The sequence below is a fragment of the Zalophus californianus genome, chromosome 3 (genome assembly GCF_009762305.2).
Source record: "Zalophus californianus isolate mZalCal1 chromosome 3, mZalCal1.pri.v2, whole genome shotgun sequence".
Taxonomy (NCBI): domain Eukaryota; kingdom Metazoa; phylum Chordata; class Mammalia; order Carnivora; family Otariidae; genus Zalophus; species Zalophus californianus.
In genome coordinates, this window is record NC_045597.1 from 63,542,217 (window position 1) to 63,614,305 (window position 72,089).

The following is a 72,089-nucleotide window of genomic DNA, read 5'->3' on the forward strand; positions in this document are numbered from 1 at the left end:
CTAGTATTTATTGGACTGTCTTTATGTGCCACACACTGTTCCAAGTTCTTCATGTGCAGTATTTCAATGAATCCTCATGACAATCTTATGAAGCAGGCACCGTTGTCATGATCCCATTTTAGAGGAGGAGATGGGTCCGGAGAGCTTGAGTGACTTGCCTGAGATCACACTGCAACTAGAGGCTTTTCCAAATTCTTTCCTTTGAAGGTGAAGGACTCTCTGAGACCATGTTGCTGATTCCTACCCAGAGGTAATTTGACTATTCTGTGGATGTGCATTGTTAAAATGAAAATGTTTACTTCAGTATAATCCCCAAATACGGAGGTATCCATTTCCAAAGGATTCTTCTCATTTAGGAGAAGTGCCTTTGGGGCATTTCCTTTTCTTTATTTGTTTTTTTTTTTAAGATTTATTTATTTATTTAAGAGATTGAGAGAGAGAGAGAGAGTAAGAGAGAGCATGCCCGTGTGCGTGAGCAGGGGGAGGGGCAGAGGGAGAAGTGGGAGAGAATCTCCCACAGACTCCCTGCTGAGTGTAGAGCCTGTTGCAGAGCTCAATCCCACGACCCTGAGACCATGATCTGAGCTGAAACCAAGAGTCAGACACTTAACCAACTGAACCACCCAGGCGCCCCCCCTTTGGGGCGTTTCTTGCTCTATATGTGTGTAGACTAGAAGTTTATTCAACATGCATTGACATTATGAGATCCAAAGGTACAGAGGAACAACTTGGAGGGAGGCAGATGACACACCCAGTAGGACACTACGTCTAGGAAGAATTTCCAGTTCCTCACTTCACCACTGTACCCCATGAGTCACTGTATTAGATGGTGGCATTCCAGGTTCTGGAGGTCCACTGATGCAGGAGAGGAGAATACAGGAGAACAGCTCATGCTATTGTCAATTTTCAATTTTCTCATAATGAGAAAGGTTAAGGGTTTTTTTACCCTTGTATATTCACATAGGAGAAAAAATGTTAATCTGTTTAATGCTTTGTTTCTGACTTGGCAACAGAGGGCTCCTTTGGGCCTAACAAGTGGCTCCTTAGGTTTTGGAGGAAGAGCCCTTCCTCCTTCCTGTGTTTGTGCCAACCACTGTGAGAGACTCTCCTTTGATATGCCATTGCTGTTCTTGACTCAACTCTGATACTCGAAATCCTGCCCTACAGCTCTCCTGTTCTCCACCACTGAGGGATCTTAGAATCCAGGTGCGATTGTATTAATTGAGCATTTATTATGTGCATAGCACTGGGCTAATATCAAAAATTTCAAAATTTCAAAAGCTATTAAAAATTATAGTCATGATCTTGATAGCTGATGTCATGTCAAATGTCCCTTTTGACAACTCATTTGTTTCAAACTTGCCTTTCCTATGTTCCTAGCCAGGAAAAGTAGTGGTTTTTATTATTATTATTAATTATTATTATTATTATTAACTATAAGCTGTTGTTTCTACATAGATACTTACAGGTCTGACATATCCAATTGGTTCAGGTAATAATCTTTGTGTGAATTTTTCAAATTAATTTAAGATTGACTTTAATCTCCAGCCATTTCTTGAGGAGTCAGATGCTTTATTGATGAGCTGAAATCTCTTTGTCCTATTTTCTTTGGTAGAAATCATCCATCATCAGCCCTATTAAGGCCCTGGGAGGCTAAAGACATTTTAGTCCATTCACTGTCTATAGTGAACTTGTCTTCTGCCTTTGGGAGTTATAACTTAGAGCATGCCCTGCAATAAGACTGTAAGGCCCACAACACATTGAGAGACTGGGCATAGAGTAACTCTTGAAAAAATATGTCATTGAGAGCCATACATTAATTAAGGAGAATGTGAAGTACTTTACTGTCAAAGCTACAAGTTGATAAGCTTGATATCCACTGAAATTATTCCCTACAGAAAGGGGAGGGACTTTTTCTAAGTCTGCCTGATAGAAGTGTTTTATATTTTCAAAAGCCTTAGCTGCCTGCCATTATACTACTTTGGAAAGCTCATGGTTGCATTATGTATCAACTAATCATAGAAAGTAATTTTTCTTAGTCCAAATCATTCTTACCTTTCACCTTTCCTATCTTTCATACATGCTCAACCTCTTCTTCACTAACCAAGGTTTACCACTCCTACCCCTTAAACTATGTAGCCCTATTTACATTGCTTTTCTTAACACTGTGCACTTACTAGCCAAATGTGCTCTACAATCCCTAATCCTTAATAATGCCTACTCGCTTTCTCTAGGCTGCAAATCATGCCTAAAGAAACTAAAGGAAATGAGAACACCTGACATTCAATATTCTTGCTCTCTGGTTTTAGTTGGCAGTGAATTCGCTCATTTTGTGTTTCCTGGCATCTGCTATTCAACAGCTGTTCACATTCTTTTTAACTTCCTCTTACACCTAATCACTTTCTCTCACTCTACAAATGCACTGGTGGGTCAAGGTTATCAAACAGGTATTCTCTCATGTACCATTCCTCCACCTGAAAGTCTCTTTTTTGTTGTTTTCATTCTCCATTTTCCCATCTTATTTTCGTTCTGTTTGCATTCTCTAATCTTCTGTTTTGTTTTTTAAATCAAATCTATCAAGGTTTAATTTACATTCAATACAACACATCCATTCTAAGTGTACAGTTTGCGGAATTTTGACAGATATACAATACCCATGAAACTATCACCAAAATGCAGATATAGAGTTTTTACATTATTTGAAAAAAGTTGCCTCATACCACTCATAGTTAATCACCAACACCCGTCGTGGCTTCAGACAAACACTGATCTGTTTTCTGTCACTATAGATTACTTTTGCCTTTTCTAGCATTTCAGATTAATGAAATCATACAGGGTGTATTTTTATTTCTTCCTTTTTGTGCTCAGCATGATCTTTTTCAGATTCATCCACATCCATGATTGTATTATTTTTATAAAGTTTTGTTTAAACACATCAACACCCATTCATTTACACATTGGCCATGTCTGTTTTCATGCTACAGTGTTACAGTTGAGTATTTGAAAAGACCACATGGCCCATAAAGCCTAAAATATTTATTGTCTGGCCCTTCACAGGAAAAGTTTGCCAACTCTTGATCTAAGTGGTCAAATGTTATGTTATGAAGTTTTTTGTATTTCTTTATTATTCTTTTAATGTCTATAGGATCTGTAGTAATAAAACTATTTTCAGTCCTAATATTGGTAATTTGGGTTTTTTTCTTGATCAGTATAGCTAGAGGTTTATAAATTTCATTGATCATTTCTAAAGTCTAGCTTTTTATTTCAGTAATGTCTGTTTTCTGCTTGATTGATTTCCATTTATTTATTTTCTTCACTAATCTTTGGTTTAATTTGCTTTTCTATTTCTTTCTAAGGTGGAATCACAGACCATTAATTTTAGATTTTCTTCTTTCCTCCTATTTAAAATTATAAGTATATTTCTAAGCACTGCTTTAAATACATTTCATATATTTTGACCTGTATTTTTACTTAGTATTTTCTTATTCCTTCTGTGATTTTTTTTCTGTGACATAAGTTATTTATAAATGTAATATTTAATTTTCAAATATTTGATGATTTTTCAGGTATATTATTTTTTATTTCTAATTTAATTCTAAAAGGAGAAAATATGTTATGATTCCAAAATGATTAAATTTATTAAGACTTGGTTTATGGCCTAGCATGTGGTCTTTCTTAGTTTCTGTTTCTTGTGCACTTAAAAGGAATGTGTATCCTGCAGTTGTTGTACATAGTGTTCTATAAATATCCATTTGGTAAACTTGATAGTGTTATTCAGATATCTAGATATTTTTTTGTGTGTCTAGTTGTTCTATCAGTTGCTGAGAGATGGGTTTTAAAATTTTCAACTTTGATGGTGGATTTGTCTATTTCTGTTTTATTGTCAATCTATTTCCAAAATATTGCTATTAATCATATATACATTTTGACTTTTAGCTCATCCTGACAAAAACAGATCCTGTTATCATTATAAGCTTTCTTTATCTCCGGTAATATATCTTATTCTGAAGGCTACTTTGAGAGTAATAGAGCTACTTCAGCTTTATTATAATTACTGTTTATAATGGAATATCTTTTTTCATCCTTTCACTTTTAATTATCTTGTCTTTATATATAAAGTTTATCTCTTGTATATTTTTTATTCAGTCTATCACTGAATATTAACTGGAGTATTTAAGCCATTTACATTTAATGTAGTATTTAATTATGACAGGGCTTAAATCTGCAATTATGCTGCTATTTGTCCCATTTGTTTTGTTCCATTTCCCTATTCTTCAGGCTTCTTTTAGAATTGACTATTTGTATAGCATTTTACTTTTTTTTATTGGCTATTACACATATGTTTGTTTCACTTTTGGTTACACTAGAAGTTACAATACTGCTCTTTACATTGTCAGAATCTACTTTCAAATGATATTGTATCATTTCTCGTATTCTTAGGATAGTATGTTTTCTTTTCCTCATCTCATCCTTTATATTTTTATCATCTTTTTACTTCTACATGTTATATAAATTCATCAATGCATGTTATTAGTTTTGCTTTAAAGAGTTTTCTTTAAAAGAAATTTTTCTAAAAGAAAAAAAATGTCCTTTATATTTAGCCACAAATTTTCCAATTCAGGCCCTTTTTATTCCTTTGTGTAGATCCAAGTTTTCAAATGGTATCATTTTCTTTCAGACTAACAATCTTCATTTAATATTTCTTACAGTATAGATTTGATGGCAAAGAATATTCCAGCTTTTGTTTGCTTGAAATATCTTTACTTTTCTTCAGTTTTCAAAGAAACATTTGTTGGACATAGAATTCTAGATTGACCTTATTATTTTTCAGCAATGTAAAGATATTCCATTGTTTTATGATTTGTAGCCATTCTTATGCTTGTTCCCAGTATATAATAAATAACCCCTCTCCTCCAGTTTCTAAAAACATGTTCCTCATTTCCTTCTGAGCCTTTACGAGCGACACCTTTAAAATTCAAATTTTTACTAGCAATCTGTTTTCTGTATGTTTCCTGTGGTGGCTGTAACAAATTATCACCAACTTAGTGGCTCTAAACAACAGAAATTCACATTCTTTCATAATACTGAAGGCCAAAATCAGTAACACTAGGCCAAAATCAAGATCCAAGCAGGGCCATGTCCCCACTGGAAGTGCTAGAAAGGAATCCACTCCTTGCCTCTTCCAGCTTCTGGTGGCTGTTGGCATTCCGTGGCTTGTGGCAGCATCACTCCAAGCTCTGCCTTCATGGTCACACTGTCTTCCCTTCTGTAAGTCAAATCTCCCTCTGCCTCCCTCTTACAAGGAAACATATGAGTATATTAGGGCCTACCCAGATAATCTAGGATAACCATATCTCAAAATCCTAAATGTAGTCACATCTGCAATGTCTTTGTTTTTTGTATATAAGGTAACATTCACAAGTTCTAGAGATCAGGACCTGGATATGTTGGGGATGGTGAGGGGCGGGTGGCATGATTCAAACCACCTATTTTTTCACATGAAGTATCATCCCAGCTTCACTGAACGTCAGTTGGACATACAAAATTCAGCAGTTGTGAGAAAATAACTTTCAAAAGTGAATTTATGGGGAGAAACAATAGGAGAGCAGGTTGGAGATACCTGTGTAAAATGTAATATAGAATACAGAATATTTTTGAAGTTTCTTTGAAAATTCAAACAGTGTTAAAATACAGTATTTCAATACCTAGTAAAAGACAAAAGATTCTTGTGTATAATTGGATGGGGAAGAAGTGGGAGAAGGTGTAAAAGTCATATCTCTGCAGAGAAGAATAAGCAATAAAAATGGCAATGCTTAAAGTCACCATATGAGTCAGGATATTCCAATGAGGCCCTGAATTCTGAAAAAGGAAATAAACCCAGAATTGGGGGATAAGGGGGAGATGGTGAAACAGAGACAAATGAATAAAGCCAAGCAAAAAGGAAATATGAGAGGAAATAGGTCTCAAGAAAATAGATGAGGGCAAGTGCAGGCTGCTGGAAGAATCCTACACTTGCCTGAAATGAAATCCAAGTAGATAAACTAAAAGATCATTTCACTTGAGAAGCTTAAGTTAGTTAATGATATACTAAACTATTAATACAAGGTAATGAGAGCCATTCATTCTGTCAATACTTGACAAGTATTTGACCACCTACTGTGTGCCAGGCACTTTGGTAATGAAAAAGCAAAGTCATCCCAGCCTTGTATTAAAGCTTATATTCCAGTGAGGGAAACAGGTTGATACATAAGTGAAAAATTAAATGAGCAGTATCAGAGAATTACAAAAGCTATAAAGAAAATAAATAGTGTAAGAGAATAGAGAATGATAGTGGATGCTTATTTAGAACAAACATTCAGAATGCACCTCTTTAAAGAGGCTGTATTTGAGCAGAATCTGAAAGAATATACAGATTAAGCCAAATAAAGATCTGGAGTAAGTGTATTCCAGGTTGATGGGAGTAGCTCAATAAATAAATAGTGGTATCTCATTTGAGAGTGGGAGAAAGGAAGCAAGTATCTATTTTGGATCTATTAAGTCTGAAATAACTGTTACATGTCCAAGTGGAAATGTCAAGGAAGCAATTGGCTATGCAAGTCCCTAGCACAGAACAGTAGTTTGAATCAGAGGTGTTAATTTGGGCATGACAAAGGTACATACCACCACCTACGGAAGTCTTGCCAGCAAAATAACCAAATTCTAATCTGACAAAGCCTCTAGAACTAACTACCGATTTACAGGAACTACAGAAGACAGAGTAACATGTTAAACGAATCCACAAGGATGTAAATCAACAAAATCCAGACTCTGGGAAATTGGAACTGATAACTGCTTTTTTCAACAAATACATTATAAAGGAAGAGAAAGTGAGACCCAGAGCTGGAGCCACAGAAAGCAAGAAAAAGAAGAGGAAGAGGAAGAAACTACAGATTAAATTTAAGGAACAAGTAAAAAAAAAAATGGAATTTATTTCAACCCCGGAAATTTTAAAAATACATGAGATATTGAGGTAAAATCAGAACAAGGACAATATTTAATGGTACCAAGGAACTACTAATGTTAAAGGTGGTAACATTATGTTCAAAAAAATTATCATTACAGAAAACATGCTTAGTCAAAGAAATAATATGATGTTGGAGACAATATAAAATAATCAAAGGGCAGAGGGTAAGTATACAGGGATATCAATAAGATGACATTGTCTACAAGTTGATAATTGTTGAAATATTTCATTATATAAAGTTCAAAAAAATGGAGATAGAATTATTTGAATTTTATTATCTAAGATTTAAAATACAAATAAAGATGGAAACTAATGCAGTCATTAGTAAAGATGTAATAATTCAACATTACCAGTAATGAAGCTGTGATTGCATTTTATTGCCTTCCAACCTGATTTTTAGGATGTCTGAAACAATTACTGTGAATACCTCTGTGGGACGCATAAAAAATCTACGAGACAAGTTTGCATTGAAACATGAGCTGCTGCATGTGAAAATGGTTTCTCTTAAGGAAAAAAAAATGACAGAAAAGCAGATATGTTCCCAGAGATGAACTGATAAAATAAATAAGTACATACATACATAAATACTTAAAGCTCTGTAAGAATCATTTTCCTTCGTTCTTCACAGACTAACTTCACTTTCATTTGGAAAATATTTAACAAAAGATTCAACAATTTAATATTTCGATGTGCATGATAATTTTTAATCTCCAAGTTAGGTGGAATTATTAGAAACACTGCCAAAAGGTCACACCACAAAGAAAGCAAATTATACAAATGAACAAAGAAATGGAGTAAAAACAAATTGTTGGTCATTATTATGAAAACCTAGTCACCTGCTGTGTTGTCTAATACAGTAGCCAATAGCCACATGTAACAATTTAAATTTAATTAATTAAAAATGAAGCTGAAAATTCAGTTCCTTAGACACACAACCTACATTTCAAGTGCTCAATGGCCCATGCTGGACAGCAGAAATTCAGAACATTACCACCATCATTTCTATCAAACCCTGACAAAGACTGTGCATCCAATCAGTGGTATATACACCAAATAAGAATACTTAGTATTTATTGAGCTACTGGCTTAAAAACCCTATCCCTTTCTCACACCTTCCTTGATTACATTTTAAAAAGTTTTTTGTTTTTTTTGTTGTTGTTGTTGAAGGTATATTGTTTCATTTCACCTATAAAGATCCATGCATCTATTTCATTTTATCAGATGAAAATTAAATATGCACATTTCCTTCTTTGCTATGGCTACAAGAAATCTCAGAAGTCAGTTAATGCTTAATTGCCATAACTATTAATCCAGGTTTTGAATAAATGTATTTTCACACTGCTCTATGCAATTTTTGACATTACTCTATTTTAATGTATTTTAGAAATTTTATTGTAAAGAGGCTCAAATTCCTTTTGGAGATGGGTGGAACATAATTAATTGATAAATTCTACATAATGACACTCTACTGCCCTCTTTCTTTTAAGAATAAAAGTTCCAAGCAAGAAATTATTACCAAGTTTTCCAACAATAACCATAAGAAAAAAAACCTGTAATTAATCAACATATTGTACACATCAATGCTAAAAGCCATCATAAAATTAAGTAGTGATTCTTAATAAAATCCTGAGATTAAAGAAACTACTTAAAGGGCGCCTTGGTGGCTCAGTTGGTTAAGCGACTGCCTTCAGCTCAGGTCATGATCCTGGAGTCCCGGGATCGAGTCCGGCATTGGGCTCCCTACTCGGCAGGGAGTCTGCTTCTCCCTCTGACCCTCCCCCCTCTCATGTTCTCTCTCTCTATCTCATTCTCTCTCTCAAATAAATAAATCTTAAAAAAACTACTTAAATATGAAAATTATCAAAACTCAATAGCAAATATCGTATTAATTGGCAAAGTACCAATTATTTCCATTAAAATCAGAAATAAGATAAAGATACTTGATATCACTACTATCATTTAACATTGTTTTGAACAAGGTAGCTAATGCATTAAAATTTTAAAAATCAAACGAGCAATAGATAATTGGAAGATGTATAGTTACCTTTATTTTCAGAGTGGTATACCTAGAAAATCTGAGTATCTATAATAGATAATCAAAATTAGTAAGAGTTTATTAAGGTGAATAGAAATCACATACATAAAAAGAACTGATACCTTTTCTCTATGCCACCAAAAAGTAATTTGAAATGGGGAAAAAGGGGCACCTGGGTGGCTCAGTCAGTTAAGCATCCGACTCTTGATTTTGGCTCAGACCATGATTCCAGGGTCATGAGGTTGAGCCCCAAGTTAGGCTCTGCAGAGCATCTCTCCCTCTTCCTACCCACCCCCTACTCCATTCCGTGCTCTCTCTCTCTCTCTCAAAAAGGGGGGCAGGGGAATCCTACCCTAATAGCTACAATTAATAAATGCAAAGGATAAATCTGACACAGGAACCTAAATGTGTCTCAAAAGAAATGCACAGAATCTAAATTGAAAAAAAAAAATAAAATCTTATCAAAGGACATAAAATAAGACATAAAAGCAGAGTAACTTATTTTCCTGGATATAGACTCTTAAAACTATAAAAAATATGCATCCCAAACTAATGCAGATGAATTTAATATTGAATTTCTTAGGAATGTTTTTTATCTGTAAGAAGACACCCAACAAAAACAGTGGCTTAAATAACTAAAACATTCAACTATCTTGCATAAAATATCTGGAGAAAGGGATTACCAGGTCAGTACAGTGGTTCCCCAATCATAAAAACCCAGCCTCCTTCTATCTTTCTGCCTTCTTTAAGAATGTTGGGTTTGTTGCTTTATAGTACCATGATGACTGCTGCAACTCCAGGCATCACACTCAAGTTCAAGTCAGGCAAGAAGGGAGAAGGCAGTGGTGCTAAGTATACCTACTTTTTTTTTTTTTAATTAAAAAAGCAAATGATTCTCCAGAAATCTCCCAGTAGACTTCCATTTACATTGCATTGGCCAGAATCATATCATGTGACTACCCCTAGATGCCAGTTAAGCTGAGAAAGCAAGCACCTCACTCTTCCAGTCTTCAAGGTGGTATACAAGATAAGAAAGTTGAATGCGTGTTTATTTAGCCAACCAAGTGTTAATATTTACCACAAATTCTAGTCAGAATCTCACTTTTTTCATTCAAACTGTTGTTTTCCGAAGTAGAATGTATATTCCAGAAAAGGAGTCTTCACCTTGCTCACCACCATATTCCTGGTATCTAACATGTAGTCATCTGTTGGATGACTAAAAATAGCTTTAGTGAGAACTGAAAATATCTCTGCTTTTTAAAAGTGGCCATTTCTAGATGATAGATGACTTAATGTATCACAACTATATCTTTAGTTCTCAATAGTGGGACTAAACAGAATCATACAACAGGGAAGGTCATCTGGTCTCACCATCTTCCCAGAGTAAGAATTTCAGCCCAAAGGTGGCACGGCTGCCCATATCTGGCTTACATAGCACAAAAAAGGTGTGGTGAGTGCTTACTGTGTGTCAGGGCCTAGGTGTAATGTTTTACATGCATGATTTCATTTCTATTCACAATGATCCCATGAGGAAAATACTATCATTTCCGTTTCACAAAAGAGAAAAATGAGGCAGTCTCAAAACAACACAGCAAGTAAGTGGCAGGGCCTGGATCGGAACCCCAGTCAACCTAACTCTAGATTTCAAGTTCTGACTCACTGAACTTTACCACTTTGAATATGAACACAGTCTGTTCCACTGCTACACAGCTCTTTGCTAGAATGTTCTTTCCATAAGCTGGACAAACTGGCCACACTGTTATTTCTACTCGTTATCTTCATTCTGGAGGAAAGCTCAATAAGTCTGTTCATGCTACTATATGATCACCCTTTGAAGGTCTCAGAATTATTTCCAAACACCATGTTATTTTGGTCAACTGTTTTTGGATTAGAGTCTATTTGTAGGATTCTCTCTTAAAGGTAGCATCCAAAAAGAAACTACACCACAAATCTGTTTACCAGGGTCATAAGACTATTGTAGGGGTTAAAAACAGGCTGCCCCAAGATAGGCCACTTTGGCATAAATTACATACAAGCAGAATTAAATCGTAACAATATCCTTTCATTGTTTACAATGGAAGAAATGAAAGTTTCAAAAAGTGCTATTTTTCATTGCTTAAATTCCACTCAGTTCTTACATACAAAGGTACTATCTACATGTCATTAAATGTCTAAAGGATTAACTTACCCTATAAACTCATGGATTCTATGGCTAAGTGTCTGATGGAAAAATTACTTGGCCTCTCCATAAATAATCAAGTTTTATTTATAAGATGGTCAGCAACCACAAGGCAAAATTGTTTAAAACAAACAAACAAAAATCTAGTAAGGAAAAAGGGAATAATTCTCTGTTAATACGGATGCATTTTCTATTGTACTAAACTCATATTCAAGTTATAGTTTAAAATGAATTATTCACTTCTGGCTGTTGGTTTGGCTTTTATTGAAAAGTTGTTTTTCTTAAACATGGAAATGTCCAATTAAACAATAAAAATTTCCAATAACCCTTGGAAAATATGTCACCTATAAGCTAATTTCCTCAAGATATATAAGCTATAGAAAAAGAAGAAAAATTAAAAGTATGGTTAACTTCAATTTTTTAAAAAAATAGAAGTATAAGGAAGGCCCACAGCTGGGTTCAAGAAATGCTCATAAGCAAGACTCTACTGCCCTCTTTTGTATCAAGAATATAATGCAACCTAAGTGCCAAATAAGGCAACCCCCCAGGATGAAGTGAAAGGAAATGGTTTTCTGGGCCTCTTTGTCCAGATGGATGGTCAGCTACCAAGGCAGAGAACACTTGTCTAAGTGCCTTCACACATTTGTTGTTTCATGTTTTTGTTGAATAAATGAATCTTACTCTGACTTTTCTAAAAAGTTTTTTTATTTGATTATTGCTGAAATTTTAGAGTCAAGAGTAAAATAAAGTCATACATTCAAGTTTTTTGTTTTTTTGTTTTTAATGATTCTAACGGATTTGGTGAGTGAGTCAAAGGAGCAAAAATCTGACAGTTTCCAGTTGTCCTGTGGGCTCTCCAATCTATCCTGCTTTCAAATCCAGTGTTTAAAACCAACAAAGGTGAACAAAAGTTGGGACTTGAGTGCCTTTATTTAGCCTGACAGCCACAATGCTTGAAGCAATCTTTTAATCTGTTAAGTGATCTAAGCACAAATTATATGGGTCTTCTTAGTTTACCATCAGATTGAGCACAGGTTTTCTCTGAGGACACAAACATTCCATTGCAGAGACCCGATGTCGCGGTGGAGGTTAGGGAAGATAGCTCCAGCGTTCCTTTGGTTTTCCAATTTAGAAGCCACCCCACCCCCACCCCACCACACACACCCCCTAATAGACCTAGAAAGTAGGGGCATAAAGAGGTTCCATTTCCAATGCACAAATATATGGAGTTAGCTAGTATCACTATTATTTGTACCCACACCCCATCTCAGCCAGCCTGTTTTCTTTTGGACTTCTGAGCGATCTCTAACAAAATGTGCTTCAGCTTACACTTCACATGCGAATGAAGGAGGATATTCTCACAGCGCCAACCTGTGATTTCAGGATTGCTGAAATTCTTCAGTGGAGTAAGAAGTTATAAACTGTTTTTATAACAATAAAATCAAACATTAAATAGAGAGCCAGATAATATTGTCTTTTCTTTCCAAAAATTTAATTTGTATCTTTTAAATGACAATAAGACATTTTCTCAAATCATTTAATCAATTAATCCAAAGGAAAAAAGTGAAATACTATGATTACAGGGATGCTAATAGACACTTCTAGCAAGACATATGGCAACAAAATTTTCAGCAAGTTTTATAAGAATCTGGTATAAAGTAAAGTTGAATATAACATTTTTAAAAGGACAAGATCAGTTTACCTAACCTGCATTCCTAAGAGACATTTGCACTTCTTGTCCTGGCTTAAAAACAAAACAAAACCCTCAAATCACTTTCTTTTTATACAAATAAATTCACTGTATTGGCTAAGCTGCATAAAGTTCATGAGGATAAGTTCTGAAAAAAAGCAATAAATGCACAATTAAAGCAAACTTGATGGTTGATAGCAGGTAAATAGCACATTTAGAAGGATTTTTGTTAAGAATTTCTGCCTTTAAAGTACTCCAAACCATTTATTTCAGAAGGTACATTTGTATCTGTCATACACCTGATCCTAACAGCATTCCTGGAGAAGGAATTTTTACTAAAGAGAAAAAACTAAGAAAAACTCATTTAAGATCATACAGCTTGATGAGTGGCACAAACACACTTATCGAAGGCCTTGGAACACGAAGTTTCCTGTTGGTTGATTTACCTTCCTAACTGCATCAAGACATGATTCAAGCATTAAAATAGTTTGAATTCCCTGAGGTCTGCAAAACAGACTGCAGTCATAATGGGTGATGAGAAAAGTCAGCTCAGGATTTCTCACATGCTACATGATTTGCAGGGCAAGACTAGAATAAAGGAGGAGATGGATACAAGAAAAGGGGAGGAATGATCTGAAAGATCATCATATGGCCAGGTTCAACCAAAACCCAGAATAAACTAGAACAAACTGAAAAGAAGGAGAAGCAAATATTAAAACCAAAGGGGTAGAGAGGCCTAGAAAGGTAAGAAATTATTCACCTTAATAGTGCAAAGTATTCAGTACACATCCCCATATAAATAATTCTAAAACTTCTTTGAGGTAGACAGATGTTAGGAATGAACAGAGTACATATTTAACAAAAAGAAAAAAGAAAGGAAAGAGGCCCTGAAGAGAGGCCCCAATTTTTAATGTTACCTTTAATAAAAAAAAAAAAACATTGTAGTTAGTACTTGTAAAGATCCCTTTCAGTAAAGTGCTTAAATGCCTGTTGTTTTATTCCTACACTGAGAGGTTGAGATTAAGTATTTTACAGCTAAAGGACCCAAGCCAAGATGGGCTTTTAAAAGAAAGCCTACCAAAGCTCCCAGCAAGTTTGTAACTTTTTACCACTTGTCCACTTGGACCACCTTGTTTTCTTTCCCCTTTCAGTTTCTCAAGTTGGAGCTCAAATTGACTTCCCTGGCAAAATCTCCCGGATTCCCTCAGTCAGAAGTAATGTTCCAACTTCCAAAAGTCCTGCTACACTTAAGCCTTGCTGTCACCGTGTTGTATCAGTTTGCACACTTGTCTCCCCAGTGGACTACAAGCTCCTGAAAAGGCACACAAAGATAAACCTGCTTCTTCATCTCTGATTCTTTAGGAGCTAGCATCCTATGGGTACTCATTAATCAAGAGCCCATCTGACTTGATCTCGCAGAATGTACATTTTATATAAGGTGAACAAATTGGAGGTTTGCAGTTCTCATAAAATTCAAGATATCCCGCAAAACTCATTTTTATTCCTTTCCCTCTTCCTCCCAGGGAAAATTGGTCTACCAGAGCAAATACCCAGGTTACAACCTCAGTCCCTCTTTCCAACTCCATTTTTTTAAATATTACATTTCCTTCATTAAAATATTCTAATGCACTTACAAGTAAAACTAAGTCACAAGAAGAGCAACAAAACATATGGTTCTTCAGGATATAAAAACAATTTTTTCTCATCACCAGGTCACGGAAAAATAAAGAAACACTTTTTTATGCTTGAACATTATTTGTAAGGGCTTAACAATGAATTTGAGAATCTGAACTTCCGCTTGAAAGATCTCCACGAAAGGAAACATTACGAACCGAATGAGGGAAAATGGCTATTCATAGGGACATATTTTTGTACTTGCTTTGCTCCAATTTCTGCTACATAGATTGCTCCAGTCTTCCCACTGACATCCAAGAGATGAGGTAAAACTTGATCTGCTAGTTGGATCGAGCCGATTACAGAACAGTTACTGATGCTTCCCACTGGGGGCGCTGCCACCAGTAAGAGCCTGCTAAGTTTCAGCTGGGCTACCACCACGTACTTCCCGTCCGGAGTAAATCTAAGGAGAAAGACATTTTATAGAATGTATGCAAAATTAATATAAATGTTGACTTTCTCAACGTTTTTATCTCCTGTGACGCTAAACAACAACAGACATCTCCACTTGCTGAAGGATGCCAAGGAGAATTTAAAATTTGTCTAAGTCTGTTGATGAGGGAATAGATTTGTGATGGTAGACATAGCCAAAGATGAGTTTCAACAAACAAAAATAATATGCGAGTACCACACAAAATGAAACTAATGGAAAGTCGGTACTAGGCTGACACCATAGACTCAAGATTTCTATTTTCATTCTGTGTTTAGAAATTCATCACATGTATCCCGAGGGTGAAGGCTGTAGGAGGTCCAGCATATGTTATCTCTGAGACCTGGATCCCACAGTGCACGGGGAGTTTAACTGCTTTCGCTCTGCTTGGGATTTAAAATACCATTACGTGTTCTAGGCATACTTGGTTCTGTCCCCTTTTCACCTGCTGAAAATTAATAATATTTTAAACTTTCAGCTAGCTCTTCAGAGAAACGAACATAAACCAAATAAAACAAGCATTTTTTTTTTCTTTCAAGATTTTATTTAAATTGTAGTTAGTTAACACATAGTGTAGTATTAGTTTCTGGGGGAGAATTTAGTGATCCATCACTCGCACATAACACCCAATGCTCATCACAGCAAGTGCCCTCCTTAATGCCCATCCCCCACGCACCTAATAAAACGTGCATTTTAAAAGAAAAAAATCACCTGATTGAAGAAGGTCCCTCTTCCGTGAAACAATTATTCCATGCTCCTAACCACTCCCCGGTGTCTTTATCAAATACTTGAATTCTTTTATTTCCTCGGTCAGCAACCCACACCTGAGAAACCAAAAAAGTGTTTCTAGGAAAAGATCCACATCATAACGAGAAAGAAAACAGAAGGGGAGAGGGGAGGTGTAAATGTTTTATTTCCATTAGTTTCACATACATCACCCTCATTTAGTACTTAGAGGACCCCAAAGAAGAAGTTATTAAAAGCCCTATCTTCAGACACAAAATTAAAGTTCGAAGTGAGCTTACAGTGGGAGAGCCACTTATGGCCACATGTCTTAACCCAAAGCCCATACATAATGATCTGTTCTACTAAACATTTGAGTAACTAAAAAAACTGGTCTTCTGTTGTGATGCAGAGGATTAGCACAGTACTGAGAAGCAAGAGAATTCATTCATTCCTCCAAAAGGCATTCTCTGTCCCGCTGAGTTCTGCCAAACTGTCAGTCCCTGGGTTAGGTTAGAAGACAAAGACAAAGAAATGCAGCCTAGTTCCTCAGGAGCTCAGGCTAGGGGGGAGCCACGTATTCATTCCTATTGCAGTATCACTAAACATCTACCTGCTAGTTACCAAAGAATGTCCAAAGTGCCAAACCACCGAAAGAGGATGCTTAGAAGACTTTAGTAGCATCTCAAGAATGACAGTAAGCTAACAACAGGTTTAATTTAATTTTGCTATAGGCTGGAATGAGTTATTAAGGAAACTATTGTTATAAAACAGGAAAACAGATTCACTCTAAATGACATTTCATGTACTGTATTTTTAATGTATGCAACCTATGGCATACATACAGTGAAATGATTTTATGATATGAGGCTAGGATTGTAGAGGGGTATGTAAGAATGGACTGGAAGTGTGGGCCAGCCCTGCTGACTTCTACCTCCTCCTTTCAGGATCACTGGATTTCTTGGGTTTGTGGATTCCAGCACTATTTCCTCAGGGTAACCCTGACAATGTTATCTGTCAATGCCTGTGAGTTTTAGTAGCCACTAAATTCATCTATAATAAGAAACAAATACAGACTCATTGTATCATTTTAGAAAGGTTGTTGATCCCTAAGTAAGATAATTTCTCAAGCTCCTTTCCTGATCATGATTCTTTAGTAAGGATGAAGATTTTGGGATTACTGCCTTAGAGGAGTGACTAAGGAAGAAATATAGTTTAGACCCTAGGATTGAATATTTTAGATTGTTAGCATTATCTTTCCTACTGAACAAATCTTGATTATGAGAAATCTTGTTTAAGAAGCAATAGCAGGGGTGCCTGGGTGGCCCGTTTGGTTAAGCCCCCGACTTGAGATTTCAGTTCAGGTCATGATCCACAGGGTTGTTTTTTTTTTTGATCCACAGGGTTGTGAGACTGAACCCCGGATCAGGCTCTGCGTTCAGCAGGGAGTCTGCTTGAGATTCTCTCTCTCCCTCTCCCTCTCTCCCTACCCCAACCTGCATATGTGCACGTGCATGCACTTTCTCTCTCAGTCTCTCTCTCTCTCAAATAAATAAATCTTAAAAACAAAAAAACAAAAAACCAGCAGCAAGTTCAGCTCTGGAGCTAATTAACTATTCCTATAGGGTTGAGGTGATGGCTAAATGAGTTAATCATGTAAAATGCTCTGGATGGCATTGACTGTTGTTAAAACACAAGTGTGCGGAAATGAACACCCTCAGTTTTCATCATTCTGTAATGCCAGAGTATCCCCATCAAATGTTCTCCAAGCTTTCTCAAAAGGGCACTTATCACTATGGAGAATTCACCTGGGTCTAGGTCTTGCCTGCTCAGAAACTTGATCTTATTCTTATTCAATGAAGGAAGTAGTTAACCGGGCTCAGGAGGGTAATGTGTTTAAAGCCAGAATTCCAACTTTCTAGCTTCCCATTTACAAACAAAACTCACAGGTTCAGTTATCTTCCTATCTACAATGGAAAATACTTGAAGATTTTATGATCAAAACATTCTCACTTTGTCTACATAGGAAGCCAAATCACAATCCAAAGGTCGTTTACTGAACACAGAATCAGAAGTAGAAATGGATTAAATTTCTAACAGTATGAAGCCAAGATAGTTTGATGCATCCATCCTGCAAGACATTTAGTCACTTAACAGTTACTCATAAGATGACTACTGTGTGTCAGGCACTGAGATATAATAAAGCAAAAGAGATTCAGTATATGCTCTCATACAGCCTATATTCTGTTAAGGGAGACGACTGATCATATTATAGAGTGATAATTACTATAACGGCAAAGTACAGGCTACTACAGGAAAACAGAAGGAGAAACTAATATAAAACATTTTCGGTGGGGGTTTGGTCATAGGAAAGTAACCCCAAGGAAGTGATATATATGCTTAAAGGTGGATAAAAGCAGAAGAAGTAGCAGTGGATAGGGTAGGGAAAAAGAAATGGGTTGAAAAGCATCAGTTAAGGGTGCCTGGGTAGCCCGGTTGGTTGGGCAACTGCCTTCGGCTCAGGCCGTGATCCTGGAGTCCGGGGATTGAACCCCGCATCAGGCTCCTGGCTCAGCAGGGAGCCTGCTTCTCCCTCTGAGCCTCTCCCCTCTTATGCTCTCTCTCTCTCTCTCAAATAAATAAATAAAATCTTAAAAAAAAAAAAGAAAAAGAAAGAAATGCTTCAGTTAAAGTTTTCCATTCCCCAGAGTGGAGCTAGTGAGAACAAAGTTGCCTGAGTGGCTCTTATTTTCAAGCATCCAAGATTAATCTCTCCCATCTCCCTTTTGATCAACATATTCTAGAATTAATTTAATTCTAAAATTAAAAATATATTCAAACACTCCTAGTAGTTTTCTTAGTAGGAGGGCAACTCTTTCCTTTTTCAGGTAACTTAAGTTCTATTCCATTATTTGTTCCTTCCACCTTTAAGTGACACAGGTAATCTATCTTATTCATTTCTAAATATTTGGGGAACTCTCTTCATTATAGAACATGAACATTTATAAGAATATGTGGGTATATCTAGCCCCAGAGGAATTGCCCAGACACACCCAGATACACATAACCACGAACATTCATACATATTCAGATATCCAGACACACATGTGCACCAAGATCCATATAGAGGTCCATACGCCTACACACACACACACACACACACACACACACACACACACACACACACACACACACACACACACACACACACACACACACTCAGACACACAGTTCCATACACAATGACAGTGTATTTTTACCCGACCAGATGAATCAACGGTAACACTGTGAGGTATGTTGAACTTAGCAGGCCCCGTTCCACGTTCTCCATGCAGCCAAAGCATCATGAAATCTGACAATGGCAAACATCGTTGGTCAGAGCAACATATAAACTACCTTATATATCTGCGTGCTATATCTTATGGCTTAAGTTGCCTTAAGTTGCCTTAAATAAACTATTCAATTATACCCCCAATTGATCAGGATTTCTTGGCTTTCTGTGTATATACCAGTTTGCCTAATTGTTATGCTTTACCCCCCCGAAATTCCTTTTGTTTCAAGCAATTAATCAACTTCTTTACTATCTCCACTTGAGTTTTTCATCGCTCAAAACCACTGTGTGATTCATGTCAGTGTCTCCCTTCCCAACTATTCTGTTATTTGGTATTACAATTCCTGTGAGCTTAAAAATTCACATTATGTTTTTATAGTCTGTCTCCCTTATTACCCCTGTTCTAGGCTGAATTTTACCTCTACCCCAAAAGATATAACCAAGTCACAGGTACTTCTCTACTTGTGAATGTGACTTTATTGGTCATAGACTTTTGCAGATGTATGAAGTTAGGGATCTTGTGATGAGATAGATCCTAAATTTAGGTGGACCCTAAATCCAATGACTAGTGTTCTTGTAAGAGAAGGGAGAGGGAGATTTGAGACACAGAGACACACAGAAGGCAGCCATCTGAAGACAGTGGCAGAGACTGGAGATATGCTGCCACAAGCCAAGAATGTCTAGAACCATGGGAAGCTGGAAGAGGCAAAGAGGGATTCTCCCCTAGTGCCATTAGAGGGAGCAGGGCTGGCCTTATAGATTTCAGACTTCTGGATTCCAAAACCATGAGAGAATAAATTTCTGTTTAAGCTATTCAGTCTGTGGCAATTTTTTATAGCGGCCACAAGAAACCAAGATACCTGTATCAATCTGTCTCCTGAGTTTGGTTGTTTCTTTCGCAGCATTTTTTTGATTCTTACTTTATCTGCACCACCTCCCTTTAACTATCACCACCAAACTTAGTTACTGGGTAATAACTTAACCGTATAACCTTCATGTAGGAGTTTATGCTCTGTCCAAATGACAGAGCTTACTGCAAATACATCCTGATACAGTATTGTGTCTTATAAAAACTCTGCTTCTATAACATCACTTTCCTACTAAAAAAACCTCAGACATTTTAAAAGCAAAATTATGGCTTCAAAATTCTTAGATAAGCCTTCAAGAACATCTCAAATCTTTTTTTCTAACTCTTCCAAAATTACATCCTAAGCTCCCTTCCTAGAAGACTTGCTAATTACCTGTAGACCTTGTGTGATAGAGCCTTGTGAATGTTCCCCCCATCCATCTTCTCCTCCCACCAAAACCAGTTTAGTTCAAGAACCACTTGCTTTATGAATGCTTGCCCTCCTTATCCAGTCAACAGTAATTTCTCCTTCTCCAAATCTTATTTTACTTTAACAATCAATACCACAGAGTAGCATTTAGCAGTTTCATCTGAAATAGACCTGCACCTAGAATACTACTGAGGACATACAGCAATCAATACAATGAAACTTTAGCTGATCAATCAAACTGAAGGGTCTCTCAGCTCTGGGATGCCAGGTTCCTAACCTTCTCTTTCTTAATTGGATAGGACAAACACTTATTTCTTCAGCCCGCTATAAATTCCCAAACTGCCTCCAATTCAATTCAAAGGAATAAGCAAGCATATTATCAGAATCATTTATTATTGGCCATCCCACACATCCCACTCGAGCCCCTTACACACAGCTTCATATATAATACAATATACAATAGTTGTAGGGGTGCCTGGGTGGCTCAGTCAAGTGAGTTAAGTCCAACTACATTTCAGCTCAGGTCATGATCTCAAGGGTCGTGAGATGGAGCCCTATGTCAGGCTTCTCGCTGGGTGTGGAGTCTGCTGAAGATTGTCTCTCTCCCTCTCCCCCTGGCCCCCACCCTCAGATCGTATTCTCTCTCTCTTAAAAAAAAATACACACACACACACACACACACACACACACACACACACACGCACACAGACTAGTTATAATATTAAACCAAGTATTGAAAAATTAAATACAACCAACTTATTAAAAAGGATTCTTATGATACCATGCAAGCCATGTACCTTGGGACAATTTGATCAATCTGTTATTCAATCCTCCATCTCCATCCACAATGTAAATATCTCCTGTGTCATCTACAAATAATTCTGCGGGATTATCAAATTGCAGGGGATTCAAACCAGTGCCTTTTTTGCCTGGGGTACCCAAGACTTGAACAAGATCACCAAAGGAATTGTATTTTTTAATAGTATGACCATAGGATCCTATAAAGAAAAACATGCACACGTTACAAATATAACCACTGTCCAAACATTCATGTTTTTCAAGTAAGCAGAGAGCAAGAATTTAATAGAATTTGACAGTAATAAAAAGTTAATAGGCTCAGATAATTAAATGCTATAGTTCACAAGCAACAGAGCTTCTTCATTAGTTACAACCAAATCTGTCATGAATTAAAGTTCAGGTACTCCAAAATAAGTAGATTTTAAATTCAAATAAATAAGACCAACAAAACTGGCTCCTTATGCAGAAGGCTCATGATGTTAAATTATAGGCACATCATTTTCTTTTGTAATCATAAGTATGACAGTACAACTTTGAATAAACATTCCTTGCAAAAAGAAATCAAGAAGGAATTGGAAAGGAACTTATGTTTGAAAATCATTATTTCAGTCATGTGCAAATCTCAAATTTTAGTAGGTCAACAAAAAAGTTCACTATAATACATATTTTTTTAAAACTACACTTTCTCATAGTAGAAACAAGTGCAAACTCAACCCATTAACTTTTTTCCTAAGAGAATAAATCTTTCTAAATCACTAGTACCTTATTTTCTCACTTATATCAAGACTTCTTTGAATTAAAGTTATCTTACAAGCGAAAACATAAAGTACAGTATTAATAATTAGGAAAAAAACATAATGTGGTTAACAGAAATCAACTTGAAGGCATACCAAGACCAAACTAACTGGTAGGCATGCAAAAGATGAATTGGATACACTGAACTCACTGGCAAGAAAGTGAATCAATTTGCATTACAATTCTATCTTAAAAAACGTTTTTATTGTTATACCTGATTTGAATGCTTGAGGTAATTTGTAGCAACAAGAGAACAAAATATTATTAAAGAAAGCAACCTTCAAAGTTTCTAAAGAACTGGCAAAAGACATAGAACACCAGTATATAACATCGTTTTGTTTTGTTTTTTAAGGCTCATTTACAGCCACATTTTTATTAAAGGGAATGTATTTCTTCAAAAAATGGGAAGGAATATAAAGAGTGTCTTCAGATCCGTGCATGAAAAAAAAAAACCTTTAATGGAAAAAAGAGGTCATCTGTGTTTTTTTTTATTTCTGGGAATCAATGAAGTATTTTATAAAAACGATCACATGAATGGAATAAATTAAAGAGTAAAGGCCTTTAACAGGGAGTTCTGGGGGGAAAAAAAGAAGTCAAAATAGTCATATTTCATTATAGCATTACAAGGTACTCAGAAGTAGTCTCGATTTTTTTGTTTAACCAAAATTTATCATCCAAAATACATTTTGAAAGCAATGAAATTAGCTGAGGCTCAGAAATCTTTTGGGTTCTGAGAACAAACGGTAATGGCACTTCTAACAAAAACTGAGAGTTCATTAATTCCAAAATGGTATCTGAATTTGCCAGAAATGAAGAAACAGGATGTCCTTCAAGTCAAGACTGTAACTGGGCCAAAGACTGTCTTTATGATCACATTCATTCCTGAGATCCTGTGATAATAATGCCAGGTTATCTCTGGTACTGTCTTAAGCGACAAGAACATGCAAACAGCTATCTCTGAAAACATCCAGAGCTATAAATCCAACTGTCCCTACTTTGATTTGCAACACATTCTACTAAAAGTATTTGGTGGAAAGAAGATTTCAGACATGCCGCAGTAGGTAGGATTTCAGAAACATTTAACACCAGCTGTCTCTGCAAATCTTGCATTTTGGGCAACAAAGCAGTTCTGGTTTCTTAGCACAATTTCTTTTGAAAGTGAACTGGTAAAGGAAAATAAGACAAGGACTCCCTTCATTAACTTACGGAGATTGCTATTTTTTGGGCTTCATAGAAGAGGTTTAAAATTGCTGTGAAGAGCAACTGATGCGTTAACAAATCATAGAAATGATCCCTGAAAGTATGGTCTCACAACTGATGCTTTAAAGAGGAAAAGTCCCTTGACAAGTTAAAGGAAAAACCATAATAATTATAGCCTCCTTGTTAAATATCTTGACTCTACAGAAGCACAATATAGAGGTTTTTAGAAACAAGTGATTTCAAAAATAATTAAAGAAATTACGATTTAGCAACTCTTGATTTTAAAGCATACAAGCAAGAACATGGGCAAAAATATGATTTCTAGCAAGAAAATTTAATAGATATTACTACACATACCACTTCCTACATCCGTGATCCAGACAGACTGCTCATGTAGTGTACTGGCTGCAAATATACCATGAGGTGTGTCAACTGTATAATTCCAGGATCGTAGGAAATATCCATCCTCTGTGAACACTAATACCTTTGGGATGTTATCCCCTCTCTGAAGGTATATAAAAATAACTGCTTAGATAGGATCAGTTTTTAGAAAGTAATCTTTATTTTGGTAGAGAGAAACAAAAATTAAAGGTTAATCGAGAAATTTAATGTTTAAAAAACGAGATTCAAAACCTAACAATATCAGTATCTACTACGTTCAAAACGAAAGTATTTACTTAAAACCAACTCAAAAAAACTTCACAAACAGCATAATATAAACATATATGGTTACTTAGTACAGCAAAACAAGAAGAAATTGTTTCTTTCGTGTTCATAATTTTTTTTTTAATCCCAATTTTACTAACCTGGGCTATGTAAACCAATCCACTGAGGGAGTCAATTGCAACACAAAATGTTGCTCCAGTAAAGTATTCTGAGTGCTTAGGCCAACCCACATCCAGCCGGTAAGGAATTTCCTTGGTTCTCCAGGAAATTTGAAAAGCAAATTTCCTTAAAACCTTTAAAAAAATAATCAGAAGATTAAGATTCCGTTTACCCTCTACGTTAAGAAAACAAAGGAAAAAAAAGGGCTTATTTTTCAAGCATGCCCTGACAGCTGACACAGAGGTGTTGAGACTGCTGGACAGAAATGATTCGGAAGAAATGGGTTTATAAGTCTAAAGACCAAAGTGATCACAATACAAATCTGCAAATTATTTGAAGATGTAGTGGGATCTGGAGAAAGAAAGAAAACAGGAAAATGGCGATGTATCATATACAAACTTTTTAACACCAAGAGACAAAACAGGACGTCGGCAGTTCCGCTCCCCGGGCAGCTTTTGCAAAGACAAGCTAGTGCGGGCGCCAGGGCCCGCCACCTCCATCCCAAGACAGCCGGTCGCCTCTCAACAGTGCTATCCACACACCCAACAGACATTTCTCCCCTGCTCAACTCACCGGGGAGGCACAAAAACGCGAATGCAAAACCAGTAATGCAAGAAGGAAGCCAGCGCCGGCCAGGCAGACCCAGAATCTTCCCATGACGAAACGGCAGGGTCCGCAGGCGGCTGGGGGCCACCAGACAGCCTCAGCTCCACGCGGTTCGTCGCTGTACACGGCGTCGGCCCCAACTGGAGTTCCTATCTCCAGTTCAGTCTTCCTGGACGTGCAGGGTTTGAGAACCGGACTCGGGTGAAAAAAAAATCAGAACTCGGGTAGCGGTTTCCCGGAACATTCCCGGGTCCACGCCCCCAGGTCACGTGGCTCGGGCTGACCCACTGACCGCCCCTTTTCGCCCCTTGGGGCGGTCCAGGCGGCTGACTTCTCCCGTCCGCCAAAACTAAGGGCATCCATAGATATGCCTTAACCACTCGACGTTCACTTTTTTAAAAATTCGGATTGAAAAATCAGAGTCAAGCACACTGAAACCCAAAACATAGAGATGTGATCCTTAAAAGATGACTTTCAGGCTCTGAGAAAGATTTAAGCTGCATCCGATTCCGAGGCATCCAGGCATTCGCTATGAACACCTACGTTCCCACACCAGGACCCCCCCCCCCCCCCCGCCCTTGGCTTTCGGGAAAGAGAGGCCTAAGCTGTCGGCGCAGAGTTGAGTTTACTGGGGCGCGACGTGGTTCGTTAAAGGCCCCCGGGAGCCGGGGGGAGCTGTAGGGGTAACCAGGAAGGGCTCTAGACGCTGTGGGCTCCGCGGTGTTCGGGAGTCCCCCTACCGGGGAGCGTGCCCCCCTTCGCCGGGCTCCTGGTGCTCTCCAGCCGCCGGCCCACTCCCGGAAGCCGTGGCGGCTGATAACAAAGAGTCTGCCAGGCCGCCGCAGCCCGGGCTGTGGAACCCAGGAGCCGTCGCAACTGTTGGGTTGAGCGCAAGTCGGGCCATGAGTCCAGGTTCGCGGCGGTGAGGGGTGACGGCCGGCGGCTGAGGCGCTGGTGCGGGCCGAGAGGCCGGCGCCTCCTTCCTCGCCGCCCGCGGGAGCCAGGGTGCAGGTGCCTCTCATCTCCCACACGGGAGAGCGGCTTCACGACCTTTCGCCGGCGGCGCCTGGCCTTCAGCTGCAGGAGATCGAAGCTCAGCCCCGGCTACCAAACTCTGGATTTCTCTGCAGGACTCAGAGCACCGGGCTCTTCCCCTAGGTGTCCTGAAGCTTTGTGTGAAGAAGCTGAGGAAACCCGACGGTTTTGCTTTTAACAAAAAGTTTTTATAAGTGTGCATTTTTAGAAATTTTTGCAGATTTTGAAGTACTTTCTACCTCTTCGCATCCTTTTTCTTGCCCCTGGAGTCTTTCCTCCTCAGCTATAAACATTTCTACTATTGAAGCAGACCAGGGATGAACGTTTTGTAATTGAAAGTGTAACTGTTAAAACCACATTGAGACAATAGTCAAGATGGACAAAAAGTCCTTTGAAACGGTGTTGGATGAAATTAGAAAGGTAATTGCACTTAATTTCTTAAACCAATCTATGAGCTACGAATTCTCGTAGTTAATTCTCTTTGAGGGACTGCGTGCAGACTGCAAAATGTGGGTTTTAGGATTGCGAAATTGATTGGAATTTTAACGTACACACACAGTATGGGAACTTGTAGTTTGATACGCTTCACTATACAAATAGAAATTAAGTTATGTTAATGCTTAACTTGACTATCAGTGCAGTATTGTGGAAATTATATTCAAAGAGTTCTCATTCCCAAGCCGGCTGTACAAATCTTTAAAAGCTCTGTACTTGTGGAGAAGTGATTTAATATTTCTGAACTGATCACCTCATCCTTCAGTAACCTAAAGACTGAAAACTGGAGGTAATACGTATAAAATTTCTTTAATGGTAGTTATTATGGCAAGTTTTTCAAATCTGAAGATAGGCACACTATGTGTTGCCTGGACGGACAAAATTAATGTCCAAAAGGCCTCATGTTTTCAGGAGTGGGCTTCAATAACTTGAATTTCAAAACTTTTTCTTCCTGCTTTCCAAATTTTTGCTTCGTTTCGAGGCCATTGTATGTAACCTGCCTTCCAGAATGAACCAGACAGCAAAAAAATTTGGGACGTAGCCTTGAGCCTAATAAATACCTAAAGCACAAAAGTAAGAGGTTTACCTAATTAGAACTGGAAGGACTTTCTGTATCATTCTTATGCTAATACAGGGCGCTTTGCTTAGAATTTCAGGGTGATTATCTTGCCATTTCCAAACCTTTAAGACCCTTGATTGACAGGGTAGGATTTGTTACTTTAGGCTTCAGCTTATGAAATTATTAATAAAATTGCCTGTGGGGGCCCCTAGGTGGCTCAGTTGGTTAAAGCGTCTGTCTTCAGCTCAGGTCGTGATCCCGAGGTCCTGGGATTGGGTCCTGCACCTGGCTCCCTGCTCAGCGGGGAGTCTTCTCCCTCTACGCTTCCCCCCTGCTTGTGATCGCGCGCTCTCTCTCTCTCTCTCTCTCTCTCAAATAAATAAAATCCTAAAAAAAAAAAAAACTTCAAAAAAATTGCCTGTGTACATGCCGTTTTTCTGCATTGTCTATAAAGCAAAATGTTTTTCTTCATCCTTCATAAGACTTTTTTTCAAATTCATAGGTTATATTTACGTATTTGATGATATTGGCTGTTCTTTTTGAACAAAATTTCTGCTTTTGCAAATCTAATTGTGTAATTAAGATTTGCAATAAAGTGTCAGCTTGCCAACTATATGTTTAAAGTTTGTAACAATTTGTTCATGAGCTGATATTTAACTACTGTTTACGAGGAAATAATTTGTGTGTCCAAATAGACCAGTAGATTTCTACTTTTGGAAGCTATAGGATGCAATTTGTATATGCTCTCCCTTCTTGTTATGAAAAGATCACATAGTAAATACTAGTGAGGGATGTAGGATGTTTTTCAGAGATGAAAATCATACATGAGATAGCAACTTACATTCTTATAAGTCCTTATTTCTGGTCTGCAGGCAAAATATGTCTTTTGCTTTCTGTGCCAAATAATTAGATACATTAGCATTGTCTTAGTCTGTTAAAATGGGATTAAAATGTAGGTGTATCTCAGTGAGAATTACTGGTTTTTTAAAAAATTGCTCTCAGACTTTGTAAATGTAAGTTGGTTTAAACCAGGTGATCACTCCCTGAGGGTTACATCTCAACAGTACATTCTCTAAAGTACATTATCCAAAATGCCATTCTCTCCCCCTCACCTCCCTTTTCAGTGAAAATTAAACTATTAAAATAACAGGCAACTCGGATGTATTTTTCAGTTAACCGGTCATATTTTTTCCTAGCAAAGTGATGTATATGCCAAGTACAAATAATTGTTTTTTAGTAAAACCAAAGGGATTAGTTGATTTTTAATGATTAGTAGTTATCAAATTATGATTGTTTCCATCTCTAAGCTCTGCAAGCAGTTCTAAGGAGAGCATATGTGATTTCATCTGGCTCCAGATAGTGCTGGGTCAAGGCCGCCGCCGTACTTCTCTCTGAACTTCCCATTGATAGGGGCCATGTAAGGAAAGAAACCATAATTTACTGAGTACTACTACTGTTATGTCAACTCTTGACTATTTTAATCTTAAGGTGGGTAGTGAATGGTGTTCATCTTTTATGGGTAAAAAGCTTCTCAGGGTAGTTAAAATGCCTTTCAGAGACCACACTGCCGGCACACAGATTGAATTGAGGGCCCTCTTTGGCTCCTTGGGTTCTTATATCCCAGTGGAAATACTTATCATTCACGTTTCTCTATTATAATGCACATAAAAACTGCTCAGTAATTGATGGATGAGTCATGCCTGATATAATTAGTCTTCTTAAAAATGACAATTTGCTTGAAATTGGGATGTACTGAAACTAATTACATTTACAGGAATTCTATTTGTGATTTCTAGTAACCTCAAATCTTGTCTATTACAGTTCTGTTCCTTTTCTTGTAGGAGTGAGTAGGGAGGCCGGAGGTTTTCCTGCTGTCTCAGTGTATCCCTTACAGCATGGAACCTGGAAAGGTAGAATGTCATGTCACCATAGTGACTTTAGCTGCCTCTGTGTGCTGGGGCTGAGGAAGGTCTGCCATGTTGAATTGCTTAGGTAGTTTTGATAATATGCATATTACTGTTGCTTACATATATTAATGCTCTTTTTCTGTGTTTTTTTAGGCTGTTCTGACAGAGTACAAATTAAAAGCAATTGAGTATGTGCATGGATATTTCTCTAGTGAACAGGTATTTGTTCTATTTAAGCAAAACCTTTTTTTTACTCTGATGTTCTAGTTAAAGTCTATTTACCTGCTGGTCAGGTTCAGAATTGCTTTTACTTTGTTGCTATATTTATTCAGAAACGTTAGAAGCTTTTGATACTGATAGAAAACTTTGCAGAATTTATAGTTCAAGTATTTTATAAACATAGCTACTTTCACTGCAATATCATTTGTTAATATGATTTTAAAATGCAGTGTCCAAGAAAAGCATATTTATCATTCTGGGCACAATATCATAAATTTATAAACTTCTAATGGTAAACATACCCAAATTTGTACAGAATTTATAAATCAGTAATAACAAAATTCACTACACATTAAAAAGAAAACTTGAACAAATGGTGCATTATGGTTCTTATATGAAGCCGCTACGTAAAAATTTTAGCCATAAGAAAAGAAAATATAGTGTCTAATAAGTAGTTTCTGTCGCTGCCAGAAGAGTAATGTTTTAAAGTTTAGTGAAAACTCACCCAACTTCAGGGGGAATTAGCTAATTAAAAACAATATGTATGCATAAGCATGCGTACATACAACATACAGACCAGATTTCTGAGGAATATTTAGAAAATACTCGATAGAGAAATAGGGCGGAAAGAGAAACGTGTATCTGGAGAAGAGTTCTGGGGAAGGGTAGGAATGTGGAGAGGGTAGACAGTGGATGAATCTGTAGGTGGAGTTAGTAAATGCTCCAACTTTTTCTCAAGACTTTTCAAACTTGAACTTTGAATAATAACTTTAAGCCTGTAGAAAGTTCTGACTGCTAAATCCTTAAAAGCTACTTCATGATTTGTATGTCTTGCTGCCTATTTAATCAGTGTTTTTCGGCTGTCCCGTTACTTTTCAAAATCACCTTATGCTTAATTTATATGTTTTGAAAAGATTTATAATGTCTCATAGGTAACAACTTCCCTTTCCTTCTTTTGTGTGTGTGTGTGTGTGTGTGTGTGTGTGTGTGTATGTGTGAAATTTTGTAGAAAACTTCCCTTAGTGGTTATTCCACTTGCTAAACTCAAAGCTTCTTTCTAAGTATGACCTGCTAAGCCTACTTACTGTATTGAAGGTTTTTCTTCCTATATCAGACATAGAGTTGGTAACTTTTTTGGTTGGTAAAGTAGCAGGTAGCATTTACTATAAGGAAAACCATTATTCTCATGAAAACGAGGCAAGTACACGTAATACCCATTTGTAATTTATGCATCACTGTATAAGGAGTAAAAACTATTTTTACTCTTCTTTGTATACTATTCTAGTCTCTAGCATTAATTTTGCTTTGTAGAATAATTGAAACCTTAACACATTTTCAGGAAGTTACAGTAAAAGAATTCATTAACCCAGATTTCCTTACCCTCTCTTCTTTGAGTCATTCTTTTTTTTCCTTTTGGAGTTCCTTTGGAGGCAGTGAACAGGGTGGTGGTGACTACGCAGGGACTTAACTGCTATGACCTTGATGCCCTCCTTACCTCTCACTAGCGATTTCACAGGATCTCCCTCATTCATTTGAAGTTCGCTGGTGGTGGTGGGAGAGCCTGGCTAACTGTGCTCTCAAAATGACCTACTTACTGTTTAGAAGCTGCTGGAGTAAGTCATGGTGATTCTTAAATTTTTAGGGAGGAGATCTGTAGTGTAAATACGAGTACTGTGCCCTTCAGACTCAAGGAAAAGAGTAGGAGATAGTGGACCTACACTAATCCACACCACTGAACACCCTTTTGTGATTGATTACAAGTGTCGCTCTCTGCTAAATTTTTAAAGTTTTCCATTTGTAATATAGCTTTATGTTTCTAAACTGACATTTTATCTCTATCTAATACTTTCTCGATCTTCCTTTTCTTTAGGTACTTTGTTTTTCCTGTACCTTATACTTTCCATTTATTTCTATACCAGCGCTGCCCCAGACTCTGTGATGATGGAAATGTTCTCTTTCTGCACTATCCATTGTAGTAGCTATCTACTTCTTACAGCTATTGAGCATTTAAACTGTGGTTTGTGCCAGTAAGGAACTGAGTAGTATTTCAAAGTCCTGAAACAAATCTTGTGGAAATGTTTGCAAACACATTTCGTTAGAGCTAAAGTAATTCTTTGCTTTCAGGTGGTTGATTTACTGAGATACTTCTCCTGGGCTGAGCCTCAGTTAAAGGCAATGAAAGCATTACAGCATGTAAGTAACTTATTTTTCTTTATAGTGTAGAATTTAAGTATTTTGAATTCTCCCCTTGTTTTCTATAATTGATCTCAAGTTGTAATTTGTTTGCATTAGAAAAACTGATCCTAAATTTTATTATACTTTGATTAATCAAATAATTACTAAAAAATTAAGAGTTCCCAAACTGATTTAAATTGTATGTATTGTACTGCTAAATTGTACACCATAGGATCCTAATTGGCAGATTGGAAGAGAAAATATTTATAGGGAGGGAGAGCATAGAATTTGAATTCTTAAGTGTTTTTATGTACTTCTATTTTTTTATATCTTTATCCTCTTGTGTTTAGTCTTAGAACAATAGTCAAATGAGTTTATATTTACGTTTTTTAGACCAGCACTGTCCAAATGAACTTTTAGCAATGATAGAAATGTTTTATATCTGCTATCCAATATGGTAACCACTAGCTACACATAGCTTTTGAGCATTTAAATGTGTCTAGTCTGCCTGTGGAACTGTATTTTTAATTTTATTTAATTTTAATTTAAACAGGCCTAGTGGCTACTATTAGCACAGCCTAAATTAACAGAGACATTTAAGTCAAACAGTATCTGTCTACATAGGATTTTCCTTGGATTATCAGGGATGGATAGCCTTAAGGGAATCTACAGATCCTTAGCTTCCTAAACTAATTTGCCGAAGAAAGTGGCTGGATCTGTTAGTGCTTGCCTCTTTAGCAATTCGTTTTTTCAACTCTACAAAAAAAAGGTTACCTTACCCACCCACCCATCACTCTTTTCCCAAGGACCAAAGAGACCATGTAATCTCCTGAGAGGGAGGGCAAAGCAGAGAACTTCTGTAAGAAATACTGATGGGGACCTCTCTTTATTTTATCAAGACAACAAACTCATGACAAAGCTCTGAGGCCTGCTTGCTTGTCCACCTACTTTAGAATTAAAATTCAGAAGTGAAAAGGTTAGCATGAGCACAACTTATAAGTCAACCTTTGGTGACAAACTAAGTCTGATTTGGTGGTTTTCACACTGAAGACTAACCTCGACAATTAGGTTATGCAGTAGACATTTTCATAAGTGAGATAAATGAGTAGTTCCAGAGTTTTTACAAATATATAATAAACGGAATATAAATCAATTTTTTGTAAGTATTTAAACTTGTGGTACAGTTTTTAGATGTCAATTTAAAAACTTGCAAAGGGGTGTGTAGTTTTACCAATTCTTTTGGTGCTACCTGAATAAAATTGTCTGAACAGCATTGCTCTATTGGGTATTGATTCTAAATGACCTTCTTCCATTGACTTTGCTTTTGAATTTCCTCTGCTATTAACATAAATCTGTAAATTGGCAGAACCTTATCTTCAAAACCAGAAGTACCCTAGTCAAATTATAGAACATTGCACACAATCTTCCAGTGTCACAGTTCATGTTAATATAATAAGACTTTTAAGAAAGTTCTACAGTAAAGAATGTTGTTTAACCCATCTTTTCCCTACCTGAAGTGACTGTAGTACCCTTTTTAGTAACACTATTCACCATAGACCTCACTTTAGGAAGCCCTGACTACAGAATGCTTAGCACTCTAAGGAATGTAATTTTTTCTAACTTTTTGAGCAATGTATCTCCCATATTTACAAATACCCCTTTTCTAGAACCTTTCTGAGGAAAGCAGTACATGTAAATATTTTTCTTCTATAAATAAATACATTGAGAGACATTGATAAAAAAAGCACATAGGGGAACTTAGATCTTCAACTGAAATAGTTACATTGAAAAAGTCTAAGGTTAATTCACATGGTTGTTAGGCCTTGTTTTTGAATAAGCAGTTTCACTTCAAATACTTAAATATTAAGAACATTTAACTATGTTTCCCCCAAAATAGCAATCTCTGGCATGAAAATTTCTCATGTTGAAAATAAAATTATTTTTTATATTAATAGAAAATGGTGGCTGTTCACCCAGCAGAAGTGGTCAATATACTCAATTGTTTCACCTTCAGTAAAGACAAGCTAGTTGCTCTTGAACTGTTAGCTTCGTGAGTATTTCTTTTTACTTTATTGGAGAAAGTTTGGAAGACTTTTTAAATGTTTCTTAACTCAGTGTGTATTAATGTCTCAGAATTATATTAGTAAATGGAACTCTAATAAAATCTGTGAAAGGGTAGACTGAATTATTATATCTAAATATCTAGGGGCATCTGGGCAGCTTGGTTGGGCGTCCAGCTCTTGATTTCGGCTCAGGTCATGATCTCAGGGTCATGAGATCGAGCCCCGCCTGGGGCTCCACTCTGGGTGTAGAGCCTGCTTAAAGATTTTCTCTCTCCCTCTCCCCCTCTCCACCCCCCCCCCACTTGCACATGCTCTCTCTAAGGGAAAAATAAATAAATAGATATCTAGTGTACTTATTACAAATGGTTACAACTTAAAAATAACCAGGCATACTGAGATTATTTATTTGATTTGTCTTCATTTCAGTGACTTCCATTGCTTTCCGACTCTCAGTAGTTTGAAAGGCTCATTGAGAAAGCCATTGGTTTTATAGTTAGGTTCTGATACATGTACTTACTCTTTCTGGACCTTATTTTCCTTGGTTATAAAGTTAAGGATCTCACCTACTTAATAGCAGATGTGAGTTTTATTTATTTATTTTTTAAGATTTTATTTATTTGACAGAGAGAGACACAGCAAGAACGGGAACACAAGCAGGGGAAATGGGAGAGGGAGAAGCAGTCTTCCCACGGAGCAGGGAGCCCGATGCGGGGCTCCATCCCAGGACCCTGGGATCATGACCTGAGCCGAAGGCAGACGCTTAATGACTGAGCCTCCCAGGCACCCCACATACGTGAACTTTAAATTCTAAAAGATCTGTGAAAACACTTAAGCATAGCACTTAATAAATGATCATAATGAATGTAAGCTCAAAGAGAAAAAGGGCCTGCTCTTCTGTGTTATGGAAGAGTCTGTAGATTGCTGTTTATTGAGAGCACATGCATTTTTAAGTCCTTTATATGTCTATAGATGTCTGCAAAAATACAAAGTTAAAGCATACGGTAAAACTTCATTTTTAGATTAACCATTATTTTTATGCGTTTGGCACATGGCTTTTTTTCTATTGCCCTAGATCTCTTACTACTCATTGAGAGGGTATATTTTCAAGAATCTCAAAATAGTGATTTTTATTCATAGAACTACTTCACTACTTTTAGGTAACCAGATGAACCTCAGTTCAGTTATATTTATCATTTTTATAAAAATATGGTTTACATTCACCAATTAAAACTAAATCACTTTTCTCCATTTGTCATTGGGGGAAAGGTTACTCAGGTATGGTTGTTTGGTAAAGGTTGTTGGCATTTGCATGTATGTCCAGGTTCTTAAATCAAAAGCTAAATTGCATTTTCTTGGTAGAAACATTGTTGATGCACAGAATTCTCGTCCCATCGAAGATTTATTCAGGATAAATATGTCTGAGAAGAAACGGTGCAAGAGAGTACTTGAACAGGTAATTTTCTCAAGATTGCTATATAAGTAGAACATTAGGTTTTTCTGAATGTTGATGAAGGAAGAAAAGTACCAGTCTCACTTCTGTGTTAACTGTGATGAATAACCTGACAGCTCTTGTGCAGTGGGTCAGGATGGCATCCCTGCGGTCCATGGAGGACAGGAGCTGGGCGAGGGGGCTTCTGGGGGATGAGGAAATGGCTTGAGAGTGAGACACCAGTTGGCTCCTCAGCTTCAGCCTCAGTGGGTGTTTATTCTTGGGCCCTTGGTAGCTTTGCCATGGCTCCAAGTTTTTGCCTTTAATCCTATGTATTTAGGAACGTGACGGAAAAAAAAATTTTTTTTTATTTTGTTTTGTCATCAGTCTTACTACGTTAGTCAGATTTGTAAGAGATGGATAATAAAGCAAAATTCCAGTCTACTAATTCAAAATCTCTAAGAATGGGAGGAGTAGTATTTACCTAAACTTGTTTGACTTGAGTTGTCATTTAAGGTAGTTATTTCTTAGGATTGTGATGGCTGGAAACAGAATTAATGATTAGAAACCTGCTTGAGGAAGATGCATACTGCTCTCCTGGGGCCTTGCAGCCTAAGCGCATTTAATCCTTGCACTGTCTGCTAAGCTCAGGGGTAGCAGAGAACTTGGCTTACTCATGAGGTCTGTTGTAGCAGAAGCAAGATCTGAGCCCACATTTCTTTACTTTAGTAAGTTCTCCATTGGTTTTCTTGACTAAATTTTTTAAGGCACCATGCATTTACTGCTGTTGTTTTCTTCCTTATGAAGCATTCTGATCATGTCAGAAATAATTTGGTCCTGAGTATTTTCCTTCTCAGAAATAATGTGGTCCTGAGTATTCTGTGGAATAGGATCTCTGGTCAGTGTAACTTAGTACAACTTTTGTGGAAGGTAAACTTGAAGAGCCTTAAAATGTTCATGTCTTTTGATCCAGAAAATTCTATTTCTAGGAATTTATTCTAAGGAAAGAAATAGAAATATACTAATTTGTATGTAAGGGTATTTACTCTGGTACTATTTATAATAACCAAAAATTGAGATAATTTTTAGGTTTGGGTGTTTAGTAGGTGACTGGATTATATAGCTAATTATGTGTGTTTGAATGAATTTATAAAACCAATATATCTCTATAACAAACGTGAATGAATTTATAAAACCAATATATCTCTACAATAAAATACATGACATCCTGCATACTTCTAAAATATAGCTATATATAGCTTCATATCCCTATAGCATAATATAGATCTGTTGGAATATACGTCACCTAATGTAGTGTTTTTCATTCAATCTTTATTGAGTATGAACTCAATATTTGTTAGTGTACCATTGTAGAAGCTGAGAATGCAATAATAAATAAGCTAGAACATCCCTCAACATGTCTCATACTTATGTAATGCTATGTTGAATACAGTATACCTAAATAACTCTTGCTTTTTCAACAGTACAGCTCTTTGGATACCCAGTGTCCCATGTTATTTGTTTGTTTTTCTCCACTAAGTTCTAAACTTCTTCAAATCAGAGTCCCTGTATCTTTCATCTGTTGCTCTCCTTGTCTTGCCTGTAACATGAGTTTGGTGTTTATACAGTTGGACGACATTATTTCTTGGTTTGGAGAAATGGGACATACGAAATAGTAAATGAACTTGTTTGCACACAATTTGCAAAATCTGCTGTGGAGATATCTTTGTATAGGAGTCTATTAGTTGTGGCTAACAGAAAACTAATTAAAAACATTATGTTACCACTTTAATAATTCCATTTAAATAAAGTGATTTTACTTATGAATTTTGGTCATGTTCACTACTGTAAGTGCTAATGAATTCATGAACAGATTAATGTGATGCTGTTCTTGATTCATATTTTTAACAGGGCCTCCAAATATCCAGAATACTTAACCTGTGAGGTTTTTTTATTTTTTATATATTTATTTATTTATTACCACCCTCTTGTTTTTTGTTACAGGCTTTCAAGGGGGGCTGCAAAGCTCCTCATGCTATGATATCTTCTTGTGGAACGATCCCAGGAAATCCATATCCCAAAGGAAAACCTAGTCGCATAAATGGCATTTTCCCAGTAAGCATATGTTTGTGGCTATGAGAAACTTCTTATGGCTTACTATGAAATTTAGCATAGTTATGATATTTAAAGAAAATGCCAGTTGATGATGCTTCTTCCAGGGAAAGGAATTTTATTACGTCAGCAGCTTAATTCATGGGTTCAACACTGATCAAAAGCTCATGTATAAACTACATTAAAGTATTTGTGTAAGATGTACAGAAGAACAAGACAAATAGAAAAGAGGATGATTTTGTTTGTTTTTCCAGGTATTTTAGAAGCACTGCTTTGCACTTAGTAAAGGAGCGTTTCTCAAACTCTCAGTGTTCCTCAGACAGTTTCACAGTTGAATATGTTTGAGAAATCGTGTGCAGTGTTTCCTTCTTGGACAGTCACATTGCATGATAAAGGTTCTGAAAAGTCCTGAAGGAAAGAAACCTGTTTCTATACCATCCACAAACGTCTTTGTAAAATTATCTTTGCAAAGAGTGCCATATTTTTATTGCAGTGTAACAAGTAACCCTAAAACTCAGTGGATTAAAACTAAACATTATCTTACACAGTTTCTATGAATCTGGAACCTGGGAGTGGCTTAGGTTGGATTTGGCTCAGTGTTTCTTATGAGACTGCAGTCATCTGGGGGCTTGAGTAGAGCTTGAGACTATACTCCCAAGGGGGCTCAGGTACATGCCAGGCAAGTTAGTGTTGGTGGTGGGCAGGGGGTCTTTGTTCCTCACAGTAAGGCCCTGCCCGTAGTGCTGCTTGAATACCTCAGGACATGCAGCTGACTTCCACCAGAGCAAATAGTCCAGGAGAAGGCAAGTGCAAGCTGTGTTGTCTCTTGTGACTTAGTCTTGGAAGTCAAATGCCATCATTTCTGGAATATCCTATTTATTATGCAGGTTAGCACTGTTCTTTCTGGAAGGGGACTTCACAAGGGCATGTAGGAGGTGAGGATGTCTGGGGGCCATCTTGGAAGTTGGCTTCCCTACTAGTATGTACTATTTAGGCACATGCTCTTAGGAGGACACATTGTAGTGGTCTGTCCACTTATTCTGATCTGTTAATAATAGTCTTGAATGAGGTCTCATTTATTCTCATATAATATGAACTACCTCATTTAATGCTTATAGAAAACATTTTTTTTGTCATCTATTTTTAACTGTAATATAGGTACTCTTTTTGATTCTTTGACCATTATACATACTGGTGCATTGGAAGTCTGTTTCTGGTCACTCCTATGGTGCAGGGGAAAAAATTAAAACCTACGTTATCCTGCTCTTCTGTCATCCCCATGTGTGTGGTGTACTTTTTTCTGAGTTCCTCTGTACATGTTGTGAGGGTTCTCTGGCAGAGGAAGGTTGAGGACCTTAGCAGGGTCTTACAGCCGAGACAGGACTGGATCTAGAATCCAGATCCTTTAACTCTTACCAAGTTAAGTCCTTTTCTTCATTGTAATACAGTGAGGGTTTTGTTTTGTTTCTCCTCTGGGTTTGTTTTTTTTAAGTCTCAATTATCTTTCTTTCTTTTTATTTATTTATTTATTTAAATAGGGAACCCCCTTGAAAAAAGATGGTGAAGAATGTACTAATGAAGGCAAAGGAATAGCTGCACGGATTCTTGGACCGTCTAAACCGGTATGTTTAAAGAATAAATGATGACACGGCCCTTAACTCGTACATGTAGTTTTCTGTCTGTTCACAGCACACAGCATCAGTTCTGTTTTCCTGTTGTGAAATTTGAGGTATACTAGAAACTCGAGTAAAGTGAATAGTCTAGGGACCTATCGCATAATTAGTTAACAGTGTCCATGGCCGTTCTGAGGTTTCATGTTTTATCTTAAAGTGAGCCCAGTCCAATTGTTTTGTTCCGTTTTGTTTTTCCCCATCCCTGTTCAGCTGTTCCCTTGAAGGTATGGAGTATGGAGAGTTCTCTTTAAGGTTGTGGTTTGGCCAAATTAGTATTAATAGTAGTGAATCAAGAGTGGAGCCCGGAGGTTGAGAGTATTTTGAAGGGAGTGATCATGATTGGTTAGGATATCAGCTGAACCCAAAGACAGCCCTGTAGGTTGAAACATTGTTCGAGCTGAAGTGGGAGAGGCCTGTCACAGCCGCCTTGCAGCCCCTTAGAAGTACAGCATCTGGCTTAACTTCAGAGACCTCTGGTTCTCTAGAGACCAATTCTTGGGATGCTTTTGTTACTTACATAGTTCTGTCAACTACAAAATAAAAGATTTGTGGATTTCAAAGGCGAAAAGACTAAGATACTGAATTCATAATCCCAGTCTGCATTCTACTCAAGTTGTCAGAGTGCTGAATGCTGAATATAGGACTTTGTTCTTCCAAGGAGAAAAGAGGGTAAGAATGGTAGGATGAATCTCTGATGAATTTTGGAGGCTGTTGGAAGTTCTTGGGTAGTCAGGGTTCCTAAACCTCGCAGATTTCTTGTGTTACAAAAGAGGAGGTAAAAATTCTTAGATTAACTTTGGCTCAGTCAGAGAGGAGTTTGCTATTTAGGATAAGGTCTGACCCTTCGTTGGAGATGATTTAATACTGAAATTAAAAATAAACCCCTCCACAGCAGTCTTTGGCAGGATCTGCCTTTGTAATTTATAGGAACCACATTTATTAAAGCAAAGACATTTCCCTCACTTGTGCCATGTATTAGGCCAGTAGCATTTGATATGCTGGAGCATTTTTAGCCTCTAACGACTAAATATTTCAAAAGACAAGTTGTATTTTGTTTGCAGGGAGATTGCTGACTTAGTTTTCTTCTAACTGCTCCACTTCCCCCTCATCTAGCCTCCTTCAACGTACAATCCACATAAGCCTGTTCCTTACCCAATACCTCCATGCCGGCCACATGCAACCATTGCACCAAGTAAGCAGTTCATTCGTGTTCTACTTTTTTTCTTTTTGCTCTTTATTAAGTTGAAGGTAAATGTTGCTATATCTACTTGGGAAAATTGGAGCACTTGTGAAATATGCTCTGCTGAGTTTAATTTTGCCCATGGTGGGCTACACAGTCTCCTGGTCTACAGCAGTGCAGGAGACAGAGTTTAGTTTAGGGTATTTGCCTTTTGATAAATTCATTATAGATTCTTTTTAATCATTATTATGCGTTTTTGCTTTAGTAAATCATCATGAATCCCATTTCAGTAGTTGGGGTTCAAAGGTATCCTCAGTACATCTCACTTAAAAAGGTCAACTGTATGTGATTGACAGAAAAGGCAGATAATTGAAGTATTGCAGGGTCTCCCTGCCCTGCCATTCAGCGAGCTGATGTCTGGAATGAGCATGCAGTGGGAAGTCAGAATCTTCAGCTGTCTCACTTGATCTCAGCTTTGTCCTTACACTAGACCCAAACCTCTGTGTAAAATGCAACTCTATCATATTAGCAGTTTTAAAAATTAGATAGCTCTGTTAATATGGTTTGAACTCTTGGCCATAGAATGATACTAAATTTTTTTTCTCTATAATTTTATTTTAGGTGCTTATAACAATGCAGGTCTCGTACCATTAGCCAACGTCATAGCTCCGGGTGTACCCCCTCCACCTCCATATACTCCTAATCCAGTAGGAACAGGTAAAATGTTGTTATGGAATGCTAAAAGTAAAAACTTACAGACGTACACTTAGAGGGGACAGTTGTTTGATATGGTGTGTCCTAGTGGGGAAAGGAACTCCCGAGCCTGACGATGGATCTGAGTATGATATACAGGCTCCACTAGAACGGCCTTGGCCCACCTGTGTGAACATGAGCAGCTTGTAGGCAGAGGAACCATTTCTCATGAGCAGGAAACTTGGATAGGCTATGGAAAAGTACAACTGACTTGATGAGTATTACCATTAGGACAGATTACTCCTACTGTCGGAGGAAAGGCCTATGCTCACAGGGGCTTAAGCTTTCCCCTGCATGCTTCAGTTCAGCATTCTCCTTTGGGTCTGTTGGGAACATGGGATTTAGCTTACGTTTTCATTTGTGTGTCTTTTACAAAAATTTAATTTTTATTTCAGTTAGGTATTGTTTATTTGACTCTTCTGAGTTTTAGGTCTTGCCTAGGAAACCCTTCCCCATCCCGACAGGATGAAAATGTCATCTGTATCCTCTAATTACTTTTATGGGGATTTTTTTTTTTTTAATGTATAGCTTTTAATCCACTCACCATCTATTTCTAGATATGTGTAGGGTAGGGATAGAACTTAATTTTTTTTTTTCTGCCCTTCCCAGAGACTCGGTTACTTGATAGCCATTATTAACAAATCCTTACTGGCCAGAGTGGTTCTGTTGTTTGAAGCTGGGTACTCCGATGAGAGTTGCTAAACAGTTTTCCCCAAAATTACTGTTTTATTTCTTAACCCTTGTTTATGGTACCTTTAGCCCTTCGAGTTTTACGTTTTTGTGTAGAGAAAGAGAGGCTATGAAAGAAAAGCTGGAACTGTTTTATCTTGTTTTAGATCTTAACTCTTAACCCTAGGGAGTCCTGGTAACCTGGGTCTTGTAAGGCCCTTACTGTGTCTGGAATTTATTTTCATATAGGGGTGAATAGAGGTTCATCTTAATTTTTTTCCAGATGGTAGCCTGTCAGGCCAGCACCATTTATTAACTCATCTGTTTTCCCCACTGGTCTAAAGGGCCGCATTTGTCTTAAGTTTTCATATACACACATGGTTCTAATTCTGGGTTCTTTATTCTGTTCTAATCTAGTTATTTCATGTTATGATGATATATTGATTTGACTAGCAGATTTATAGTGTGTTCTGATATCTAGTAAGGCTAGCTTTTTCTCTTAAACTATAGTTTCTATTTTTCTTACTATATTTGGAAATTTTTTTTTCCATCTGAACTTCTAAGATTATGTAGGTAAGAACAGCTGAATTTATGTATGTATATATATATAGTTACATATTATATATTAGTTACATTATTACACTAATATATAATTATAATATGTAATATGTGTAGTTATATGTATTAATTTGGGGAGATGTGACATTCTTATGATATTAAGTCTTACTCTTCAATCATGTGTCTGCTTTATATTATGTCAGGTGGTAGTGATTTTCCCCCAGGACTTGTTTTATCTGTTTCAAGAAGATGTTATGGTTTTCTTTATGTGGGTTCTTTGCCATGGGATTATCTCTAGGGACTTTAGAGGTATTTTTCATCAAAATTACAAATGGAATATTTCATTTCTAGGTGCTTGTTACTAATTACTTATTCTACTTTTTTTTAGTCTCTTAAGTTTTCTAGGTATAAAAAAATGAGCTGTGTTGTACTTTACTATATTTCTTTTTTGCCTGGCCTTACTGGGTGTTAATACTGTCCTAACCTTTTTGTTTTCATTTTATATAAGTATTTTGCTTTTATCTTTACTTTCAGTTTTTATTTGAGTTTTATTTATTTGGTGGGTTAGTTGGTTTATAGATTATATATATAGCTGGATTCTGAGTTTTAAACCAGTGGGCCGGGGCAGGGAGAGACTTAATAGGAATTTTCAGTCATCATAAAAATAGCATATTTGTTCTTAGTCTGTCCATTTTATTTCTGTATTCATTATTCTCTTATCCCAGTTTTTCATTTTCCTTACTTTTGTTTACTTGTATTAGTCAAATTGCTGTTTTATTTTTAACAACTCTTCCTCCTTGCCCCACTCCAACTTAGAAATGTTATTTTTAATACTGCTAAGGATTGCCTTCATATATATATATATATATATATATATATATATATATTTTTTTTTTTAACCATCATATTCTTAATGGTTGTCGGTACACAAAAACTAAAAAAAGCTGCTCCGTACTCCACTGACTTCCATTCTCACTCTTCTTTTTTGTTGATTTGTGTGTTTTGTCGGAATACCATACATGTTTTCTTCTGCACCTCTGAACTTCTGGCTTCTTACTTTTTCCTCTGTTCTTTGATACCCTGTCCTGATACGCTCATTCTACTTTTCTTTTAGTAGAAAATTTCTTTAAGCAGTTTTTTCAGAAGGGCACATGTACAGAGTTGTAGATGAGAAACCCAATTCCGGTTAATTTTCTTTTCTTTATTAGAACCTTGGTCTCTTCCTATAAGCTTACAAAGAAAATACTCCCTATCTTTAGAGTTCAGAAATGTTTTTAATCCTGGAGTTTGGCTATTTCACCAGGATGTCCAGATGTGGATGTTAGCATTAATCTTTCATGAAATTCTGTAAGCTCTTTGGATATGAAAACTCAGTTACTGCTTTTTATCTGGTCTTTTTTTCTACCTCTGGTACTCTTATTTTGCACTATATTTGCCTTCTAAGTCTCTTACCTATTCATGTATGGAATCCTCTATTTTTTTTTTTGTATTTTTGCCATTTTAAATGTGATTTTATTGTTTTTCTTATTTTCAGCTCAGTAATTTAGCTTTCATAGTATTATCTCTAATCTTTACCATTCTTTGCATTTATGTATTTGGAGTCAGGTTTTTATATCTAAAGTCTTCATCTTCTCTGCTTGTATTTTTTTGCATATTATGTGTGTATGTGTTCTTAATTTGCATTACAAGGTTTTACACTTCTTTTTCTTTCGTTGAATCTTTGTTGATAGACACCATATGTTTTGGTTGTTTATTTGCACCAAGTTCCTTAGACTTTTTTTTTTTTACCATCATATTCTTAATGGTTGTCGGTCCTCAGGACTCCGGGATCATGACCTGAGCTGAAGGCAGACGCTCAACCATCTGAGCCACCCAGGCACCCAAGCTATGATCTTTCTTTGCTCACTGTGTCAGGGCTTGTAGATTCTTTCTGCACCTCATACCTGTCCCATTGTTGGTTTCTTGGGCAGTTATTGTCAAGCTATGAGAGGTAATTTTTTTCCCTTTGTATCTTTGCCTGATGGTCTAGTTAGGTCCTTCCATGGAGGGTAGGGAGGAGTGTGCTTTTGGTGTCGGTGTCACAGGCTTCGAGTCAGCCTCCACTGGCGTTGTTCTCAGCAGCTCCTAGCAAAGGATCTTTTCCAGAAATGACTGCAACAGGAAGTCAGGGCCCCTTTCTTTCTGTTTGCTTGGATCATCGCATGGCCTGCGAGATTGGTTCCTCGGGTGGCAGTGGATTCTGCACTCAACATCCGCCTCCCACCTCCAAGTCTCCCTGCTGTTGAAGTGACTGTCAGTTTAGCCAGTAACGGTGCTCCTTCTCTGCATTCCAGCTGTAGGCTACACTTTGTCCTAGGTGGCACACTCGGGCCATCTTTTCCAGAAAGTGTTCCTAAATATATCTGTAAAATAACAATGCTTATTTAAAACCTCCTAAGTTGTGGCTTAGTTGGTTGAGCATCCGACTCTTGGTTTTGGCTCAGGTCATAATCTCATGACTCGTGGGATCGAGCCCCATCCCGTCAAGAGCTAGCATCTGCTTCCTTCTTCTCCCTCTTCCTCTGCCCCTTCCCTGCCTTGCAGTCTCTAAAATATGTAAATAAAATCTTTAAAAAAATAGAGTAAAATAAAACCTGGTAAGTTAAAGAGAAGGGGGTGTGGGAATCAGTGGCTTGTAATGCTGTCAATCTTCATATAGTGACTACTGGTATCTTTATTTATTTCCTTTTTGTTTCCATAGGCATACAGTTTTCCCTAACATAGCGTGCATACATATCCTGAGTTTTTCTTTTTTTTTGACACCAATCTTTGGTTATTATGGTGATGATTAATTTGAATAAAACTTGAAATCAAACTTTTATTTATTTATTTTCATATAGAAAATGAAGACCTTTCCAATCAGTCAAAACCTACACAGAATCAAAGTAAGTGTCCACTTTGCTGCAGATATAGCTGAGGTCTGTCCTGGTTGTCTGCTCTGTTATTCACTGAGAACAATTTGAATTGAATGTATTTGGAATCTATGCTTTGGGGAAAGTTCCTAGTTAAAGAATTTAATCAATACTTGCTAAAAGTGGCTTGATAGTGGTACATTATGTATACACAGAATGAAATGCACATATTAACTGAATTTAAAATTAGCCATTTGCCTTTGTGTTTTATATGAAAAACTTGCAATATAATCCAAGTGCTATGTGGCATTACATCCACATTCACTTTACATTATGTGATTTTAGAAGCCTCATTTTTATTTTGATATAAACACGTAAGATCCTTTTTCCTAAATGCTGTTTCAAGTACTAGTTTTAGAGTTAATTATTTTCATAAGTATTGGGAGTAGCATAGCTTAATGTAGAAAAAAAAAATAAGGGGTGCCTAAGCAGAAAGTGGAATTGAAAAAGGAAGATGAGGGGAGCCTGGGTGGCTCAGTCAGTTAAGCGTCTCTCAGTTTCACCTCAGGGCTTGATCTTAGGGGCTTGAGTTCAAGCCCTGTGCTGGGCTCCATGCTGGGCTCCATGCTGGGCTCCATGCTGGGCTCCATGCTGGGCTCCATGCTGGGCGTGGAGCCTACTTTAAAAACAAGAAGGGAGGGGGAGGGAGAGAGGGAGGGAGGACAGGAAGATGAAAGGTGATGTTCGTAATGCCTGCAGATGGCAGCAGTGCTGCAACATTTTATTTTTCTTCTAGTTGAGGATCTTTGTGGTCAGGAAGGAGCTGTGTGCTGATAGGAGACAAAGCCTGAGCTCAGTTCTTGTGTAGCAAAGTAGCACATCATTACAGTGCATAGTTAGGAGTCTTAGTGGGAATTCTGTTCCCTGAGCAGGGTGCCTAACAGTGATTTTTTGCTGGTGGTTTCTAAAGGACGTAGTATAATGGGCTGGAAAAAACACTGAGATGTCAGGACATCATTTTCTTACCCTGCCTAGCTTTGTGACCATGTCATTTAACTTCTATGGAAAGGAGGTTGAGGAAGCTTGAGCCTTTATGCTCAGCTTCATTAATCTGTTTCTGAAGGGAGTAACAGGTTAAGTGTCATAAGAACCATCATTAGGAATAGCATACTTTGTTTTCCTATGCTGTGTTATGTTAGCATGATTAAGATTTTATTTTCCTTTTGAACCATATCAAGAAACAAAAAGATAAACTAGTATAATGGTTAAGGATATGGGTCTGTCAGACCAGGGTTCAAATTTAGGTTGACCTTTTTTAAAATTATTACTGTGACAAGACCTCACTTAATGAGATCTACCTTCTTAAATTTTTAAGTACACAATATAGAATTGTTAACTGTAGATACGGTGTCATACAGCAGATCTCTGGAACTTATTTACCTTGCATAACTGAAACTTGATACCCTTTGAATGCCACTGAATAGCTGGATGATCTTCTAACAAGTTGCTTTAACCACATATAAACACATAAGATCCTTTTTCCTAAATGCTATTTCAAATACTAGTTTTAGAGTTAATTATTTTTAAGTTTTAGATTTAATATTTATGGGGTTGTTTGTACCTAACCCAGAGGGTTACCTGGGGACAAATGAAATGATAGGCATAAAGTACTTAGCACAGCATCTGACAGATAATGTTTTATGGTTATCAACCAAATTACATGGCAGGAAAGTCATATTTATCATGGTATGTTTTGGGTTTTTTCGATTTGTTGTTTTATTGCATCTTAACTGTAGGCCCTGTGTATTGTTAACAGTGCATGGCTTTTGCTTTATTATATAAGATCTTCAACAGAGACTGCTTATAAAGAATGCTATGGGACAGCCTGGTCTGACCTTGTCACTTGTCATTCACTACACGGTCTTCAGCATGTAGTTACATAAGATAGTGAATTCGCAAATATTTCCCAACCAGTGTTGACCCTAATAAATTTTTAGTACATTATTTACGAACACAAAACTAGGTATATTATCACTTGTGCTTCTAGTTGTTGTTAAACAAATGCAAACAAAAGTACAAATCCATTTTCATATGTTATCTAAATTTAAAAATCTAGTTTTATTTTCTTGAAACTAAATTACTGCTAATGACATGAATATTAGACTTCAGGCCTTTTGAGTTTGAAGTTCATGTATTTCTATATTACGGTTTGTCAATTCTGCCATCTTTCTTTTCTAAACTACCATAAAATTTGTTCAGCCCAGTATAGCACCTTTTGGGCATCTCTTAGTACAAATAGATGATGTATATGCTGTTTTCTTCCATTTTCCTGTGGTCCCTTCCCCACCATGATTAACACTGTGCATTGCTTCATTGATCATGTCAGCTTCCTTATGCAAAGTCTTTATTATGCATAAGTTTAGAAACTTAAGTCTTAGCCCATGAAAATAACTTTCACATGATTATCACTGCAAAAGGAACATTCTCTGTTTACAAGTGAAATACCTTTGATATGAATATGGCAGCAGATGATAGTTGTCATTGTGACTTTAGGTACCTAAGTCATGCTTTCCATTTGACACCAACAAGATTTTCATCAAAGGCTAACATTGGCACTAAATTGATTCAGAGGAAACACAAATCATCCCCCCAAATACTTAAAGTAATTATTCAGAGAGTTTATGAGAATAAAAAATACTGTAGCAAACTCTAGTGGAATTCTTGACAATAAGTCCTTGGATGGGTTTGGTAACTATAGTTGAGGTCATGCTGATACATCCAGTGGGGCAAACACTCATTAAATACACAGGTGCCATGCACAGTGCTAGGTGCTAAGGCTCTAAAGAGGAATTAGACATGGCTTTTTCCCCTAAGGGAACTCCTCGGACAAGGCAAGTAGCATTTGAGGTCGAGATTGTGTTGAGGAGGCAGTATGAGAAAATGGGAAAAAAAGCTCTATAGACTATAAACTGGAATATCAAGTTCACCTCACAGAGTGGCCGTAATACTGGAGAAATAGGCATGAATCCTGGGAGGCCCACTGTGACCAAAGAGGAAAGTGATGTCCTGAAAGCTCTTAAGAGGGGGAAACGACTTGTTTTATTATTCTAGGGAAGTGGTTTGAGAGAATGAAAGCTAAAGTCGGTACACCAACACTAATCACAATTAAATTTTTAATTTTTAAGAATTAGGAAAATACAAAAGTAAAGTTTGCTAACTTCTCAAGGCTTCCTCACTGTGCATTGGAGGGCTCTTCTAAGCAGAGTCTAGAAGACAACTGGCTCTACCTGAGGCTCCATAGGGAAAATCAGGGTCATGGAATCTAGCAACGTGTACACTGCAGTAGCCTATTATACCTGTTGCTGATTTTCTTCATGTTTGTCAAATGTTACAAAAATGTGGACTCATTCCTTTTGGATTAAACTTTGACATTTCAGCGTGGTGATATTCTTGCCTTTCTCTCCCAACCCCCCCCCATAGCATTTTCTACTCCAGCAAGTCAGCTCTTCTCTCCTCATGGTTCCAATCCTTCAACACCTGCTGTGACGCCCGTCCCTACCGCATCCCCAGTCAAGGCAGTAAACCATCCCTCAGCATCAGTAACTGCTACCATTTCCGGGCTGAACATGGCGAATACTGTCCTTCCGGTCTTCCCAGGGCAGGTCTCCTCGGCCATACATACGCCTCAGCCATCAACGCCAAATCCAACGGTTATCAGAACCCCTTCCTTGCCTGCCGCGCCTGTTACTTCTGCCCACAGTACAACATCAGCCCCTGTCCCGTCGGTTTTTTCTGGCCTGGTTCCCCTGCCAGGTCCTTCCGCTCCTCCTGTCCCAGCCCCTCAGGCGACATCCACACCTCGGGCTACTCCTGCTTCCAATGAAACATTTGCTTCGACCTCCGCCGCTTTCACTGGCCTCCCCTTTTCTGCCACCTCTACTGCTGCTTCTGCCAACAATGCCAATTCTGCTTCACTGTCGTCAGTGTTTGCAGGTCTGCCCTTGCCCTTAACGCCGTCATCCCAAGGTGTGACCAACCCGGCTCCCTCTGTCATTGCCGGGGGCTCTGCTCCCAGTGTGGCCTGTCCACTCGGTGTCAATAATCCTCTTCTGTCTGCTTTAAAAGGCTTTCTGACATCAAATGATACCAGCTTAATCAGCTCATCTGCTCTGTCCTCTGCTGTTACAAGCGGGCTGGCTTCACTGTCTTCTCTTACTAATCAGAGCTCTGATTCGCCGGCCTCGGGCTCTAACAAGTGCTATGCCCTGCCGGCCATTCCCGGCCCGCCGAGATCTTCCACGCCCGGGCTGGCCATGTTCCCGAGCCTGCCCTCCACCGTGGCGAACTCCGCTTCCACCCCATCGACTTTGCCCGCACCTTCTCCGCTGGTGACGCCTGCGTCGTGTGCCGCTGCAGTGCCGGTCAGCTGTGGCTCGTCCGCCGCCCTCCTGCACGGCCCCCACGCGACTAACTCGGAGCTGCACATCGCGTCCGCGCCCGCCGTCACAGCCGGCCCTGTGCTGATCAAAACTGAGCCCACGAGCCCCACCCCCTCCGCCTTCAAAGGCCCCGCTCCTTCCGCGAATCCCTCTCCTGGCGCTTTAGGTCTGTCAGGGACGTTGGGCCGCGCGTACACGTCCGCTTCGGTGCCCATCACTTTGTCGACTTGCCTTAATCCTGCGCTGTCCGGCCTCTCCGGTCTGACGACTCCCCTGAATGTGTCGAACCCCCTTTCCTCCATCGCCCTGCCGCCGCACGCTTCCTCCGCCCCCATCACTCCGGTGTTCACTGCTCTGCCTCCTTTCACGTCTTTGACCAATAATTTCCCTTTAAGCGGCAACCCGCCTCTTAACCCGTCAGCGGCTCTGCCAGGGTCGTTAATAGCAGCCACCTCATCTGCCGCGGTCACGTCCGCACCCGTCCCCCCTCCGAGTTCCACCGCGGCCGTGCTCTCGGGGCTCTCGGCCTCCGCACCGGTCTCCGGCTCCGCGGCGCCTTTCCCCCTCAACCTGTCCACCGCCGTCCCCTCCCTCTTCTCCGTCACGCAGGGACCCCTGCCCTCTTCAAACCCCTCCTACCCCGGCTTTTCCGTCTCCAACACCCCCAGCGTCGCCCCCGCCCTGCCCTCGTTCCCGGGGTTGCAGCCGCCGGCCACGGTGGCGGCGGTCCCAGCGCTGCCCGTCGTGGCCACGACCCCGTCGCCAGCTCCCGTCCTCCCGGGATTCGCGTCCGCCTTCAGCTCCAATTTCAACTCTGCTCTCGTTGCACAAGCCGGGTATGTGGATACTTTGGAGATAGGATATGGTCATTCCTGACCTACCTTGTAGTCCCTAGTCTTAAGTCATTCCGGTGAGTCTAATCTGATCGTTGGGTGGTGCTAAATTATATTTTTCTGGGCTGAAACTTCAATACTCAAAAAACACGTGTAGCTCTTCAGCCGTGTTAAGTATATCTAATACTAATATCTGTTCAGGTTATTTTAGTATTCGGTAATTTCTCCTTATTATAAAGCAGCAGGAAGTGTTACAGGCAAAACAGACTTTATTACCTTCAGGATAATATACTTTATAATAGAAAGTAAATTTTATGTTAGTGAGTGGCTGACTTTTATGGTTCCTTCCAATGCGGAAGTTTAAAGTTTGTTTTACATCTCAATAAGGTGGTTTTTGACAAATACAGAGGCAGTAGGTTTTGTGTTACTTGCATTTTGACCTGTTCTGTCTATTGTTTTAGCTTATCATCTGGCCTTCAAGCTGCAGGCAGTTCTGTTTTTCCAGGCCTTCTGTCCCTTCCCGGTATTCCAGGGTTCTCCCAGAACCCTTCACAGTCCTCCTTGCAAGAATTACAGCATAATGCCGCTGCACAGTCGGCCTTGTTACAGCAGGTAAGCAGGCAAGGTCGGGCAGAAATTAAATGGAAACATACACGCATAGCTTCTGTCCTGACAACCGTGTAATGCCAGTGATGATATGCCAACATTGGCAAAAATCTTCTCTGAGAAGAGTGTCCGGAGAGTTTAGGGTTAATCTCCCCAAATCTGCAGATTATGCTTGTTTTCCTTCAGAAAGCTAACAAAGGTGGTGGAATATATTCATCTATATGAATTGTTTTTCCTGTTTACAGACTTTCAAATCTTAGTTTGGAGATTTTACAAATGGAATCTTTACACATGGCAGTTATATTTGAGCTGGGTTTTTTTTGTAATTTAAGCTAACATAATGGACTTTAATTAAGTCATGTTTTTTCTAGAAAACCCATTAACCTTTTTTGAAAGAATATTAAGTATTTTAATGGCATTTCTCTTGGCCTCCACCATCTGAAGAATTTTGAATGTTTCTTAAAAATTTCAGGAGACTATGCAGACTTATCTTGCCCCAACATTTTCTCTTTTCTTTCCTATTCTAAATATCTGTAGTGTGGTACAGGCAAAAACAAGTACCAACTTGATTGAATTTGGCCCTCTGCTAACCTGCACGTTCTTCTTTCTATCAGGTCCACTCAGCTTCGGCTCTGGAAAGCTATTCAGCTCAGCCAGATGGGTTTCCTAGTTACCCTTCAACACCAGGAACACCGTTTTCGTTGCAACCAGGCTTGTCTCAAAGTGGGTGGCAGTGAATAGATTTTAATTTGTATTCTCCTTTGGAGCAACATCAAAAATGCCTAAGGACTGCCGTGAACAATCTGACTAATGTGAAGTTGGCTAAAAGTCAGAAAATGAGAATGAGGATAATCCTGGGGAAATTAGGATAAGAGTTTAAAACATGGCGATTGCATTTGTAATGGTTTTAAGTATGAACACCCCCCTGTGTAAATAGGCTGATAATGAATTGTACGGAGAATAGTATTAAAAAGGTGTTCGGGGACTTTTCACCTTCCACCCATGAAATTTTGAGTCGTGTATGTGATCTCTGTAGGAAGAATACTAAAGAGCAGGTTGAACTCTTTATAGCCGAATACAGCCTTAAATCTACTTGTATAGCATCCACTGACCGAAGTAGTAGTTGTGCCTCAGACTTCTGGGTTGCATTTGGCCCTGGGGGCATGACTGCCCTTGGTGTGCACGAGTGGTTCCTATTAGCATCCTTGGAACTCAATACTCCGTACGTATCCACAGAAGGGAGCTTGAGACCCACAGTTCTTTCTAATTTCTGACATTTATGCTCATACATATACTGCTGAATTTAACTTAATATAGTTCAGGTAAGTGAAAATGGTGCTTAATATAGTCTTTAGGATGACTTTCAGGTGTTTTCGACTAAAAATATATCCAAAATGACTTTCTTACAGAAATGAAAGTAAGGCTTGTGATAATTTGCCTTCAAAACTCATTTCTTAATCTCAGCAGTATCCAAATGGGTGAGGAACATTTGACTGACTCTTGGGCCACCTCTATTACTCATTGTACTCTGGAAACTCTTGGTGAATGTTTACAATCATGGGATGTAGTGTTTCTATTTGTACTTAAAGCCCAACGCTTATCTGAAAGAATGACATGACAACAAATAGAGAAGACTTGCTCCGTTAGTAACCATGCAGTGTGTACTCTATTTAAGGATCTGTGGTAGTATATAACATGATTGAATGTCATTAATTAAGTCTTAAGAACTGCCACATTCCGGGGGGACGGGGAGTAGGGAGAATGATTTTCAATCCTGTGATGAAAAGTGTAAACTATAGAATCTACTGTAGTACATTTCAGCATCTAGAAGTTTTACTTTTATAAAGATGGTGTCTGGAAGATGTTGCTAATGTATTTTCCTTCAACACGGGGAACAAACTTTTTAAGTATATTAAATATTCCTGTATGGTTAGTTTTTAACAATTTTTTAAAATAAACTTTATGGATATGACAAATATCTTACAAGTGTTTTATTAAGTGCTTCGAGAGGCTTTTTAATTTTTCACATATGCTAATACATAGAACATTTTTGTCCAAATTCAGTTGAAACTCAATTGCTCATTCCTTTATATATTATCTTACATGAAACTTATAACGAACACTTGAAACAGACTATGCCTTTAATTATCTGCAAACACAGAATGTAACTGCATAGTTAATCCAATGCCAGTTGCTGGAAGTTGTCATTTGTTCTTTTTTAAGTCTACACTTATAAAACCTTTTAAAGATTGTGTTGTATATATATGTTGACCATTCACTCAAGACAAATTAATGAGTAATCTTTCTCTAGTGATACTGCTACAAGGTTTAGTTTTACTGTTCTATGAGCCCCTGTCATCATAGCAAAGGAACTATGTCCTGTTCATCTTTTAGATGTATTCCTGGCATCTTGTGTGTATCGGGCACATAAAGGTTTATATAAAAATGAAGAGAACATTTTTGGAGTGCTTGCAGTAATTACTGCGGACGGGTTTTATGTATCTCATAACCCTAGAGATAAGTACTAGCAACTTAATTAACCAGATAGATAAGTCAAGATGTAAGTCCCACAACATAGTAAGTGGTAAATTTAAACCAAACATTTAATACCAATACCAGGCTACTTTTAACTACTTTTTACTACTACTTCATAGTGCTTTGAAAATAGGCAAGACAGAACGTGAGTACCTTTCTGCCTGAGGGAGTCCAGAAAGCCTTCTCGGTGACATTAAAGTCTTAGGATTAGTAAGAAATACCATCCTTCAGAGAGGCACCAAGTGTGACAGACCAGCACAGCAATATAATCCCATAACTGGGTGGGGTTTGAATGAAGTCTGTAGTTTGGGGAACTCTAAAATCAAGGGACCTGATTGCAAAAGACCTTGTAAGCCATGCGGAGGACTCGGGTGTCTGTTTCTGGTCAGCAGTTTGAAATAGAAAGCACTTTGCAAAAGTCACATAGGCTATAGCATGGAGGTTGAATTAGAGGTAGTACACTGGATGGTTTTTGCAGAAATCTAAAAATGAAGATGGTGAGGATCTGCATTATGGAAAGGGATTAGAAATGTACCTCTGCATTCTCTTCCCATAAAGCCCTATAGTTATATAGGATTTGCAAACACTGTTAATTCATGTAATTGATGAACCTTAATTTTAAGCCTTACCAATTGATTTGCTAGGTGAGTTTAGTCTTCACTTATGAAATATAGTTAGTGTCACAGAATTTTAGAAAGGACTTCATTTACTCTAAGCCTCATTCTAGATGAAAATGGGCATGGTTGTCTGTGATGTCCACAGATGGTTAATGTGGTGACATTGAGACACAGGTTATGCTTTGGTTATTGCAGGGGCGACAATGAGACCTGTAACATTTCTTGTTAAAAGTGGATGGAACAAGACTTTTCAGTATTAGAAACAATTAAGGAATAATATATTTTTAAATCACTTGACAAAATAGCAATCAGTGAACTTTCTACAGTTTTAACTTCTAGGTCCCTAAAATCAATTGTTTGAAGAAATTGGATTCCAAAGATTATAGGTGGGGAAGTTTTGAAGTATGTCCGTATCCAAGTGGAGATCAAAGAAATCCAGCTGAGGGGAATCTGGGTGCCTCAGTTGGTCAAGCTTCAGACTCTTGATTTCGGCTCAGGTCCCAAGATCGAGCCATGCGTCGGGCTCTGCACTTAGGCGTGGATCCTGCTTAAGATTCTCTCCCTCTGCCCCCGACTCAAAAAAAGAAAAGAAGCCCAACTGAAAGAATTGTGGACTGACTGACAGAGACAACTGTGAATTGAGCAAAAATTCTTTTTAAAAAGGGCTACCTGGAAGATTATGACAGACTTCGAAGGAACTAAGGTGATTGGTAGTAGGAGAAATCACATGTGAAATTCCTCAAATATAAATTTATTGACTTAAAAAAAAGACTTCACTCCAAATCAAATTTAGTGAGCCTTTGTTGTTTCTAAAGGGGGACACAACACTAGTAAACAATGTCTCATTTGGGTCAGTTAAGTGATAAAATATTGGGCAACACTGGCAAGTCAGTTGGGAAGGGCGATCAAAATTAAAGTATCCCCAGGTCCTTGTATTCAGGAGGGGCATTTTGATACTAAATTTCGAAATTCCTAATTTACTTCTGGTAAAAGTTTTACAGTAAGAGTTCAAAGTCTTTGGTGTTTGGGGCTCCTGGGTGGCTCCGTCAGTTAAGCGTCCAACTCGTGATTTCCACTCAGGTCATGATCTCGGCTCAGGTCCGATCTCAGGGTCATGAGATTGAGCCCTGTCTCTTGCTCCACGCTCAACGGGGCGTCTGCTTGAGGCTTCTCTCCCTCTTCCTCTGCCCCTCCCCCTGCTCCCACAAGCACTCTCTCTCTCTCTCTCTCTCTCTCTCTCTCTCTCAAATAAATAAATCTTCGAAGTCATTAGTGTTTTTAATTCCTAATTGGTGGAGAGGGCAAATGGAATAAGAAAAAAACACAGAGAAGGCACAGAAAAGTGGAAGAAATAAGCACACAGTAAGAAGTCTTACTTGCCAGCATGTTGGTATCACAACACTTGTAAATGGAAAGGAAGCAGTAGCCTCGGAAGTCTTTTCAGGCTCATTCTACTGCACACACTCTTCCAAGAGAATAGAAGGAGGAAACACTCATCAACTCATTCTTATAGACCAATTTAACCTTGATACCACAACTCAGACAAGCGTAGTAGGAGAAAAAATGCAAGTCAACCTTAGCCAAGAAAAATAGTGAAACATAAAATATTAGCAAGACAAGATTATTCTAAAAAACAGTACACCATAACCAAGTTGGGTTTCTGTCGGGAGTAAAGGATAGATTAATAGTAAGGCAAGGATAAAAGTAAATCCAAAAGGGCAGTCATCACATGGAGAAAAACCATCTTAGTCCATAAAAAATGGTTGATAACAATCACCATAATGGTTAAAAAACACACATTTAGCAAACTATGAAAAGAATGAAGCTTTATTAGGTAAAGTTAATCTATAAAAGTATAGCACACATTATTCTTAACTGGAATTTTAAGAAGTAGCCCTTTAAAATCAGGCTGGTCAAGTAAAATGTAGTTCAGCATGGTACTACACAGTCTGGCTAATAATGGCAAGGTCTAAAACAGTAAAAGGTATAATTAAAAAGGAAGATGTAAAGCTTAGTGAGATTTACGAATATATTCAAAAGTCAGTTGCATTTTCAAATATGAGCAACAGCAAAAAAACTTCATTCAACAAAAGGAAACACCAGGCAATGGAATACTATTTGGCACTAAAAAAAGGAGCTACCAAGCTATGAAAAGACATGGTGTAACCTTAAATGCATATTGCTAGGTGAAAGAAGCCAGTCTGGAAAAGTTTCCATATGATTCCAACTAAATGACATTCTGGAAAAGGTAAAACCATGGACATAGAAGATCAGTGGTTGCTAGGGGTTGGGGGGAGGGGCAGAGAAGGATGAATAGGTGGAGCACAGAGAGTTTCCAGAGCAGTGAAAATATTCTATGATATAGTGATGGATGACATCATCATAACATTATCATGACATTATACATTTGTGCAAGCCCATAGCATGTACAACACCAAGAGTGAATCCTAATCCAAACTATGGACTCTGGGTGATAATGATGTGTTAATGTAAATTCATCAATTGCAACAAATATACCACTCTAGTGGAGGATTTTGATAATGTGGGAGCCTAGGCACGTGTGGGAGTAAGAGGTATATTATGGGAAGTGTTTGTACCTTCCTCTCAATTTTGCTGTGAACATATAACTGCTCTAAAAAAATTTAAGTCTTTAGAAAGAAAACAGTGACATATGACTTAGGAGTTATAGAGAATTTTTTTTTAACTTTATGACAGTCATTAAAGAAAACCTATTTAAATGGGGGATACACAACTATCATGGTTACAAATAATAGATACTCTTCTAAAGAAAATGAGGAACCTGCTCTACCAAATACCAAGACTAATAAAACCATAGAAACTAAAACAATGAAGTATTCATTGGAGATAACCAAATTGATAGCGGAGAGGAGCGCTCACTCTGATGAGACCAATTTATAACAGCTGGCATGGCAGATGAGTTAAGATATTGGACGATTTGTTATAAAGTGCTCTGATAATTGGGTATTTATATAAAAGAAAATTAAAATGGATTCCTACACTACACCGTGCACAAAAAGCAACTCTGGGTGGATTTAAGATTTTAAGTCAAAAGAGCAAATAACTCTAAAAGCTTTCAAAGAAAATATAGGCGACTATCCTGTCTTAAGGATATCCTGTCTTCCATAGAAAAGGAAGGATTTTTTTAAACAAGACATACCAGACACTAAGTATATTGAAGCTTCCTATATTTGATATCAAAGGCATCATTAAAAAGGTGAAAAGATAAGGCACAACAGAGAGAATTATATTTGCCCCTCATGTAGCTGTTAAGCATCTCTCTCTCTATATATATACATATATATGTATATAGAAAGTATATATGCATATTAAAAACATGGTAGTGTATATATAAAGACTATACAAATCAGTAAGAAAATGGAAAAAATGAAAAAGTGGAAAAGACATTAAGTACAATACAGGGAAAAAGAACATGCATTGTAAATAGCCCTGTGAAAATTGTTCAGCCTTATTGAAATTCAGGGAAATCTAAATTCAGATTATAATGAAATACTATTTTACACCCACTAAGTTGTCAAATAGTAACTAAGCTCCAACAATATCAAGTGGCTTCAATGATGTGGAACAAAGGGAATTCTTGAGAGCAGTACACTGCTAGTAGAAGATCCAGTTGATAACAAACCCCTTGAAAACAATCAAAATCTTGTTTACAACAATCTTATAAAGTTGAACATAAATTCCAGCAATTCCATTTCTGGATGTGCACACCTTGATTTTCAGTACTGGAACAACTCTTGCATATATATGCACCAGGAGACATGTACAACAATATTCATGGTAGCATTATTTGTAATAGCAAAGACTTTTAAATATTCTAAATAAGTCAGTGAATGGGGGCCTGCCAATAGTGAGGTACACTGAAAATGAGCAAACAGTAGCTGCAAGCAACAAGGTGGATGAACCTTAAAAACAATATGGAACCACAAAAGCAATCACAGGAGACTACATGTGTATTTTCACCCGGGTCAAAAGCAAATAAAGCTAAGTAATACATTGTTTCAAGATGTATACATACATGATGGGGGCACCTGGGGGGCTCAGTCGGTTAAGCATCTGCCTTTGGCTCAGATCATGATCCCAGGATCCTGGGATGGAGCCCCGCAGGTCGGGCTCCTTGTTCAGTGAAGAGCCTGCTTCTCCCTCTCCCTTTGCCTCCTCCCCCCTATTCATGCTCTGTCTCTCTCTCAAATAAATATGTAAAATCTTTAAAAATAAATAAAATAATTCTTAAAAGATATATACATATACAATAAAAAACTGTTTAAAAAGCAAGAGAATAATCAGCATAATTATGGACTGTTGTTATGGGGAGGTGAGAATAAGGCTTATGAAGAATACTCAAATAGCTTTAATGGTGTTGGTTATATTCTAGTTCTGAGGTTGGGCCGTATATTCATTGTTCATTTTATTCAATAAACACACATCATATACATATATGCATTGTATATATAATAATATATTTCCATAATAATAATTATGGAAATATATAATAATAATAATAATTTCCATAATAAATGTGTCTATTTAATAGAATGTTTTCTAATGGACAGATTATTTCATTGGTGGGGGGTACATTTAGGTAGAGATATTTCATCAGCTGATAGTTGAAAATATTTATTATTCTGGAGTGAAGTCTAGGTCAGATTGGCAGTTTGGGGAGTTATCACTATAAATATCGATGAGGATCTGTGGACTTAATTTGTTATTTAAGGAGGTGGAAATTCAAGAATTGGATAAGTGAGAATAAAAAAATAGAATGGATGATATACATTGGTGAAAATTTAATGAAATCAGAGAACTTCATCATTTAAAGTAAAGGGAACGCTTTCCTGAGGGAGTAGCAAATGTCCTGGAACATATGTGTGCATCTTAGCAAGAAATGAAATGATGGTGGATGACAGGTGGTGGGAGAGGGTTCCTGAAACCAGAAGCTTAGAAAAGGAGAAAGGTCTGAGGCTAGAACGGATTGTTTCATGATGGCATTTTTGCTCTAAGATGAACACTCAAGGATAAATCAACTAGGCATATTTAGGGACAACATCCTGTACGTCAGGAGCGGGAATGGAATTAGGGCTTCTAAAATCATAGTTGTCCTAAAACAAACAAACAAAAACAAAAAAGCTGTCCTCATTTCAGGACTTTGCCCTAGTTCAGTCCCTGATAGGATGAAAATGTAGAAACCTTCACTGGGAGCACATTCCAGCAATTGGTGATCTGCCTCATTTCCCCACCCTCCCTCCCCCATGACAGAGAGGAGAATATTCCATTAACGTGGCCCACGATGATTTCTATTTTAGACAAAGGAGGAGGAAACATTGAGAATGATCTTGTGTTTCATTCATCTCCTGAAGCCCCTGGCTGTTCCAGGCATTCCTTCCTTGTTGAAATCATTCTTGCTTTCTAGGCTGAGATGCTTGGGACATTTTGCAGGAAGAAGAAGAACAGTTGCTTAGTCATCTTCCGTAGGGAGGTATTTGCTGCAAGTGCCCCGGAGGCTCTTGCCAGCCACCACCAGGGAACAATTATTGTTCCTGTTGTTTTTGAACCTTATGCCGTGACTGGCGTAAGTGGTATTCGGCTAATATTAAGGGGAATTATATTTAGAAATGAGCTAAAGCAGTACTTCCAAAACATTTTGCTGCATGACCATGGAGGGTCATCCAATTCGGAGGGAAAGGGGGGTTTCCTGTTCCAGGCAAGGACTGTTTATGACCTAGTCTCAAGAAATGACGGACATAGGAAGTTTTCTTGTTGCTCTTTTCCACGTGAGGTTAGTCCCAAAGTTACGATGACATGGTGATCAAGTAGAGATGGTGCAGGAAGAAACAGAACAGAATCGATGGACTTACAGGGCAGAACCAGGAATGGCCCTCAAGTTTGCAAATTTGCAGGAAACTGGAGAGGTGTTAGACAAAGGAGAGGTGTTAGACAAAGGAGAGGTGATGAATGTTTTGACATACTGGACCAATCACTAATCCATCTTACTTACATGTGCTTGACACAAGGATGAAAAGAGACATAGAGTGAAAATTAACCCAACATTCTCATGTTAGAAAGAAGATCACTGAGTGCTGAGAAACACAGCCCAGCTCTCATTCACAGTAATCATGGTTACAATTTATCAACGCCAGTCACCCTTCTGAGTACTTTACATGTAATTTTTCATATACTGCTCACACAGACAATGCTGATAGAGACTGTTATCATGCCCATTTCACAGATGAAAAAACAGAACATGAAGAAGAATTAAATACGTTACATGATGTCCCATAGGAGGTTCATAGTAGAGCTGGGACTTCTGTCTACACAGGCAACATGAGCCCAGGACCTGCTTTCTTGCCCACTATGCCTCTGGCACTGTTTCCACATCAGGCCATAACAAAGGATGTATGAGGAGAACACGGAGGAAAGTATTCTAAAGCAGACAAGTCCCTGACTCTGTGCATGCACATACATCCGTTTTAATCTGAGTTTCTGGTCCTCAGCCTCCTTTCCCAAAGTTCTAATATTCCACATTAATTCTTATAATTACAAACTGTGGATGACAGCCTTGGTTATTACTGTAATCTGAGTTTGTCAAGAATGCAATTAAGAGTATCCAGTAGTTGGCAAAAGTAACCCACAATCTGAGAGGTTTTAAAAGATGAAGTTGCTGGGAAGAAAGTGACTAGACGGTCGGGGGAAGAACGACTGGCAAAGACAGGATGACCAGGGAAAGATCCAAGTTGGCTTTGTGTTGCGTTGCTTTCACACAAAGTAAAACAAAATATTATTTGGAATAGTGATAGGAGAAAGATGACCATCATTCCAGTAGAATATTCGTTCTTTCTGTAGTGGAGTAAGAGCGAAATTATCATTGACTGGAAGTGGTCTGATGAAAGCAGGACTCCTGGGACGGAATCCTGGGGATCTAGATTTGACAAGGAGCTTTGCCTCTTCTGAGCTGTTATCTTTGACAAATCACTTATTCGTTCATTCAACAAGTATCTGTTGGGCATCCGCGATGTGCCCACATCGTTCTAACGCTGCAGGTGCCATGGCGAAAATTGCACAACTAGTCATATCCCTTGTGGAAGTTGTCATGTAGGTCAGGGCTCAGCAAACGTTTTCTGTACAGGGATAGATAAAAAATATTTTAGGCAGGCTGCATGGTTTCTATAGCAAATATTCAACTATGCGGATGTGGTACAGAAGTGACCACGGAGAACACAGAAACAATGGATGTGGCTGGGTTCCAGTGACACTTCATTTACAAAGAGAGATGGCAGACCAAGTTGGGCTAACAGGCGGTAGTTAGCCAACCCCTTTTCTAGAGGAAGAAACAAATATTAACCAAATAATTATGCCTATGGCATTAACATGTGCAAAGGCCCTGCGGCACGAAGGATGCAGTGGTATTCATAAAAGGCTAGTGGGCCAATTGCCAAGTGAGTGAGGGGTTTACCATGTGAGTGAGACTGGAAAGGCAGAGAGGAACAGACTAGCAGGATCTTTGGGGACACTTAAGATTTTAGTCTTTGCCGTGCTAATGATTGGCAGTCATGGGATTATTTTAAGCAGGATGGTTTCACGATCAGATTCAAGTTTTAAAAGTTTTAAAAGATCATGCATTGCAGTGTGTAGATTGAATTGAATGAAATCCTGTCATCTGCAACATAAGGATAGATATACTTGCCCTGTATATCAACAGTTCATTGTGGTGAACAGATCACACAAGGTGCATAAAAGTGGGTTATAAAATATAAATGATGTAGGGAATGGCCTAGAGATATTTTACAGGAACCAATGCCATCAGAAGGTCATGTTCTTTTGAATTTTCTCTAGGAACAAAGGCAGTCTGAACTCATGAAAGAAATCCTTTTGTTTATTTTAACAGGCTTCCTTCACCAGGGAAACTGCTCCTTAGGGTGCTCATGAAAGGCAAGGAACTTCTCTCACTTGCTCATTCCGTCTCTCTCCATTTCCCCTCTCCTAAGCACCTGGAGCCCAGGCCCGGCTCCAAACCCATGAAAATTGGCCAAGTGTAAAACTTCTCAAGAATGAGATGGATCCGGGGGCGAGTTCCCCTGAGAAGCAGGATAAAGAGAATTTAGTGGGTAAGTTCCTCTTTTCCGCCCTAAGTATGTTTTATGTATATTAAGGGAAGTGAGAATTGTGGCATTTCTGAGTTACAAAGTAGCCACGAGGGGGATTAATACATATTGGGATTGGCTTCAATTCAGTTAGAGCCCAGGATTTTGGATTCATCACTCTTTGTGGTTTTATTTCCTTCTTGAACAGCGGTCTCTAACTTGCTCTTTTCTTCAGTGTTAGATAGAATTTGTATTTGTATTTATCTTTACATTCTTTTTTTTTTTTTTTTGCATTACATAGCAAAGACATGTTAAACAGGCTGAAATGTGTCCATTTTCAAGTATCATCTGATGATGTTATGATTGAAAAGAAAAGTTGATTTGACCTGCATTACATTTGATACCTGGAGAAAAGTTGAGGAAAATAAAACTTAGCCCATAAGTACTAACTACTACCTTGAATGGCATGTCTAGATTATGAAGCATTTTGCTTGCATTATGTTTTTAAATCCTACAATAATTCTGAGGAAGATTCTCACATAATCTCATTTTATGAAGGAGAAAACTGAGTCTTGGAGAGTTTAAAACTTGTTGAAGTTCCAGAAAGTGATGATGATGATGATGATGATATGTGTGTGTATATGTGTGTGTCTGTGGGGGGGGGGGGGTGTTTTAACCCATGCTCTCTATAGTTTATGTTGCCAAAGAAGTCATAGAAATAGAGAACACACTTGGCTATCAGTTTGTAAAAGAGAAAGTATATATTTAGAAATATTTGCTTAAATTGATATGTGGGAAGCAGCAAATATCCCTTAGAAATCTAAGTGGAAGCTATCTCCAAAGTACCTTCCATTATCTTTTTGAACAAGAAGTTTCATGAGACATTTTAGCTTCCATTTAAAAAGTGAAGACATCAGCTGGGTAAATGGCTTGACTGGAGCTTTATCAGTGAGATAAACTGTCCATAGTGTTACTTGGTTTTGACTTTTTAATATAATGAGAAAAACCTGCACCACCACAGTACAAACAGAAATGGAACTTATATGTTAACAACTTCTGATTTCATGTGGTTTTAGCAATTTCTGAGAGATATAGGATTAGGATTAGCCATTCTCTAGAGATTTGTGGGATGATTTGCCCTTGCCTTCCTCCATCTTGGATACATTAACAAGACAATATTACCTAGTGCTGCAAGTTATGCAGAAATTTCCCCTTACAAATGTTGAGAGAATTAAATGAGTAACTGAGTCTTTGTTATCAACTCCAGCAGGAGCCTTCAGCAGGACCGTGCCGCTGGCTTCTTGTACAAGCTTTTGGAAACCACTAGTGTGCCTCTCTTCCCAACTCCAAGTTCAGTGACATCACAAGGGTAGATCCGATCTATAGAGTGCTATAAATTAGGGCTCCCCCCTCCAGTTGTTACACATTTACTCATGTAAATGAGTAGGACAACACTACTCATTAGCCTTTGACGTCTCTTGCAGTCTTTTTTTTTTTTTCCTCTTTTTTCTTTAAGAGTTAAAGTGAAGTCAATTGGAATCTTAATCATCCAAATCTTAGAATTTCTTCTCAATGTGAAAATGCAAAAAAAGTCCAGGGAGTTTTTTAAAATACAGATTTTGGGTTCTCATCCCTGGAAGGCCTGGTACTCTTTGTTCCGGGACGGTCTCAAGATTTTGCTTCCAAGTAAGTTGCAAGCTGGTGATGTTGCCAGGCTGAGGACACAGTTTGAGTAGCACAGTATTTCTTTTTAGCAGTTCTGTGTTTACCCAGAAAAATGTTCCTCCATGCAAGCTGTGTGCACATTTCAGAGAACTAGGCAGGAGGGAAGATGATTTTCAGGTGATGAAAAGATAGTATTTACTAGGAGGGTTTCTCTTTAGAGTCTATGTTTGACACTTAAAATCCTTGATTCTGTGGAGAAAGAACCAGGAAGTTGCTGAGACTGTACTTTACTGACTGTACCTCCACAGGATTGGAAGTGAATAGAAAGAGGGAAGAACTTTTAACACTACATCCCCAGGCCCAGGCAAGGTGATTGTTCTCATTCCACACACCTTTTATTTTTCCCCTGGGAAGCCTCCAATCTTTCCTGCTCTGGAAATACAAAGGACTTTTTTCTTTTTTTACTTGGTGTGATTAATTTTTTTTATTTTAAAACTCCCTCTAATATTATAAAGGTATCAAAAACTAAGAAAACTTAGAACAGTATTGTTGGGAAGGAAAAATTTCCCTTTACCCTTCAAAGATTCTTCTGGTTGGCCTCAGAATTAAATTGACATGAGACTGATTAACAGGAGATAATCAAATTTAACTTTGTACAAACAGGAACTCCACATACATAAGAGGTTCTAAAGACAGAAAGGTAAAATAAGGTATATATGCCATCCTGAGCTAAGGAATGGGTTGGGGGCCTGAGGTTCAAAGGGGAAGAGGGCGATTCACAGAGCAATAAGAAGAGCAGGTGTTGGGTAATTAGAAGTTTGCTCTGCCATATAGATGGGTCAATTAGATAAAATTCATCTCTGGCAAGAACTCCCCAGTTTAACCTCCAGTTTAAGCTCTTCTAGGTAGATAAAGGGGATAAAGGGGGAGCAAAAATTTCTCGTGAGCCCACTGGGTCTTGATTTCTGCTCCAAATAGTCACCTACCAAAATGACACACTTTTGAGGACACTCGTTCTGACCCCTTCAGTATAAATCATACTTCCACCACTCAGAATTAACCACTGATAACATTTTGGTCAATTTCTTCCAGTATTTTTTCTTTGCATGTGTTTTGTGCTAATTGGGATCGTATTGTCCACAGAACTTTGCATTCTCCTGCTTTTTTCTCTTAACATCATACCATCATAACTTCTGGGTTTTTGTCAATTAAAAAACATATACTCATGATATGATATTGTGTAGGTATGTCATGGTTTGCTTAATTATCTCTCCATTGTATTTTCAGAGTGTTTTTTATTTACCACTGTCATAAATAACACTATCATGAGACTGTTTGGACACACATCTTAAGGACAAGTGTTTGTTGTTGCTATTGGTAATGCTGTTATTTCATACAGAAAAGAGAGGTGGAGGAGGGACAAGCATGATGCACGCATAGGGGGAGAAAAATCTTCTCTCTACCCTTTTAGATTCTTTAGCTGGTCTACTAATGACATGGACAGAAGGAAGATTAACAAGGGAAAAACGAATTTAATTTTGTGCGTACATGAAACTAAACAGAAATGAGAGGCTCTAAGACAGTCAGGCAATTGAGGCTTATGTGCCATCCTGAGCTAAGAATAATGGGACAGTGGTCTGGGGCTTCAAAAAAGAGGAAGACAATTCACAGAAAGATGAGAAGAGTGAATGTTTGGTAAACAAATGTTTGTCATACCAGGCAGAAACAGTGGGACCCACAGAGGAATTTAAACAAACCATTCCTGCCCATCTCCCCCTGGCTTACCTTATTCTTGGTAATTATCTCTGGTGCTAGCTCTCTTCCTGCACCAAGCCCTGTATCTAAATTCTTAGAGGCAGTTAAGGGGGAAGCAAAAGGCTCTTCTCGAGTCTTTTGGGTCTTGTAGGTCTTCAGTTCAGAATAATTCACGTGCCAACGTGGAACATTTTGGGGAGGCTTGTTCTGGACTCCTTCACAAGGAAAACATTTTCTCTATTTTCTTCTCATAATCCCCAGTGAAGCAGTAGCATGAAGGAGAAAATGTGAGGACATATGGTTCCCAGTTTAATTGACTCTCTTGAGAGCAAACACAATCTCTTCTGCTGAACCATTATTTCCAGACAAGAAACTTCAAACAGATCAATAGCTGTATTATGTGGCTGAGCATCATTTTTGACAACTCAGTGCATTTGGTGTGCCATTCACTGCATTCACGCAATGAATGAGTTTAGCATCTACTGTGTGTCAGGAGATGGAGACATAAATATAAAACGCCTGCTCTCACAGCACTACTGATCTACAGGGAAGACACCCACGGTGACTGAAAATTACAGCATCCTGTGAAAAGCCAGGATAGAGGGTGTATTAGAAACTTAGAAGAGGAGCACCCAAAGGTAGGGGTGAGAGAGAAGAATCTTCCTAGAAAAGAAGGGGAAGTGTGAGCTGAGCTGTGTGGCTAGATGAGGGAGAGAAAAGTGTGGGATATGAATGGGAGGCGGGGGGGACATGAAAGCTCCTGCAAAGGCACAAAGATGTGGACAGGGTGCTTTCTCTACTGCGGGCAGTGTTTATGTGTTAGCATACGACTTAGGCAGCTAGACCCGGAGGTGAGAGACCAAAGCCCTGCCTCCCGAAAAACTGAATTACAGACTTGCCCAGGTGTCAAGCCTGGTCTCCCAAGGCATGCTTGGGAGTTGCTGGGCAGTTAGTTAGTTGACTGATGGGATGAAGCCTCATTGGAATTCCTCCTGAGGCAACAGCAGGGCGAGCTGCGTCTGCGGGGAGGTCATGACGTGGGACTTTAACTGGATTGGTAGTGCTTAAATTCTTAAGCTGAAGGGGGAGCATAAGATATTAAAAGCATTTACTTTTATACTTTTTTGAACATTTGAACATTCTATTTCAAAATTTATTTTCAATGTTTCTATAAAAGATCAAATGGTAAAAAGGAACTCTGTACACGTGTCCTAAAGTTCACGTAACTCTCAAGCACAGATCATCCTTCCGTAGTTGAGATGCAATTATGACACTGAGAGAACTCTTACGATCGTGAACTTTTGTAGTTATAGGAGCAATGGTGAGATCAGCATCTAGCTCTGATTTAGTAGTTTTGCACTAAAGATCTGCTCGCTCTCTCTCTTTCTCTGTCTGTCGTTAAGGTTCTAAAAGTTATCTGCAAGAACTTCCAGTCAGGGGCTATGTTACTTTAAGGAGGTAGACACGTTCAAGGGCAGGGCTTTATTCTCCTTGAAAATGTAGTTCTTGCCCATATAGAGGAGCCATCATCTGGATGGACCAGAATATCCACCATGGATACTTAGAATCCTATCTGGTAAAAGAAACCAATTTAAAAAAAAGAAAAAATATTACGTAAATGGTCAAAGTAAAAACTGCACTGAAGTTGAAGACTTTAGTGAAGACTATTGCAATAGAGGAGGGAGGCCAGAACTCAATCTGAATGAACAGCGCTGAAACAAAGGGGTAGAGGGTTTTTAAGGCTTGGAGTGAGTTCCTGGAAAAGAACTGGATGGCCTTGGGCAGTGGTCAGAGGCCATTTGTGTTTATTAATGCCCTTCTCATATCTTTCTGATAGGTGGTAAATTTATGACTTGGAGCAAGGTGCCCTCTGAAGTCAGGCGCCCCCGTCCCACAAAAATGGGGAGTGCTACCTTCTTTGATGATTGTATTTCAAAAGAATGGCTCCCAGGTCCTTGACAAAAATGATCCTAACAAGAGGCTTTTAAAAAAGGTTTACGTCTTGAAGGGGAAGAGAAAGAACTTACAATAAGTGTTCTAAAGAAAATACTCTAAAGAAAGGGAGAACAGGGTCTGAGAATCTGGAAGAATCTATTTAATGTTTAGTCAGTCTGAGGGAAATGTTAGGAATGTCTTGGCCAAAATACACCTCTAAGACAATCCTAGGCAGTGCGTTGGTTGGTTAGAGGGCCTCCTGATATGGCTAATATCCTTTACATATAATTGACTTAATCCCCACGACTAGTTATTATTGTGTTAATAAAGGAGGAAACTAAGATGTAAGTAGGGTAAGTGACCAGTGGGATGTCATCTAGCTTTCAAGTGAAGTCATCTCAGTTAGAATGTACGGGGAATGACTCAGGGCCACAACGTCTCATCCAGGCTGGGCATTGTCTCTGTCTGTCCACAGGATGGCTTTGCTGAAGGTTTTCTATTCCCTCTGTCCTCTCTCTGAGAAAGCAGAGCAAACAGTGAGTTTTCCATCCTCAATACTAGCCTGACCTCATATCATCTGGTCTTTATTTGAGTTATGTATTGAAGTATAAGATATGTACAAATAGGTGCACAAATCTTAAGTGTTTATCTTGAGAGAGAGAGAGACTGAATATACAAACAGACAATGGCTGGACCATATATAAAAACAGAACTCAATTGGGGAGTTTGGGCAGCCTGCCCCCCAAAACAACCCCTTTATCTAAAATAACAGCCCAGGAAAGTCAGTCTTACAAGAAGCCAGATTGTTATCTCTAGTGACAATTCAGGAAGCTAAACAACTTTTCTAACTATCAGTCCCCAGGACTTGATAAGTAACCGACAGCTTCTCTATTTTCTGTCCCTGCTTCCAACTTAGGACCAACTAAAGAAAGCCAAATATGCACCCCGAAGCAATCACACAGGATGCCCCGCCTTCACTTAGCCCACTTACAGCTTCCCCAATCAGGGGAAGCCTTCCCCTTTTCCCACTGTAAAGCTCTCCCACTCCTCTGCCTGCCTTTGAATCTTTGCCAAAACACAAAGGACAGATGCTGACTCTTCCACCATACAGCAAATTCTAAATAAAGAGCATTTGCTTTTCTCATTTGGTCGGTCTTTATTTCCACAGCCTTGATACGTGTATGTCTGTGTAATCACCACCCTGATCAAGATAAGGAAAATATACAGCACCCTAGAAGGCTTCCTGATCCCTTCCCCGATAATACGCAACCACCAACAACCCCACTAACAGCTACTACTCTGACTTCAAACATAATAGATTAGTTTTGCTCGTCCTTGAATGGAATGATACAAAATTAGTGAGATCATACAGTATGTATTCTTATACATGGAATCAAAAGTATGCACTCTTGGGTCTGGCTTATTTTGCCTGATATTTTGTTTATGAGATTCATCCACATTTTGCATATGGCGGTAGCCTTGTCTTTTTTCTTTCTGGGTTGTCCTCCTTTGGATGAGTATACCGCAACTTTATTTATTCACTTTACTGTTGATGGATTTGGGTGGCTCTTCATTTCTGGAATTTTATGAATAAAATAGCAAGGACCATTCCTTTTTTTTTTATGTTATATTATTCACCGTACATTACATCATTACTTTTTGATGTAGTGTTCCATGATTCATTGTTTGCGTGTAACACCCAGTGCTCCATGCAGTACGTGCCCTCCTTAATACCCATCACCGGGCTAACCCATCCTCCCATCCCCCACCCTCAGTTTGTTTCTCAGAGTCCATCGTCTCTCATGGTTCGTCTCCCCGTCCGATTCCCTCCCCTTCATTTTCCCCTTTCTACTATCTTCTCTTTTTTTTAACATACAATGTATTATTTGTTTCAGAGGTACAGGTCTGTGATTCAACAGTCTTACACAATTCACAGCGCTCACCATAGCACACACCCTCCCCAGTGTCTATCACCCAGACACCCCATCCCTCCCGCCCCCCAGCACTCCAGCAACCCTCAGTTTATTTCCTGAGACTAAGAATTCTGCAAGGACCATTCTTGAATGGGTTTTCATTGTAGTCACCACTCATTTCTCTCAGGTATTACTTCGAAGCGGAATACTGAGTCGTAGAGTAAGTATGTGTTTAGCTTTAGTAGATACTTTCAAATAGTTTCTCAAGATGATTGTATCATTTTGCATACATGAGGGCTCAGGTTGCTCCACAACCTTGCTAGAATGGGATATTGTCCCGTCTTTTATGTTTGCCATTCTGGAAGCTGTGTATTATGATCTCATTGTAGTTATATACATCTTTCTGTTTTGGGGTTTTGAAACAATGTCATAATACCTCAACAGCTATTTCTGCTTAGAGAAGAAATAGCTATTTTACAGAAACACAGATCTGGGGGCAAGGATTAGATGTAGTATTGATCTCATATTTAAATACTGTTGACCAAGCCAAAATAAGAAATAAGCAACCAAGTCGCCTAGCTTGTTTTATTTACTAAAATTCATTTCTACCACTAGTGCCATGTATGTGGGGCTAGCGATTTGGAATAATCTCCCCTACTTCCTGGCCTTGCGCAGGTTACCAATCCTGCTTTAAGCGTTTACCCCTAGTCCTAGAGGGCATTTAAGGTTCGTCCGGGGCTATGGGCTGTAGCTAAGTACCGGGAACAAAGCCCCAGAGGCAAGCCTCTACAAGTGAAGCTTGGTCTTGCCTCACTGTGTAAATCATTAAAGGCAGACATGAATGTCTGGCAGTTTGTGGAACTTGTGGGTCCCACTTTACTTAAAGAGAGATTAAGATGCTGATGACAACACGAACCGGATTTTCTGGCTGCAGAACGAAGGGTTGGCCTTGGTTACCCCTCAAGTCCTTCCACCTGAAGCCCTAGGGTCTGCCTCTCCAGTGTCAGCAGCGTGGGGCCCCAGGTTCTGTGCATTACGGCTCTGCCCTTCTCTTTTCCAGGCTGAGGGAAATGTGTTGACTAAACATTCTGCTGTTCTTTGTCCCAGCCACATACAGAAGGGAATCCCCACTTATTTCCTAGAAGGAGGCACAGCAGAGACTGGACCTTATTATTACACCCGCCCCTACTGCCTTTCTCTCCTGCTAGACGTGAACCCTTGTTGGGAAGTTCCATCCCTATTCTCCCTTGAATCCTCAGCTCTGGCATAGTGCCTGGTATAGAACTGGCAAAATACTGTCAAATGGATGAATGAGAAATCTGGAGCAATCTGTTGGGGGTGGCAAAATCCAGTTCTCTGCTGCAAAGTAAGCAGACGACGATGGCCATACGGTATTATGGCAATTACTCACAGAAAATACACATCCATGGATTTGGAGAAAGCTGGAGATGGTTAGGTGTGCTAAGTAAGGGCTTGCGGGGTTAATGCAGAGGTGGCGTAGGGCCCTTTCCCTCCACCATCCCCTTAGCCTCCAGGGAAGGCTCTGGAAGCACCCTTGTGGAGGCTGAAGTGAAGGCAGTATGGGAGGTTTCTGAAGAGCCTTTGTAACACAATCCCTGCATATCTTTTCAGTCAGAATTGGGATCCTCGGGTCCCCTTCCCCGCAAGGCTTCCTGGGCTCACCGTGAGGGGAGGCTGAAAGATTCCCTCCACTCGAAGCCTGTGCAGCTGGCTCACAAGGCTGGCGGCTGGGCCCTGCAGGGAAGCTGACCCCTGGGCTCACAGCCCCATTTTAACTGCAGCTAATGACACCCCCAGGCTCCAGAATTCTCAATTCTCCCGGCGGCAGTGGCCTGGGTGATTCTAAAGCTCAAGTGTAAATCTTGGAAGATGACTCATGCCCTCATCTCTTGTCTCAGCATGGTTAGTACCTAACAGCCTTACCCACAGGTCGTCATGCAATGCAAGGGCTTGGTGGGGCTCCGGAGGAAGGCCTACGGGTCAGGCCTCAGGTTGTGCCACAAACACTTGCTTATGCAGCTGGGTGTTCAGGCTGTAACTACTCTGGAAATGTCTAGTGCTTGCTCGGGGCATAAAGTGTAACTGGGATCTTGGTGGAGTCCCAGCTGTTTGTGGGGGTTGCCCTGCTAAAGTCACAGCCCCGGGACACTCCAAGGCTCCTGAATACCAATGATTGCAGTGTCAGCAGCGGGGAAATACACCCCGGGTGGCCGGAACCGTGCTGCCTTCTCAACTCATTCACCGGGATTCCAGGAAATTACAGCTGGTCCCAGAGAGGCGTGTACGAGCACCATGATGTCAGCCTTGTTGGTAGGGGCAGAAGTACAAGTGACCTTAATGTCCAATGGCTACATAAACTGAGACACAGGTGCAGGATAGAGCCATGTGTGACAATGAAGAAGAAGGAGGTAGACCTGCATGTACTGACATGGAAATAGCTCTTAGATATATTCAGTTTTTTTAAAAAAATAGAAGTGTTGGGGCACCTGGGTGGCTCAGTTGGTTAAGCGGCTGCCTTCGGCTCAGGTCATGATCCCAGGGTCTCGGGATGGAGCCCCATGCCCTGTGTCAGGCTCCCTGCTCAGCAGGAGTCTGCTTCTCCCTCTGCCACTCCCGCTGCTTGTACTCTCTCTCGCACTCTCTCTCTCTCAAATAAATAAATAAAATCTTAAAAATAAATAAATAAAATAAAACAGTAGAGGTGTTAGAATGGTGCCATAGCTCACCAAATCTACAAATCTAAGCCAAGTGTTTTCTGAGGATAGACATATGTGTATAAATACATAGGAATGGGTCAATCATGAAATACACCAAATCAATAACAATGGGACCTCTCTAGATAAAAGTGGACTGGGGAGAATGATCGGAGGACTTCAGTTTTATTTGTATTGCCTTGACTTTTTTCTTTTTTTACAATGAGAATGTTTATATACAGGCTGTGTCATTACAGTAATTTAAAAAAAGCACTAATAAACAAAATGCAACAAAGATTCTATAAGAATGCACAAAATGTTTTTTTTATCCTGCATAATGATAGTCCAATCCACCTCACCAGGGTCCAAGGCTTTGGAAGGTGGTATTTTAAAAATATGAACTTTGGGTATGCAGGCAAGTCCTTATTGCTATCGGGTATATCTTTATGTGTATTTAGAGCCCATTAAAGGACATCTGCACAAAACGTTTTTAATACTAAATATGTAACGAAGACGTAGATAGTTCCCATCTATGGGACTGCACTAATCGAGAAAGTACCTGGTGGGTACTGGCACCAGGCATGGGGAAGTAGGCAGCGTCACAGTGTGCTATTGACGAGAGTGCGGATTGGTACAAACTCGTTGAAGGGCACTTAATCATCTAAATAATTGGAAATACTAA

General features: G+C 38.7%; 3 protein-coding genes and 1 non-coding gene across 4 annotated transcripts in view; 3 read left to right on the forward strand and 1 right to left on the reverse strand.

Moving 5' to 3' along the window:
• Positions 1-12,687: 12,687 nt before the first annotated feature.
• Positions 12,688-24,817, reverse strand: NHLRC3 (NHL repeat containing 3). The gene is made up of 7 exons (XM_027590434.2): positions 24,534-24,817; positions 23,942-24,094; positions 23,493-23,640; positions 21,140-21,340; positions 18,995-19,086; positions 15,723-15,835; positions 12,688-14,984 (listed from the first exon to the last, which is right to left on the reverse strand). The coding sequence occupies exons 1-7, from the start codon at positions 24,615-24,617 to the stop codon at positions 14,732-14,734; spliced, it is 1,044 nt and encodes a 347-aa protein (XP_027446235.1). The 5' UTR covers positions 24,618-24,817; the 3' UTR covers positions 12,688-14,731.
• An 837-nt stretch (positions 24,818-25,654) lies between these two features.
• Positions 25,655-52,132, forward strand: PROSER1 (proline and serine rich 1). Its single transcript, XM_027590970.2, has 13 exons — positions 25,655-26,021; positions 28,716-28,781; positions 30,906-30,974; positions 32,912-33,006; positions 34,379-34,472; positions 36,453-36,563; positions 38,099-38,182; positions 39,347-39,425; positions 40,035-40,130; positions 44,273-44,317; positions 47,765-49,559; positions 50,018-50,168; positions 50,777-52,132. The coding sequence occupies exons 1-13, from the start codon at positions 25,977-25,979 to the stop codon at positions 50,897-50,899; spliced, it is 2,853 nt and encodes a 950-aa protein (XP_027446771.1). The 5' UTR covers positions 25,655-25,976; the 3' UTR covers positions 50,900-52,132.
• A 1,279-nt stretch (positions 52,133-53,411) lies between these two features.
• Positions 53,412-53,535, forward strand: LOC113921195. Its single transcript, XR_003519591.1, has one exon. It is a non-coding gene; the product is annotated as a small nucleolar RNA SNORA1 (small nucleolar RNA).
• A 7,778-nt stretch (positions 53,536-61,313) lies between these two features.
• Positions 61,314-72,089, forward strand: part of STOML3 (stomatin like 3) — a 21,135-nt gene continuing 10,359 nt past the window's right edge. The window contains exon 1 of the mRNA XM_027590277.2: positions 61,314-61,449. Within this exon, the coding sequence (XP_027446078.1) occupies positions 61,398-61,449 (52 nt within the window). The 5' untranslated portion in view covers positions 61,314-61,397. The remainder of the gene's footprint in view (positions 61,450-72,089) is intronic.

Excerpts from the sequence above, each read along its gene's own strand:
- NHLRC3 (XM_027590434.2), bottom strand. The coding sequence starts at position 24,617 with ATGGGAAGATTCTGGGTCTGCCTGGCCGGCGCTGGCTTCCTTCTTGCA. Across the intron at positions 24,095-24,533 it reads CGCGTTTTTGTGCCTCCCCG|GTTTTAAGGAAATTTGCTTT; the intron begins GTGAGTTGAGCA and ends ATTTTTTTAAAG. Across the intron at positions 14,985-15,722 it reads GAGGGACCTTCTTCAATCAG|ATTTACTCCGGACGGGAAGT; the intron begins GTGATTTTTTTC and ends CTTTCTCCTTAG.
- PROSER1 (XM_027590970.2), top strand. The coding sequence starts at position 25,977 with ATGGACAAAAAGTCCTTTGAAACGGTGTTGGATGAAATTAGAAAG. Across the intron at positions 26,022-28,715 it reads TGTTGGATGAAATTAGAAAG|GCTGTTCTGACAGAGTACAA; the intron begins GTAATTGCACTT and ends GTGTTTTTTTAG. Across the intron at positions 34,473-36,452 it reads GCAAGAGAGTACTTGAACAG|GCTTTCAAGGGGGGCTGCAA; the intron begins GTAATTTTCTCA and ends TTTTTGTTACAG.